This window comes from Microcaecilia unicolor, chromosome 10 (assembly GCF_901765095.1).
Source record: "Microcaecilia unicolor chromosome 10, aMicUni1.1, whole genome shotgun sequence".
In the NCBI taxonomy this organism is placed as follows: Eukaryota; Metazoa; Chordata; class Amphibia; order Gymnophiona; family Siphonopidae; genus Microcaecilia; species Microcaecilia unicolor.
The window spans coordinates 12,113,165-12,177,434 of record NC_044040.1 but is presented as its reverse complement, the minus strand read 5'-3'; the positions used below and the strand labels follow the sequence as shown (position 1 = coordinate 12,177,434).

The window sequence follows — 64,270 nt, the reverse complement described above, 5'->3', positions numbered from 1 at the left end:
GGTGGCTGCTGTGGACCGTCACCCATTCCAGATTTCAGGCTAGTCCGGTCCGGATCTTCCGGGCTGCCAGACTTGCTTGCTTGGATTGAACCTACACAGCACCCGTAGTTTCCTGGTGATTGTTGCAGCTGAGTCTCAGCTGCTGCTGAGCTTATTAGCCATTTTGAAACCTTTGCATTGCGTCTAAGGCCCTGGTATGTTGGTGCTTTTGCACTTCAGCCTGAGTTTGTTTCCTTGCTCTAGTTCTTGCCTGTTCTAGTTAGTCTATGGTTAGTTTAGAGTATTGCTTGTTTCCTGTATTTCTTGTTTCCCAGTCTTGTGTCGTGTTTGTATGTCTTTGCTTAGTTCTGGGTTTATCTGTGTTTGTTCCCTGCTTCAGTGGCTGCTTGCAGCTTTCAGTTCAGTCTCCTGTCTAGCTGTGTTTGTTCCCTGCTTCAGTGGCTGCTTGCAGCTTTCAGTTCAGTCTCCTGTCTAGCTGTGTTTGTTCCCTGTTTCAGTGGCTGCTCGCAGCTTTCAGTCCTGTCCTTTGGCCTATCCTTTCCCTGCCTTGCTGTCCCTGTGCTGCCTAGCTGTTAGCCAGTCCTGCCCTGTCCAGTAAGTCCTGCCGGCCACCTGAAGCCATGAGCTCAACTCTTGGTGGGAAGTGGCCAGGTGCAGGTGAAGCCTAACTGTTTGTCAGAGATCTGCCCTGTCTCTAGCGTGGGGTGGTTTTGCCTGCCACTGCCGCTCCTCGGTAGTGGCCCAAGGGCTCACAAACCCAGTTTCCAGCTTTGTAAACGTGACATCTGACTCATGCATTTACTCATAGGTGCCAGCATTTCAAAATGATTGGGGATGCCAAACACAAATTATCGATTTCTGGACACAGTGAAGACTCTGGCTCAATATTGGGGGTGCTCAGAAGAGGTGTAGCTGGGGGGTGGTGCAAAGGGAGCAGTCACTTCCCCAAATGGATTTTGAATGAAATGGCACTTAAGCAGATTGGGTCTGCAGCCTTGCACTGGTGCCTATTTTACAAAAGGTCTGCTCCCCCTTCTGGTGCTCAGTAGCCATTGGCATCCACTGTACAAAGCTGGCTCCTATGCATTTACCCACTTTCTGGCTGCACAGCTTGCCAATCAATTTTGGACCTCAGTTCACATGATGAGCTCCAAATGGTGAGGACAGAAAAGAAAAATGTGATTTTTATTGTTATTCTAAAAACAAAGCGGCTTTTCATATTGAAAAGAAATGCCTTCCTGTTCTAAATCCTGTATCTAAATCTGCACTACCCAAGCTGCAAAGGACTCAAATACAAATCAACTTATGCATCCAGTTTTTCCCTACATAAGCACACAACTGTGGAACGCATTACCAAAAGCCTTGAAAACTACGAACGACCACCTAAACTTCCGGAAAACACTAAAAACTAACCTGTTTAAAACGGCATACCCTACCGATCCAACATAAATGCCTGATGTTTGCAACACAACAAAATTAAAGAACGTAATGGACATAACACAACTCTTCCGTTGTACGATTCCCTAGTGTTGCTGTGCCACATGAATTTTACCTTACCACAACATCACTTTGTATTTGTTTACACCGGAGTCTGTAATGCCTCTCCGGTACTATGTAAGCCACATTGAGCCTACAAATAGGTGGGAAAATGTGGGATATAAATGTAATAAAAAATATAACAAAAAATCCACTAATTCAAAAAAGACATCATTTAAAGGAAAATGGCCTCAAAGAGCTCCAAAATTAATATCAATCTCACGGAGCTTAAGTACATAAGTAATGCCACACTGGGAAAAGACCAAGGATCCATCGAGCCCAGCATCCTGTCCACGACAGCGGCCAATCCAGGCCTCACGGTCTTCTCATCATCATTGGCCAAAAAACCTTATTGCCACAGATCTGAGTCTTCTTCTAGTATCTACTACTACTACTACTTGACATTTCTAAAGCGCTACTAGGGTTACGCAGTGCTGTACAATTTAACATAGGACAGTCCCTGCTCAAAGGAGCTTACAATCTAAAGGACAAATGTACAGTCAGTCAAATAGGGGCAGTCTAGATTTCCTGAAAGGTATAAAGGTTAGGTGCCGAAAGCAACATTGAAGAGGTGGGCTTTGAGCAAGGATTTGAAGATGGGTAGGGAGGGGGCTTGGCGTAAGGGCTCAGGAAGTTTATTCCAAGCATAGGGTGAGGCGAGACAGAATGAGCGGAGCCTGGAGTTGGCGGTGGTGGAGAAGGGTACTGAGAGGAGGGATTTGTCCTGTGAGCGGAGGTTACGGGCGGGAACGTAAGGGGAAATGAGGGTAGAGAGGTAATGAGGGGCTGCAGACTGAGTGCATTTGTAGGTAAGAAGGAGAAGCTTGAACTGTATGCGGTATCTGATTGGAAGCCAGTGAAGTGACCTGAGAAGAGGGGTGATATGAGTATATCGGTTCAGGCGGAATATAAGACGTACAGCAGAGTAATGAACAGATTGAAGGGGGGATAGATGGCTAAGTGGGAGGCCAGTAAGGAGTAGGTTGCAGTAGTCAAGGCGAGAGGTAATGAGAGCGTGGACGAGAGTACGGGTGGTGTGCTCAGAGAGGAAAGGGCGAATTTTGCTGATGTTAAAGAGAAAGAAGCGACAGGTCTTGGCTATCTGCTGGATATGTGCAGAGAAGGAGAGGCAGGAGTCGAAGATGACTCCGAGGTTGCGGGCAGATGAAACGGGGAGGATGAGGGTGCCATCAACTGAGATAGAGAGTGGAGGAAGAGGAGAAGTGGGTTTTGGTGGAAAGACGATAAGCTCGGTCTTGGACATGTTCAGTTTCAGGTGGCGGTTGGACATCCATGCAGCAATGTCGCATAAGCAGGCCGATACCTTGGCCTGGGTCTCCGCGGTGATGTCTGGTGTGGAGAGATATAGCTGGGTGTCATCAGCATAAAGATGATACTGGAAACCATGAGATGAGATCAGTGAGCCCAGGGAAGAGGTGTAGATTGAAAAAAGAAGGGGTTCAAGGCCAGATCCCTGGGGAACTCCAACAGAGAGCGGGATGGGGGTGGAGGAAGATCCATGAGAGTGTACTCTGAAGGTGCGGTGGTAGAGATAGGAGGAGAACCAGGAGAGGACAGAACCCTGGAACCCAAATGAGGACAGTGTGGCAAGAAGTAAATCATGATTGACAGTATCAAAAGCAGCGGATAGATCAAGGAGGATGAGGATGGAGTAGTGGCCTCTGGATTTGCCAAAGAACAGGTCATTACAGACTTTAGAGAGTGCCGTTTCTGTCGAGTGTAGAGGGCAATAACCGGATTGAAGCGGATCGAGGATGGCATGAGAGGAGAGAAAATCAAGGTAGCGGCTGTGAACAGCACGCTTAAGTATTTTGGAGAGGAAGGGTAGGAGGGAGATGGGGCGGTAGTTGGAGGGACTGGTAGGTCTATGGTCAAATAGACTCAGATCTGTGGCAATAAGGTTTTTTGGCCAATGATGATGAGAAGACGGTGAGATTGATATTAATGTTGGAACTCTTTGAAGCCATTTTCCTTTAAATGATGTCATTTTTGAATTAGTGGATTTTTTGTTATATTTTTGATTGTTCAGTAATTCCACACCACCATTAAGTTGCTTAGTGGATATAAATGTAACAAATAAATCAATCAGGGATTTTGTTCTTTTTGATAAGCAATTTTAATGTTGTAGCTTCAATAGTAAAAAGCCTTGACATTTTGGAAAAACTGGCAAGCCGCCTACAAAGCTGGCCTCAGACCATTGCTAATGACGTCACTCCCCCGCGCCTCTGTCGAATTCACTCCCGCAGCGCAAGGGGCTGGCCAAGGAGGTTAGCGGCCAGCCAGGCTCAGCTCCGCCCACCCACCCCCGTCTCTTAGCAACCCCCAAGCTTCCGGCGCTTTGATTGGGCGCCCGCGGGGCTGCCGCCTGCCGCGCCTCTTTTCAAACCCTGGAAGATGGCGGTTGTGGTGCTGGGGGTCGCTCCGTCTCCCTAAAGGAAAAAAAAGGTTCAGTGCAGGTAGCGGAGGCTTACGGCATGGAGGAGAGCACGAAGCCCAAGAAACGGGTCGCTCAGCGGAAGCGCTCAGCCAGTATCTGCAGCCCACAAAGCCCGGAAGGCCAGGCCGCCATAAAGTAGGTGGCTGCGGCTCTTAAACCTCTGTGTGCAGCACCAGTGAACCCTCAGGCTACGTGTTTAATGATTTAAACCCCCCCCCCAGTGAAAGGCAATACTCACTCTGGCCAACCTTCAGTGTCGTCCCCTCCCCCCCCCTGTTCAATTTACTTTTATTATTATTTATTGCATTTGTATCCCACATTTTATCACCAATTTGCAGGCTCAATGTGGCTTACATTTGCCGTAATGGCTGTTGCCAATTCTGGGTAACAGAATTTTTTTTTAATTTTGTTACATTTGTACCCCGCGCTTTCCCACTCATACATGGGGCAATGGAGTTCCAAATGGTATTGCGTTAAGGTGCATACATACATGGAACATGATATATATGGAACAGATCGTGGTATATACATACATGGTAAAGTCGAGATTGGGTGGCGGGGATAGTGCTGGGCAGACTTATACAGTCTGTGCCAGAGGCGGGGATAGTGCTGGGCAGACTTATACGGTCTGTGCCCTGAAAAGGACAGGTACAAATCAAGGTAAGGTATACACAAAAAGTAGCACATGAGTTTATCTTGTTGGGCAGACTAGATGGACCATGCAGGTCTTTTTCTGCTGTCATCTACTATGTTACTATTATGGTAAAGAATACATTATGGCAGAGAAGAATACATTATGGTAATTGCAAGAAGGTTCCTGAGTGAATAAATTAAATTTAAAGTGGTGGTGCTTGATCATTACATAGTAACATAGTAGATGATGGCAGAAAAAGACCTGCACGGTCCATCTAGTCTGCCCACGATAAACTCATATGTGTATGTAACTGGTTAGGCAGTCATGCGATAAAAGTTTGGTTTTATATAGATCATGTATAGTGATACTATTTAGTTTTTAAGATGGCTGTTTCTGGTACCTGGTATCCTTAATCTCCCCTCGGAGCTTTTGCTGGTAACACTCTGGGCGAGGAGTGTCGATAGCAATTGACAAAAGTCATTTACCGACGTGAAAACTGCCTACTCTTCTTTTCGGTAAAAGCATGCATTGATGGTTCTTTGAGCTGTCAGGATCTGTTGGTGTTTTGACTATAGCTTTTATTTGCTGACCGCCCCCCCCCCCCCCCCCCCCCGAAGCCTCTGCTGTAGGAGGATGGTGCCTAATTGTTGGGCCAGTATTTATTTGTGACAGTTATATCCCACATTATCCCAAACAAGTTTGAGTTCAATGTGACTTACAATAAATAGTATTGGATACATAACTAAGAATAATGCATAAGAAAGTAATTTGTTGTAAGAATCCAATTTTGCAATACAGTATAAACATACTGGGATAGCTATGGATGTTTAACATTTAGAAAACCTATTATGAATGAGAAATTGTACATGAAACAAAGAAAAAAAAAGAATGGTAAATGGAGTAATAACCCAATTCCAGTAATAATTAATTGCTTGAGATATGGTTGTTCTTTGTGAGGGCTTGTTTGAATAGGAACGATTTGAGGATTTTGCGGAATCTAGTATATTTCTTATTTTGGGTGGTGAGTTCCACCATTTGGTTCCTAGGTAAGTAAAGTCTGCAGAGTGGACAGTTTTGTAGATCATTTTTTTGTAATTTGGGAGGCCCTTGGTGCTTTTTGTTTTGTTTAGTTTTTTGTGCTTTGCTCCCTTTCTCTGTTATACTGGAGTTCCATCTGAACCAGTCAATTGTCTTGCCAACATTCTTTCCCCGTCCTCATACCCGCTATGGCGAAAGCAGTTTTCATACCTTGGACTGCAAGAGAGCATTGGCCTTTTACATGGAATGGACAAAGCCCTTTAGACAGTCCGCCCAGTTGTTTGTTTCTTTTGACCCCAACAGGAGGAGAGTCACCATCGGAAAACACACTATCTCAAATTGGCTAGCAGATTGCATTTCCTTCACTTATGCCCAAGCTGGGCTGATTCTGGAGGGCCATGTCACGGCTCATAATGTTAGAGCCATGGCTGCGTCAGTGGCTCACTTAAAAGTCAACCTCCATTGAAGAGATTTGCAAGTCTGCAACGTGGTCATCAGTCCACACATTCACATCTCACTGCCTTCAGCAGGATACCCGACGCGACATTCGGTTTGGGCAGTCGGTGCTGCAGAATCTGTTCGGGGTTTAGAATCCAACTCCACCCCCCTAGACCCATTTTTGTTCTGTTCCAGGCTGCACTCCCAGTTAGTTGTTTATGGTTTCAGGTTAATCTATGTTATGTCCTCGCCGTTGCGAGGCCCAATTGACCAATGTTCATTGTTTTGAGTGAGCCTGGTTGCTAGGGATACCCCCCATGGCAGCCTGCTTGTCCTCGGAGAAAGCGAAGATACTTTCCTATAGCAGGTATTCTCTGAGGACAGCAGGCTGATCTCACAAACCCGCCCACCTCCCCTTTGGAGTTATTTGCTTTTTTTATGCTTTTTGATTTAACTGAGGGAACGTGCTCACACGATGGGCGGGAAATCAGTCCGTGCATGCGCACTGCACGCGCGCTAGAAGACTCTGGCAAAACTTTTTTTTTTTCAAGCTGTGACAAAACCTTTATTATGTTTCAAAGTTTTTATTGATGATTCCACAGATTAACACAATCATTTGATTAAGTACATAACAGTTTTAACTTTGTCAGTCATATGTACACTAATCCGCGGTTGTTATCATCAAATTTTATTGTTACAATTTCCTTCCCAATTCCCCCCTTCCCCCTTTAATACTGTCTTTAACATAATCCTTGTACCAAAATAGAACAATAAACAACAATGAACATTACACGCTATCTGCACTTTCCAAGAATAATAACCTGTATTTGTATCGTGGTAAACCCCTTATCTAATACCCCCCTCCCTTTCATCCCCTTCCCCCCCCCCCCCCCTTTATTATGAAATATTCCGCATTCACTTCATGAGCCATTCAGTCACATCTCCCACTCACTCCTGTGCTACGGTGTTGGTTAAGTTGCTCTGCCTTATGTTGTGCTACTGAACTCTAGTTGCCATTATCCTCTCCCTCCTTTATGGTCCCTTATGTGGAAAATTTATTTAATACTGCACTTCTCGCTTTATGGGATATACTTTGTAAGTACTTGGTCCAGATGGAGATAAACTTCCTTCTTTTCTTGGAAATGCCCTGGGCTTCCCTGGCCTCCCAAAGCATCAATTCATGAAACCTATTCCTCCAATGCCAGAAGGAGAGCGGTACCACCTGCATCCAGTGTCTAAGTATACATTTTTTCCCCACGGCATAAGCCTTGCATATCAATTGTTCCAAATTCCTATCCGAAATCCCGTAGGCTGTCCTATTTAAAAGTGCTCCTCTCCAAGATGGGAGTATTTTTTGATCAATGATGCTCTCAAGGTATTTCCTCCACGACCCTCCAGACCGGTCAAGACGCATGGGTTATGTCCTCCTACCAGCAGAGGGAGACTGAGAAACACTGAACTTTTGAATACTGTATATATAACCTGTGCAGTACATTCACTAGCCAGTATTTTCTCAGTCTCAGCAGAGGTAGATGGACAGCCTGTGCAGTCTTCAATAGTCTGGTGAGGTAGTTTGATTATACAGTTAAGGGGGTTTTCTCCTCTTATTCCCATATTTATTGGTTTGGGTGTTCCCTGTACGTGGTATAAAAAAAAAAAAAAATAAAAAAAAAAAGTGCTTCGGGGCCCTGGGTCCGGTGGGGCCCAGTTTTTCCCCCTGGGGTGTTACACCTGTTTTCAGGTCCCTCCCCCTGTGCTGCTCTCTTTGGAGACGCTGGCAGCTTGTGCCTCGGCTGCTTTCTATGATTGTAGCCTTGAGAGCCCCCACTTTTCAGCTGCCAAAAAGAAATTGAGAATATCTCTTTAAGAGCTGTCTGCAGCTTTGTTGGTAATATCTCTTTAAGAGCCGTCTGCAGTCTTGGTTTGCATAGGAACGGACGAAAGGTCCGTTGCTATTAATAACGAGAGAGAGAGAGAGAGCAGAGCGGATAATTGTGGGGAAAGCTGGGAGACAGAGTGTTTGCATCGGTCAGCGCTTTGAAGTAATGGCGGGCAAACTTCTCCGCTGTCGCGCGTGTTCGCGCCGAGGTGTAGAGGCGCCGGGAGGTCAGTGCCGCTTGTGCGGCGAACCGAAGCAGGCCTCGCCGGTGGCGGCACCCCCGGTTTTAATAGCGGAGGCCCCAGCTAGTTCGGGGGTGTCGGGAGTAGCGGCAGCGTCGGCAGGGCCGGTTCCGACGAGTTCAGTTTTGGTGGGAACGTCCGCCATTTTGGATTCCGCGCGTCCCGCGGAATCAGCTGTTTTTGGCCCTGCTGCTCCCGGATCGGCTCCAAAGGTAGCGTCGGAGGGTCCAGGGGGCGTTGGGTTTCCTCCGGATTTTGTATGGACCCTGTTTCAAGCCTGGAAGGCGGGACCCCCACCTTTGGGGGAGGGGGCTAGTGCGACTCTGGCTAAGAAGCCTCGCTTTGAGTGGGACGACGAGGAGGCCTTCTCCCCTGTAGGATCGGAAGGTGTTTTGAGTGATATCGCGGATCCTGAGGGGTTTGAGGGTCCTCAGGATCAGGAGTTGGTGGTCCCTGGAGAGGATCCTTCTGTAGTAAGAATTTTTCACAGGGAGGAGCTTGCGGAGCTCATTGAGCAGGTCTCTTCCACCCTCAAGTTTGAACAGCCAGAGGCGGTTTTGGGGGAGGCTAGGCAGGTGGACCCCTTGGTTAAGGGGATTCAGCGGCAGGCTAGGTCTTTTCCCATGAATAAGGACATCCGGGATATGGTGTTTCAAGAGTGGCATTCGCCGGATTCTCCCTGTAAAGTGTCTAAAGCGATGTCGAGGCTGTACCCTCTCCCACAGGAAGATAGGGATTCCTTTAGGGCTCCCACAGTGGATGCGGTGGTGACAGCAGTGACAAAAGCCACGGCTATCCCGGTGGACGGGGGGACTGCTCTCCGGGATCCCCAGGATAGGAGGCTTGAGGCTTTCCTCAGGCGGAGTTTTGATTTGTCGGCTCTGGCCCTGCAGGCCTCAATTTGTGGGGGGCTGGTTGCGAGGGCGTGTTTCCGTTGGGCCGAGAAGCTGCTTGATGATTCGGTGGAGGTTGGGACCTCCGGGGTACAGGAATTAGCCAAATTGGAAATGGGATCCTCCTTTTTGTCTGATGCGCTTTATGATTTGCTCCGTGCCTCGGCCAAGAATATGGCTATGCTGGTGGGGGCACGGAGGGCACTGTGGTTGCGAGGTTGGGTCGCAGATGCGGCCTCCAAAGCTAAGCTTTGTTCGCTTCCCTTTAAGGGGTCCATGCTCTTTGGTGAGGATTTGGATAAGTTGGTGAAAGGTCTCAGCGATGCCAAGGCCCCTCGTCTTCCGGATTTACGGCCTAAGGCGGCGTTTAGGGGTTCTTCCTCCCGAGGTCGGTTTAAGGAGGCTCGCCGGTATAGGCCCGGGAGGTCTGGTGGGGCCTTTAGAGGTCGGTTCTTCCAGCGAACACAGTCCTTTCGGGGGAATCGGCGAGGAGGCCGTGATTTTGCCGCGGGAGGACAGGTTTCGGGGCGTAATTCACAATGAAGGTGTGCGGGTCCAGGCCCTGGTTCGGATAGGGGCTCGGCTGAGTCAGTTTTACCAGGACTGGGCCCAAATCACATCGGATCAGTGGGTGCTCGAAGTGGTGCGAGACGGGTACGCTCTGGAGTTCGACGGCTCGCCTCCCGAAAGGTTCCTGGAGTCCCCTTGTCGTTCGAGGCTCAAGCGGGCGGCGGTGCGAGACACGTTGGCGCGGCTGATCAGTCTGGGGGCGGTAGTGCCTGTTCCAGCCGCTCAGCGCCACTTGGGCTGCTATTCAATCTATTTTGTGGTCCCAAAGAAGGAGGATGCATTTCGACCTATCTTGGATCTGAAAGCAGTCAATGCAGCTCTCAGAGTACCCTCTTTCCGCATGGAGACATTGAGGTCGGTCATTGTCGCGGTGCGGGAAGGGGAGTTTCTCACGTCTTTGGATCTGACGGAGGCTTATCTGCACATCCCCATTCGGGCCGCTCATCAGCGATTCCTGCGCTTTGCGGTTTTAGGGAAGCATTTTCAGTTTTGTGCTCTGCCTTTCGGGTTAGCTACGGCTCCTCGAACCTTTTCCAAGATCATGGTGGTAGTGGCGGCGGCCTTGCGGAAGCAGGGGGTTCTGGTGCACCCGTATCTGGACGATTGGTTGGTGCGGGCCAAGTCCCGGTCGGAGAGCGAGGAGTCCACGGCTCGAGTGGTGCAGTTTCTTCAGTCGCTGGGCTGGGTAGTGAACTTCGGCAAGAGTCACCTGGTGCCGTCACAGTCGCTGGAGTACCTGGGAGTTCTATTCGATACCAGGAACGGTCGGGTCTTCCTGCCGGGCCTTCGGATTCGCAAGTTGCAGAGTCAGATTCGGCTATTTCTGTCGGAGGCGGCTCCGACGGCCCGGGAGTATCTGCAAGTCCTGGGGTTAATGGCGGCCACCATAGAGGTAGTTCCGTGGGCCCGGGCGCATATGCGACAGTTGCAGTCAGCTCTTCTCAGTCGGTGGGCGCCTCTGTCGCAGGAGTTGGATGTACGCCTTCAGCTGCCGGTAGGCCCACGCCTCAGTCTCCAGTGGTGGTTAGACCCAGGCAATCTGAAAAAGGGAATGCCGTTGGAGGCTCCGCAGTGGGTGATTCTCGTCACAGACGCCAGTCTTCAGGGCTGGGGAGCTCATTGTCTCGGGCAGGTAGCTCAAGGACGCTGGTCTCAGGTAGAAGCTCAGTGGTCCATCAATCGTTTGGAAACCCGGGCCATTCGTCTAGCGCTTCAGGCGTTTCAGAGTGTGCTGGTGCGGAAAGCGGTCCGGGTGTTTTGCGACAACGCCACCGCCGTAGCTTATGTCAACCGTCAGGGGGGCACAAAGAGTCAGGCGGTCGCGGAGGAGGCGGCGCTGTTGTGTCAATGGGCGGAGGCTCATCTTCTAGCGCTCTCCGCGGCACATGTGGCCGGGGTAGACAACGTGGAGGCAGATTACCTAAGCAGGCATGCTCTAGACCCCGGAGAGTGGTCGCTTCGTCGGTCGGTGTTCAATCGCATTGTGTCAGTCTGGGGTCTTCCCGTGTTGGATCTCATGGCAACGGCTCGCAATACTCAGGTTCAGAGGTTTTTCAGTCGCCGGAGAGATCCTCGAGCGGAAGGCATAGATGCGCTTCTAATGCCGTGGCCGCAGGAGTTGCTGTATGTGTTTCCCCCATGGCCGTTGGTCGGTCGGGTGATTCAGCGCATTGCTCGACACCCCGGACAAGTGATTCTGTTAGCCCCGAATTGGCCGCGTCGGCCGTGGTACGGAGATCTGGTGCGGTTGGCGATAGCGGATCCTCTGCCGTTGTCAGGTTCAGGGGTGTTGTGTCAGGGACCGATAGTTATGCCAGATCCGGATCGGTTCTCGCTTACGGCCTGGCTCTTGAGAGGCACAGGTTAAGGAGGAAAGGTTTTTCGGCCAGAGTTATCGATACGATGTTGAGTTCGCGTAAGCGGTCCACTTCGTTGGCGTATGTCCGGGTCTGGCGAGTTTTTGAGCATTGGTGTGCATGTAGGCAGGTGCTGCCCTTTCGGGCTTCGGTGACAGATGTCTTGGAGTTTTTACAGGATGGTATGGACAGGGGTTTGGCCTTGTCTTCTTTGAAGGTGCAGGTAGCGGCTTTGTCGTGTTTCCGTGGAAAGCTCCAGGGAAAGTCGTTAGCTTCTAGTCCGGATGTGGTTCGATTTTTGAAGGGTGTTAAGTTACTGCGCCCGCCACGGCGGCGGATGGTACCTTCGTGGGATTTGAATCTCGTTTTGGATACTTTGGTGAGGCCGCCGTTTGAGCCTTTGGTTTCTGTTTCAGATAAGGATCTGTCCCTAAAGACGGTGTTCTTGGTGGCTATTACTTCAGCTCGGCGAGTGTCAGAACTTCAGGCTTTGTCTTGTAGAGAGCCCTTTTTGTCCTTTTCCAAGGAAAGGGTTTTGTTGCGCCCGGTGCCGTCCTTTGTGCCCAAGGTGGTCTCAGAGTTTCATGTGAATCAAGTGATTTCCTTGCCAGTTTTGGGTGACTTGGCAGGGGATGCAGAGCAGCGTCGACTGGCCAAGTTGGATGTGCGAAGAGTCTTGCGCTGTTACATTTCCAGAACTCGTCACTATAGGCTTTCTGATCGTTTGTTCATTCTCCATGGTGGGGCAAGGAAGGGCGCGGCAGCTTCCAAAGCTACGATAGCTAGATGGTTGAAGGAGTCAATTGCTTCGGCGTATTTGCTGAAGGGCCGCGTGGTCCCTAAGGAATTTTCGGCTCATTCTACCAGGAGTATGGCGGCCTCCTGGGCGGAGAGTAGTTTGATTCCTCCGGTGGATATTTGTCGAGCGGCGGTTTGGTCGTCTTTGCATTCCTTTGTTAAACATTACAGGATTGATGTGCATGCCAAGGAAGAGGCAGGGTTTGGGGCTGCGGTGTTGACCTCGGGCCTACGGGGTTCCCGCCCTTAAGATATTACTGCTTGGGTACGTCCCATGCGTCTTGACCGGTCTGGAGGGTCGTGGAGGAAGGTGAAATTAGATCTTACCTGCTAATTTTCTTTCCTCTAGACCCTCCAGACCGGTCAAGGCCCGCCCTGTCTGTACTGTAGGCCAAGAGGTCTGTACTCTGTTGTTCTTGCTTGGCAGCTGTTGAGTGTGATTTCTATGGTTTCAGACTTGGTTTGTATAAGTCTGGTCAGGTGTGACCGTGTTTGTTCGTCCACCTGTGGAAGCACACACTATCTGAAGGACACAATGAAGGATATGAAGAAAGTGTCCAATTGACAATTACCACGTACGGGGTTATTAGTTCTAGTTGGTGTTGTTGTTTTCTCTGCTTTGTCAGGGTTATACTGGCTAGTGAATGTACTGCACAGGTTATATATACAGTATTCAAAAGTTCAGTGTTTCTCAGTCTCCCTCTGCTGGTAGGAGGACATAACCCATGCGTCTTGACCGGTCTGGAGGGTCTAGAGGAAAGAAAATTAGCAGGTAAGATCTAATTTCACCTTATGCACCGCCTTCCAAAATATTTTTACTCTATCGCACCTCCAAAATGCATGCAAAAAGGTATTCCTTCCTCTGTTGCATTTGGAACATTGGGCATCGGGTGTCCACTCCGCTCTTGCTGCTTGTGTTTGTGTCATGTATCCCCTGTGTATTATTCTGTATTGACTCTCCTGCAGCTCCGCCCCCCCACCTGTTTTGGGATATCTATGATCAATTTTGTAAAATTTACTCCCTTCAATTCATATCCCAAGTCTTTACTCCAGGCTGCAGTGGGTGCTTCATAATTGCGAGGGGGGCAAAGCAACAGCAGCGCTTTGTGCAAACTAGATATTGAAACCTGATCATATGCATCCCCCTTTAAAAATTCTCTAAGCTTTTGACTCATTTTTGTACCCAGAGCTTCTTGGTCTAAGCTATACCAATAGAGGTGTAATTGTCTATAAGTGTAGTGATCCTTGTTTGTTAGGGATAGCCTCTGCTGTAGATCCTGAAATGTATACAACCTTCCATCTGCATTGACTAAGTGTTCCACTAAAGTGATTCCCATTTCTGCCCAGTTTTTAATGGTCCCTGCTTCCATTCCAGGTTGGAAGTCCCCATTCCCTTGAAGAGGCAACTGATCACTGACATTTGGATTATGATTCCAAGCCGTCATTAGGGAACGCCAGACCTGTCTTAAAGGTTGTAACAAAATACTGTTCTTACATACAGGCGGTAAACTAGTTGATTTAGCCTGCAGAAGAAAATTCATATGCCAAGCCCTATACAGTGCCCTCTCCCATCCAATAGGGGTATACTGATTTGTGTCTAGCACCCAGTCTCTGAGATGTCTCAGTAGACAGGCCTGGTTATATCTTTGAATATTGGGTAGACCCAAGTCTCCCTGTGTCCAATTATCATAAAGATATTCTAAACGTAATTTGGACTTCTTCCCGTCCCAAAGGAATTTCCTACAAATCCTATTTAACTTTCGTATATCTCTTCTTAATAAGTGTATTGGCACGGCTTGTAAGATGTAGAGCCATCTAGGGAAGATGAACATTTTAAACATATTAATTCTCCCAGTAAGTGATAGGGGCAGATGGCTCCACTGCTCAAGAGAGCGTCTTGTATCCTGTAGCAGTTTCTCTATATTCAGGTGATACAACTTTGAGGTATCCATGGACAACTGCACTCCTAAGTAACGAAAGGACCCATCTGCCCATCTCAATGGGACACGGCCTTGCCAACTCTCCTCGTGCTTCTCCCCACCGAGCAGTGCTTCTGATTTCTCCAAATTTAACTTAAAACCTGAGAAATCCCCATATTCTGCCATACATTCTAATAGAGCTGTCAGTGAGGTACTTGGATTAGTCAGATGGGCTAGTAGGTCATCTGCAAATGCTGCGATCTTGAACGTTTCTGCGCCCACCACCATCCCCTTCACGTCAGGCGTCCCCTGAACATCTCTGATCAAGGGATCTAATGTTAATACGAACAGCAAAGGTGACAGTGGACAGCCTTGTCTAGTTCCCCGATATATCGAGAAGGGGGCAGATAGTATTCCATTAACCCACATTTGGGCCTGTGGAAGATAGTATAACGCCCGTATTGCCTCCTGAAAAAACTGGCAAAACTTTTTTATATATATTTTGCTTGCAAACTGCCGTCCGATTCCTGGGCCAACGCGGACTTCGACCCACATGTGAGAACAATCAGCCTGCTCTCCTCGGAGAATACCTGCTACAGGTAAGTATTTTTGCTTTCCAGACTTAAAAGCTGTAAGTGAGCATCCCTTCTCTGAGAATGACCGCTTCTGCTTACACTGGTGCATTAAAACCCGTCTGCCTCTGACAATGGCCAGCATTTTGAAAACCTGCCTCAGCTACTTAAGAACATAAGTGTTTCCATACTGGGACAGATTGAAGGTTCATCAAGCCAATCCATTGCATAAGTACCTCGCAAGATCCCAGAACAGTAAGACAGATTTTATGCTGCTTATTCTAGAAATTATCCAAACCTTTTTTTAAACCCTACTAAGCTAACTGCATTTACCACATTCTCTGGCAATGAATTACAGAGTTTAATTACACATTGAGTGAAGAAATATTTTCTCCATTTGTTTTAAATGTACTACTTGGTAGCTTCATTGTGTGCCCCCTGGCCCTAGTATTTTTGGAAAGTAAACAAGCAATTCACATTTACCTCCATCATATCTCTCATCAGCTGTCTCTCTTCCAAGCTGAAGAGCCCTAGTCACTTTAGCCTTTCCTCATAGGGAAGTTGTCCCATTCCCTTTATCATTTTCATTGCCTTTCTCTGTACCTTTTCTAATTTCACTATATTTCTTTTGAGATGCATTAACCAGAATTGCACACAGTATTCAAGGTACGGTCACACCATGGAGTGCTTTTACTGTCCTATATAGCCGAGTTCTCATCTCCAGTAGGTAGTGGACAATCTTTCTTATAAGCTTCTGTTTCAATTTTTGGTTCAGTTGAGTTTTTTTTTTTTTTTTTTTTTTTGGGGGGGGGGGGGGGGGGGGGCTAAGGCTTCTGCTGCTGCTCTCGGGGTACACCTAGTAGTGCCAGGTTCCTCACCCCTCCTGCCGTAGTTGTCTCCTTCCCCTTGGGGGGGGGGGGGGAGAGGAAAGGTTCTTAAAACAAAGTTTGTCTGCTGTCAGCAGCTTTTCATCTTAGGAGGGGGTGGAGCATGCTTTAAACCCAGCAATTCCTCACTGAGAACTTGCACCATTCTGTCTTCCCTGTTTTCGATTCTTTTTGGTGAATATGCCTTTAAGTGTTAGGTCATACTCTCTCTCTCACACACACTGTATCTGTGTGAAACACACTTTCTCTCTCTCACACTCACTGTGTCTCAGATACGCAGTTGTACACACTCATTCTCACACACACACTCTCACAGACACACTCGCACCCAGTCTCACTCTCTCTGTCACACACACACACTCGCACAGTCACTCTCACACACACTCTCTCAAACATACACACTCCGAGGAAAACCTTGCTAGAGTCTGTTTCATTTGTGTCAGAAATTGGCCTTTTTTACTAGTCTTAAATATTTGTTCACTACCTGAATAGTGCCTGGAGAGTACTACTACTACTTAACATTTCTAGAGCGCTACTAGGGTTACGCAGCGCTGTACAAAATAAACAAAGAAGGACGGTCCCTGCTCAAAGGAGCTTAAAATCTAAAGAACGAAATGTCAAGTTGGGGCAGTGTAGAGGTTAGGTGCCGAAGGCGACATTGAAGAGGTGGGCTTTGAGCAGAGATTTGAAGATGGGCAGGGAGGGGACCTGGCGTATGGGCTCGGGGAGTTTGTTCCACGCGTGGGGTGAGGCGAGGCAGAAAGGGCGGAGCCTGGAGTTGGTGGTGGAGAAGGGTACTGAGAGGAGAGTACAGGAAATATAGCTGCTTGCAGGGACTCGGTGAAGAGATCTTTCTCTCTACCCTCCCAATCTGAGATTGGAGAAAAGTCCAGTATTTCCAGACTGAATTTGAACTCCTGGTCCAATCAGAGCCCAGAAAAACATTTTTGAAAAGTAGCTGGCCACATCACTGCAAGTTACTTTTTCTCTGTGTGCTAACTAAAGAAGGAACAGCCATTTCTCTGTAACAGCTGTAAACACAAACATGCACCACCTGCTGGCCAGACTAGAGAAATATAATTATAATTCCGTTTACAGGCTTAAACCCCACTGTTTTGTCACAATCATTCATCTTAAGCTCCCTCTCCATTTGCCTTGTCCTGACCTGGTCCTTTGGGCTCTTTAGAAGTCTCCCTTCAAGCTTCTCTGGACATCAGGTGACTTTCCAAGCTTTAGGTGTCCTGTAGAGATCAGTTTCTTAGGTTCTTCGAGGCTAGAGTCACAATTCGAATGGCTATGGCTTTCCTGCCAAAAGTCATCTTGGCTTTCTATCTCATTCAGCTGTTATTCCTTCCATCTTTCAGAAGGGAGGATTGTAAAGGAGATTTTTCCTCCCTGTGTTGTCTTGATTTTTGCAAAGTGGTCTGTCATCTGGAAATCACCAACGAGTTTTGTCATTTGGATCATCATCTTGCTTTTTGGGGGGAACCCAAGAAGGGATGTCAAACCTCCAAGCCTACAATTGCTCTTTGGATTAAGGAGGCCGTTTCTTCAGCATATCTGCTTTTGGGAAAGCAATCTCCAGAGCACAGTCGATGTTGCGAGCAGAATCTCACACTTTTACTCTTGCAGTCTGTAGACTGGTTACATGGTCATCTTTACACACCTTTTCCAAGTGTTATCGTGAGGTTGTTGTGACGAGATCAGAAGCATCTTTTGGAGCTTTGGTCATATCTGCTGGTGTTTGTGTCCTTCCCTAGTTGAGGACTGCTTTGCTACATCCCATAAGTTTTTGGATTCATCTGCTCAGACACTAAAGAAGGTAAAATTCTGTCTTGCCTGATTGATTTTTTTTTGTCCCCCGTTAATCATAGTAGATGAATCCAGAATCCCCTTCCTCTGTACATAAATATGTGATCTAATATGTTAGGTTCTCTTTTGAATTGTTCCTACAGGTTGTGGTTTAGAGTTACATGCATTGTTTTTTTATTATTATTATTATTAGTTCTGTGGGGAAGGAGAAGTTCTGTTTGCTTACTATTTCTTCTGCTTTTGTTACAAGAAATACTGAATCACCAGGAGCTTTACTGTCCTGTTTGTTAGAGTTCAGAATTGAATGGAGTGGAGGAATGGCCTAGTGGTTAGATCACCAGCCTTGACATCCAGAGGTGCCCGGTTCAAATCCCACTGCTGCTACTTGTGATCGTGGGCAAGTCACTTAACCCTCCATTGCCTCAGGTACAAGCTTCGATTGTGATCTCTCCAGGGACAAGGAAATACCCAGTGTACCCAAATGTAACTCACCTTGAACTACTACTGAAAAAGGTGTGAGCAAAATATAATAAATAAATCTCCAGTCATAACCCATAAGTTTCTGGATTCATTTGCTATGACTAAAGGAAAGAAAATTGTCAGGTAAGATGCAATTTTACCATACCATTCTTCACAGTGGCTTAGAAAAACAAATATAAATTCATGTTGAGGAGGAGTAAAGGATGCGTAAAATAGCAAAATAGAGTTAGGTGTCCATTACTGATTTTATCTAAACATCCATAAGAACATAAGCATTGCCATAGTGGGACAGCCCGAAGGTCCATCAAGCCCAGCATCCTGTTCCCAAAAGTGGCCAATCCAGGTTATAAGTACCTGGCAAGATCCCAAAACAGTACAATACATTTTATGCTGCTTATCCTAGAAATAAGCAATGGATTTTCCCCAAGTTCATCTTAATAATGATTTATGGACTTTTCTTTCAGGAAATTATCCAAACCTTTTCTAAACACCGCTAAGCTAACTGCTTTTACTACATTCTCTGGCAACGAATTCCAGAGTTTAATTATATGTTGAGTGAAAAAATGTTTTCTCTGGTTTGTTTTAAACTTACTACCTTCTAGCTTCATTGTGTGCCTTCTAGTCCTAGTATTTTTGGAAAGAGTAAACAAGCGATTCACGTCTACCCTTTCCACTCCACTCATTTTATTCATGTCTCTCCTCAGCCGTCTTTTCTCTAAGCTGACGAACCCTAGCCCCCATTATCATTTTTGTTGCCCTTCTCTGTTCCTTTTCTAGTTATACTATGAGGCATATTTTCAAAGCACTTAGCCTTCCAAAGTTCCATAGGTTTCTTTGGAACTTTGGAAGGCTAAGTGCTTTGAAAATGTCTTTTTTGAGAATTGCACACAGTATTCGAGGTGCAGTCGCAGTTCTCCTCCTCGGATACTGGAATAGGCTTTCAGACATCATAGCCGTACTGGATCAGACCAGTGGTCCATCTAGCCTAGTATCCTGTTTCCAACAATGGCCAATCCAGAATCCCAAATAGTAGTAAGATTCTATGCTGCTGATCCCAGGGCAAGCAGTGGCTTAACATTTTAGAATATGAAGCTACCTTCACAGGTAAAGGGAAATGGCAGTCCAAAAACCTGGTGTCAGGAGGTGGGCTTACATTTTTATAAGTTGTTCCTTTTTGCCTTGTGACAGCTTATGTAGAACTTGCTATTATAAAATACCTTGTGTTAACTTGAATGGAAAATTGGGGCATAGCTTCTGAAGCTATAATCTTATAGCTACTAACAATATGCTTTTTTCTAAAAGCACTATGTGGTACTTAGTAGGTAAAGGGAAGTCTCATTTTACATTTATTAGCAAAACAAGTTATAGGGTTTTTATAGATTTTCTCTTGAACATTTTTGAAGTTTTATTGGATTCAGTTATTTCCCACATGAACCAAAAATAGCTGTTTACTTTGTTTTTTCCATCCACTGGCATGATTTTTAGACTGAAGCTTGACATGTATGGGTATCTTGTTCTTGAACAGACCAGACATTTTTGTTTTATTTGGCTCTTACTAACTCTCTCATGAATTTTCAAAACAAATGTGCGAGTGAGATGGAAAAATAATCAGTCACTGATTACATTCATCCAGCCTTAAAAGCTGAACTTCCTATCAAAAGTTTCTGCTCCTTTTGGAAATTTTAGTTCAGTTTAGGTTACGAAGACTTTTAGATGTTTGAAAATAGGAAAGTATTGTCTGTACTCTTTAGAATTTGTTGGGTGATACTTTTGCCAGATCTTTGCACAACCTCCTATGCGTCCCTTTTTTTCACACGCTGCCACGCAACTTGAGAACTGTCTATGAACTGACAAACTTCCGCAAACAATTGAAAACCTATCTCTTCGACAAGATATACAACAAAGAGCAACACATGTAACTGTATAACCTCTGACTTATCCAGAAATGTTCTGTACTATCTTTTGCTTCGTTACTATCATTTAATCCAAAACTCTCTGTTATAATAAATGTATGTTCCCCTCTATTTCCCATATTCACGATGAATTGTAAGCCACAATGAACCCGCAAAAAGTTGGGATAATGTGGGATACAAATGCAATAAATAAATCTACCGATTTCTGTTTCTCTTCCCAATTGACTCTCCTTCCTCTGCTTTTCGAAATCCTTTCCTATATCCCTGCTAATCCTTATTTCCTCAGCGACCCTCCAGACCGGTCAAGACGCGTGTATTTTCTCAGTCTCAGCAGAGGTAGCAGTTGACAGCCTGTGCAGTCTCCAATAATCTGGTGAGGTAGTTTGTCATTGGGTCGTAGGATTTTTTCCTTCCAAACTTTATTCTGTTGCAGTACCCTGTACGTGTGTGTGTAAAAAAAAAAAAAGTGCTTTGGGGCCCTGGGTCTGGTGGGGCCCAGTTTTTCCCCCTGGGGTGTTACACCTATGTTTGGGTCCCTCCCCCTGTGCTGCTCTCTATTTCTGTTTGCTTGGCAGCTTTGTGCCTCGGCTGCTTTCTCAGTATTGTAGCCTTGAGTGCCTTACAATTTCCAGATGCCAGAGTTAGAGTACTGTGCCTTTAAGGTCAGTTATTCTATTTCATTTTGCTTGGCAGCTTTGTGCCTCGGCTGCTTTCTCAGTATTGTAGCCTTGAGTGCCTTACAATTTCCAGATGCCAGAATTAGAGTACTGTGCCTTTAAGGTCAGTTATTCTATTTCGTTTTGCTGGGCAGCTTTGTGCCTCGGCTGCTTTCTCAGTATTGTAGCCTTGAGTGCCTTACAATTTCCAGCTGCCAGAGTTGGAGTACTGTGCCTTTAAGGGCATTTATTTCTTTATTTTCAGCGGACCGAACGGGGGTTTTGATTCCTTGCTGGAACGAGAGAGCAGCGCTTTCTCCAGTGCTTTTGCAGTGTGAGTGAGTTTTTGGTTTGGCGCGTTTGCGGAACAGCTTTTCCCTTCCCTCGTGGTTTATGGCGGCCCAGCTCCTCCGATGTCGCGCGTGCTCGTGGCGAGGGGTAGAGGCGCCAGGCGCTCAGTGTAGCTTTGCGGTGCACCTATAAAGGTGGCTGCGGCACCCCCCGACTTGACCGCGGAGGGATCGATGGTGTCGGGAGTCTCCGGGTCAGCGGGAGCGTAGGCAGGGCCGCTGTCAGCGGGAACAGCCGCCATCTTGAGTCTGACGCGGCCCGTGGAGCCGGCTGGTTTTGGGCCTGCGGCCTCCGTTTTTGGCACAAAAGGGCCTAATGACGGTCCAGGAATGGTGGGCTTTCCTCCAGATTTTGTCTGGACGCGGTATCAGGCCTGGAGATCGGGACCCCCCCCTCCCCCCCCCCCAATTGGAAGAGGGGGCTATTTCCGTCTTGGCTGAGAGACCACGGTTAGAGTGGTCAGAGGACAGGCAATGTTTTTCTCCTGTAGCTGCAGAAGCTGCGCTTAGTGATCTGGGGGAGTCAGATGGAATTGACGGCTCTCAGGAGCAGGATTGTTGGATTCCTGGAGAGGATCCTTCAGTAGTGCGGATTTTCCATAGAGATGAGCTGTCAGAACTCATAGATCAGGTGTCGTCCACCCTTCAGTTTGGTCCTGAGGTGGCTTTGGGGGAAACTGTCCAGGATCCGTTGGTGAAGGGCATTCAGCGTCAGGCGTGATCCTTCCCTATGAACAAGGATCTCCGGGAGATGATTTGTCAGGAATGGGATTTGCCGTGTAAGGTGGCAAAGGCAATGGCGAGGCTTTATCCCCTCCCTCAGGACGATAGGGATTCCTTTAAGGCTCCCACGGTAGATGCAGTAGTGACGGCAGTATTTATAGCTACGGCTATCCCGGTTGATGGAGGAACGGCCCTCCGTGATCCTCAGGATAGGAAGTTGGGATCTTTTCTCAAGCGTAGTTTTGTTTTGTCGGCTCTAGCCCTGCAGGCCTCGGTTTGTGGGGGTCTGGTAGCTCGGGCATGTTTTCGTTGGGCCGAGAAGCTCCTGGATGATTCGGTAGATGTTGGTTCTTCTGGGGGTCAGGAGTTAGCCGACTTGGACATGGGTTCATCCTTTTTGTCTGAGGCTTTTATGATTTGTTGCCTACTTCAGACAAAAAATATGGCTATGGTTGTGGGTCTCTGCCACTTAAGGGAGCTATGCTCTTTGGAGAAGATTTGGACAAGTTAGTGTGAGGTCTTAGTGATACCAAGGTTCTATGGCTTCCAGATTTTCGGTTCAAGGCAGGGGCCAGAACTAGTTCCTCTCTGGGACGGTTTAGGGAGGCTCAGCGGTATAGGCCGGGCAGATCGAGTGGGACCTACCCCTAGCTGTCTGTTTGTCCAATTTAGATTGTAAGCTCTGTTGAGCAGGGACTGTCTTTTCATGTTAATTTGTACAGCGCTGCATAAGTCTAGTAGTGCTATAGAAATGTTTAATAGTAGTAGGACCTCTAGGGGTCGGTTTTTCCAGCGCACACAGTTCTTTCGTGAGAGTCGTCACGGAGGGCGTGGCTTTTCCGCGGGAGGTTAGTATTCAGGCCACAATTCCCAATGAAGGTGTGCGGGCTCAGGCTCTGGTGCATGTTGGGGCTCGGCTGAGTCTGTTTTACCAGAGTTGGGCCCAAATCAGGTCAGATCAGTGGGTTCTCAAGGTGTTTCGAGGCGGATGTGCGCTGGAATTCGAAAGCTGTTCTCCCGAAGTGTTTCTGGAATCCCTCTGTCGGTCTTGGAGCAAGAGGGCAGCAGTGAGGGACACTCTGCGGTGGCTGCTCGCGTTGGGAGCCGTGGTTCCTGTTCCTTCAGATCAGCAACGCTCAGGGTGCTATTTGATCTATTTTGTGGTCCACAAGAAAGAGGACACTTTTCGTCCCATTTTAGATCTCAAAAGGGTCAATGCGGCACTCAAGGTGCCCTCTTTCCGGATGGAGACGTTGCGGTCGGTCACTGGTGCGGTCAGGAAAGGAGAGTTTCTCACTTCCCTGGATTTGACGGAAGCTTATCTTCACTTTCCTTTGTGCAGCCTTTTGGTTCCAAGTTACAGGGTCCGATTCGTCGGTTCCTTGCAGAGAAGGCGCCGACGGCCCGTACTTATCGTCAGGTCCTGGGCCTGATGGCGGCGACCATAGAGGTAGTTCCGTGGGCCAGGGCGCACATGCGTCAGGTACAGTCAGCTCTGCTCAGTCGTTGGTCCCCTCTGTCGCAGGACTTGGAAATGTGTTGTCCGCTGTCGGTGGCCCCTCGTCTCAGTCTCCGCTGGTGGCTCAGTCCGCGCAATTTGGGAAAGGAATGCCGTTGGAGTCCCCACGGGGGCTGGTAATGGTCACGGATGCCAGTCTGCAAGGTTGGGGGGCACATTGTCTCAGTCAGGTAGCTCAAGGCCGGTGGTCTCGGGCAGAAGCAGAGTGGTCCATCAACCGGCTGGAAACTCGGGCCATTCGGGTGGCGCGCCAGGCCTTGACGTCGGTGGTTTGCCACAAGGCAGTCCGAGTGCTCTGTGACAATGCCATGGCAGTAGCATATGTCAACCGTCAAGGGGGGAACAAAGAGCCTTGGCGGCGCAGTTGAACTCATCTTCAGGCTCTCTTGGCAGCGCATGTGGCCGGGGTAGGTCACATAGATGCAGATTATCTCAGCAGGCACACTCTAGATCCCAGAGAGTGGTCTTTTCTTCGGTCAGTGTTCCAGTGAGTTGTGTCGGTCTGGGGACTTTCGGTGATCTTAGCGCAACGGCTCGCTATGCGCAAGTTCAGAGATTTTTTTTTCCAGTCGCTGAAGAGACCCTTGAGCGGAGGAAATCGACACTCTTCTGTTGCCTTGGCTTCGGGAGTGACTGTATGTGTTTCCTCTGTGGCTGTTAGTCGGTCGAGTAATATAGCGCATCGAACATCACTCCAGTCGGGTGATTCTGGTAGCTTCGGATTGGCAGCGTCGACCATGGTATGGAGACCTGGTGCGGTTGGCAGGGGCGGCGGCCCTGCCTTTGTTGGGATCAGTTCTGTGTCAAGGCCCGATAATCATGCCGGATCCGGCTCGGTTTTCGCTTATGGTTTGGCTCTTGAGCGGCACAAGTTGAAGAAGAAGGGGCTTTCGTCCAGTGGCTTTGCTACGATGTTGAGTTGCCGTAGACGATCCACTTCCTTGGTGTATGTCCGGGTTTGGAGAATCTTTGAGCACTGGTGTGAAGACCATCGAGTTCGGCCGTTTCACTCTTCGGTGGCGGAAGTTTTGGAATTTTTGCACGATGGTGTTGATAGAGGTCTGGCCTTGTCTACACTGAAGGTTCAGGTGGCAGCTTTGTCATGTTTTCGTGGGAAGCTTCAGTGGAAGTCCTTCGCGTCTGTGCCTGAGGTAGTGCGTTTTTTGAAGGGTGTTAAGTTGCTGCGTCCGCCTCAGTGACGGATGGTGCCTCCGTGGGATTTGAAGCTAGTTTTGGATGCTTTGATCAGGCCTCCGTTTGTGCCTCTGGTATCGGCATCTTGTAAGGATTTATCTTTAAAGGCGGTCTTGTTGGTGGCGATTACTTCAGCACGGAGTGTTTCAGAGCTTCAGGCTTTGTCTTTTAGGGAACCATTTTTGTCCTTTCTGAGGGAAAGGTTTCGTTGCGGACGGTGCTTTCCTTTTTTGCCCAAGGTGGTTTCCGAGTTCCATGTTAATCAGGTCATCTCTCTGCCAGTGTTGGGTGATATGGCTGGAGATTCGGAGCAGCGTGGTATTGCCAAGCTGGATGTCAGGAGAGTTTTGAGTTATCTCTCTGGAACTCAGGACTTCAGAGCCTCTGACCGTTTGTTCGTTCTTCATGATGGCCCAAAGAAGGGTGCAGCGGCTCCTAAGGTGACCATAGCACGGTGGTTGAAGGAGGCGGTTGCATCTGCTTACTTGGTGAAGGGTCCTGTGGTGCCTAGGGGCTGGTCTGCTCATTCCACTAGGGGAATGGCAGCCTCGTGGGCGGAGAATAGTATGATTTCTCTGTTAGATATTTGTCGGGCTGCGGTTTGGTTTTCGTTGCATTCCTTTGTGAAGCATTATAGGATTCCTGTGCATGCAAAGGTCGAGGTGCGCTTTGGGGCAGCAGTTTTGACCTCTGGCCTTAGTCTGGAGGGTCTAGAGGAAAGAAAATTAGCAGGTAAGATCTAATTTCACCTTTCTGGTTTTCTTTTCACTATCCCTAACTTCTACAGACTTTTACTACACTATACTTGTGTGCTGGGTTTATCCAACTCATTGTGTGTACATATAACTGAGCTCATGACTCTGAGAGTGGAGTGTATGTGTAAATATGTATATACATATACCTATAACAGATCCTATAGTGCAGGGGTTTTCAACCCAGTCCTCACGACGTACCTAGCCAGTCGGATTTTCAGGTTACCCACAGTGAATATGCACGAGAGATGTGCATGCCTACCTCCAGTGTATGCAAATGTATCTCATGCATATTCGGTGTGGGTGTCCTGAAAATCTGACTGGCTAGCAGGCTTATTTTCGAAAGAGAAGGGCGCCCATCTTTCGATACAAATCGCAAGATGGGTGTCCTTCTCACAGGGTCGCCCAAATTGGCATAATCAAAAGCCGTTCCTTAGCATCCCTCCAGACCGGCCCAGAATGTGACTGATGGGTTGTGTACGCCTTCCAGCAGGTGGAGACTGAGGAAAAAAACTGTAACTCTAGGAGCCAATAGAGCCCTTGGGCGTCCTCAATTGCTTTCCGTCGCGGGAACGACCTAAGTTCACAGGGGCGTGTTGGAGGCGTAGCGAAGGCGAGACTGGGGTGTGCCTAACACATGGGCGTCCTCGACCGATAAGGGAAAAACGAACACTTGGATGACTTTACCTGGTCCTTTTTTTCTTACGACCAAGCCACAAAAATATGCCCTAAATGACCAGATGACCACCGGAGGGAATCGGGGATGACCTCTACTTATTCCCCCAGTGGTCACTAACCCCCTCCCACCCTCAAAAAATTTTTTTTTTAATATTTTTTCCAGCCTCTATGCCAGCCTCAAATATCATATCCAGCTCCATGACAGCAGTATGCAGGTCCCTGGAGCAGTTTAGTGGGTGCAGTGCACTTCAGGCAGGTGGACCCAGGCCCATCTCCCCCCCCCCCCCCCCCCACCTATTACACTTGTGGTGGTAAATGTGAGCCCTTCAAAACCCACCACCATCCCACTGTACCCACATCTAGGTGCCCCCCTTCACCCATAAGGGCTATGGTAGTGGTGTACAGTTGTGGGGAGTGGGTTTTTGGGGGCTCAGCACACAAGGTAAGGGAGCTATGCACCTGGGAGCAATTTCTGAAGTCCACTGCAGTGCCCCCTAGGGTGCCCGGTTGGTGCCTTGGCATGTTAGGGGGACCAGTGCACTATGAATACTGGCTCCTCTCACGACCAAAGGGCTTGGATTTGGTCATTTCTGAGATGGGCGTCCTCGGTTTCCATTATCACCGAAAATCGGGGACGACCATCTCTAAGGTTGACCTAAATTTCGCGATTTGGGCGTCCCCGACCGTATTATCGAAGCGAAAGATGGACGCCCATCTGATAATATGGGTTTCCCCACCCCTTGGCTGGGACGTCCTTCGAGGACGTCCTCAGGAAAACCTGGGTGCCCCTTTCGATTATGCCCCTCTAGGTGTGTCAGGAGGACTGGGTGAAAACCCCTGCTATAGTGTATGCCAGGCTCAGATTAAGAATAAATGAACGGCACCACCTTTTTTAAAAAGGATATATGCCCTCTCCTTAAACAGATGTAGGAGACTTTTATTTTAATTTTTTTACCTGATAAGATGATGGCCTTGACAAAATTCTGAGAAGCCTTTGACTGACTGCCTACCTTCTTGGCCCCTGCCTCTCAAAGAGAGTGCAGTAAGAAAGCAAGGGTCACCAATCATGAAATTCTCCCTTTCTAATTGGCTACTGCCAATCCCATTAAAAAGGGAACTAGTGTGCCCTCTGCTAAAGACTGGGTCAAACTTGAGCCACCAGATTTTTTATTACTGTTTCCCCGAAAGTAAGACATCCCCCGAAAATAAGACCTAGTAAAGGTTTTCCTGAATTGGTAGATATAAGGCCTCCCCCGAAAGTAAGACCTAGCAAATTTTTGTTTGAAAGCAGGGCCACCGAGAGCCGGACAAGGCCGCCCCCCCCCCCCCCCCACTCGAGGTCGCCAGGCCCCCCCTCCACCCACCCTCCGTTGCTCCTGGAACTAACCTTAAACGCCTCCTTTCACCTTCGCAGCAAGCAGCAGCAGGGCAGACCTCTCCTTCCTTCCGTGCCCTGCCCTCGCGGACGTTACGTCAGGCGAGGGCAGGACACGGAAGGAAGGAGTGGCCTGCCCTGCTGCTGCAAAGGTGAAAGGAGGCGTTTAAGGTTAGTTCCGGGAGCGACGGAGGGTGGGCGGGCCAACCCCGATGTTTCCCCGAAAAATAAGACAGCCCCTGAAAATAAGACCTAGCACATTTTGGGGGGCAAAAATTAATATAAGACAGTGTCTTATTTTCGGGGAAACACGGTATCAAGTGCTAGTGGGTTCTGCAAGACTGTGTGATTTTGTATAGTCAAATAGTTGATTATGAGAACATGTTTCTGCCAGGTGCTTGCGACCTGGATTGGTTACTGTTGGAAGCAGGACACTGAGCTACATGGACCATTGGTCTGACCCAGTATGGCTAGTCTTATGTTCTTATGTGTCCATGCATAGAGTTGCTGGAATTTGAGTACCGCTTGTGTGTGTCTAATAATTGAAAGCAAACATTTTTGTAAGTGAATAAGGTTAAATGTGAGGCAATTGAGATAAAGTTGATTTACCTATTCTGAGGCTGGAAATGAGACTCAATGGCACTTGATGATGACAACAGCAGTAACTTAGTAAATGTATAAAATACATTTTGAAATAGGTTTTTTTTTTTGATATGCTGAAATTAAGTTGTTCATGATTGAAAGTTGCAAGTTTCTTACATGTTGCTTTTAACACAGAGATCGGATTTGTGTTTGATCTGCTTTAATTTTAGTAAATTTGACGTGTTTACATCCCCTGTGTTTAAAGCCATCAAAGGTTTTGAGTTTTTTTGCTGCTGTTTAGGTACTGCATAGGAGAATGTGGAAATAGCTTACACTGTGTTTACCTGATTTGATTTTTTTTTTCTCTGTTCACAGGCATACACTCCACAGAGGCAACTCATTTACCTTTCTGACTCCTGGACCATATTGGGACTTGACTCTGGTAAAGTTTTAAATCTCTTCTAATTCTTTACAAAAATAGATTGGCAGAATGCATAATGGAAATCTAGCTTTGCTACCGAGTCTTCATCTAGTTTGTTTCTAAACTTACTATCAACTTAAAAATGCATTTAAAAAAATGTTTAACTCCTGATTAAGGTTTTTCTGAATATGAATATTTTTGCATCAATCAACAGGATTCAGGCACACAGAGATGACTGAGCTTGTCCGTAGGACCTAGACCTCAGAGCTTAGTATACATTTCTGAGCATTCATGACCCTTCCTATGTGCTCCGTTGCTTCTTCTGCCATTGCTCTTAGGTGCCTGGTTTGATTGCATAGGTCTGATTTATGTGAGGACATCCATTCAAAACTGTATGGGAATCCACTCTTCAGCATCTTCATGGTGCATCATTATGAATCAGAGCCATAGAGGCTTTTATTACCATAAGAGGGTGTTTTATCCTTATTTAAAAAAAAAAAAAAAACAACCTCAGCAAACTCAAATGTCCTGTTTTTCTCAGTCATTTTCAAGAGCTTAACCCTAAGCCAGATCGTTCAAAGCAGCAGTCGTCTTTTTGACTATGAACACCTCTCGCAGCTGAGATCTCTCTAAAACATACAACTTGCCCTTCTTGTGGGGGGGGGGGGGGGGGGGGGGAAGGGCGATGTCTGGTCTGGTTCACACTTTTTTTTTTCTTCAGTCCTTGGAAAAGATTACTGCAGATTTTTGAGTCCTGAGTATAGTCAAGAAGGGTTACTGACTTGTGTTTATCACCTAACCTCCAGATCAGCTGTTAAGCTGGATTCACCTTTCCCTGCCCAGCCAAACTCTGCCTCCCTTCTCTTTTGTTTCAGTACTTGTTAGTACAAATGGAAGTGCCTAAATTTACGCACGACCCCCAGGACTTAAGCGCTATTCTGTAAACTGCATATAACTTTAGGCGCAGCTTATAGAATAGTGGTTAAGCAGGATTTTTTTTGGTGCTGATATTTTTAGGCGCAAATTATAGGATTCACCCCTAAGTGTGTTTGAGTAATAACAGTAGCAGACACAGCATGACAGGTAGAGGTCAAGAAAGGTAGCTATAATTAGGCACCAAAATTTCAGGAACTAAGAGCAAATTCTATAACAGCAACTAAACGTTTTATTGCCATTATGGAATTCCAGTGTGTCAGGGTTTACATGCCAACATTTAGATGTGACCACATGTGCCAATGTCCCCTAGAGGTATACATCCTATATAATAATTTGTACCTCCAACGTTCTCTGGCTGGCTGGGTTCGTAACATCTCCTGATGTCAGCAAGCCTCCAGTGTTCCCTTCCCTCTCATTGTCCCGCCCTCATGTAACGATGTAATGACGTCAGAGTGAGAGGGAAGGGAACGCTGTAGGCGAGCTGACGTCAGGATGTTACGAACGGAATGGAAGCCAGCCAGCCAGAGAACGTTCAGGTACAAATCGCTGGACATGGAGGGGAGAAGAGAATCGCGGGACATCGAGGGGAGGGGAGGGCAGGGCAGAGGAGAATCGATGGACATGGATGGGATGGGAGGAGAGGAGAGGGGAGAATCACGGGACACGGATGGGAGGGCAGGGAAGAGGAGAATCACTGGACATGGAGGGCATGGGATGGGATTGGAAGGGAGGGAAGAATCGCTGGACATGGAAGGGAGGGCGGGGGAGAGAGAAAAAAACACTTACATGAGAGCCTGTTGACAAAACGGGCTTGTTTCCACTAGTTTTTAAATATTTGTTATCCTTTCAAGCAGCTAGGTTCGGAAACGAAATTTCAAATATAATCAGATTATCTGGCTCTTATATAGAATTCAGAAGTAATATTAAAACATTTTTTCACGGAGAGGGTGGTGGATGCTTGGAATGCCCTCCCACGGGAGGTGGTGGAGATGAAAACGGTAACGGAATTCAAACATGCATGGGATAAACATAAAGGAATCCTGTTCAGAAGGAAGGGATCCTCAGGAGCTTAGCCTAGAATGGGTGGCAGAGCCGGGGGTTGGGAGGTGGGGCTAGTGCTGGGCAGACTTATACGGTCTGTGCCGGGGCTGGTGGGTGGGAGGCGGGGATAGTGCTGGACAGACTTATACGGTCTGTGCCAGAGCCTGTGGTTGGGAGGCGGGGATAGTACTGGGCGGACTTATACGGTCTGTGCCCTGAAAAAGACAGGTACAAATCAAGGTAAGGTATACACAAAAACTAGCACATATGAGTTTATCTTGTTGGGCAGACTGGATGGACCGTGCAGGTCTTTTTCTGCCGTCATCTACTATGTTTTTATAGAACCAGTCCCACAAGAAAGAAATTGGGGTTGCTATCCAGGTATTTCCTCATCCCAAAGAACAACACAGGAAAAGTTGTCCACATTTGTGTGTTGAATTAATTAGGTTGTAGGTGATGCCAGTGGCTCCTCACAAGTACAAAGAATCTTCCACTGTGTGACTGAGGTGTGGGAAGGAACGGAGATGTGTGCACGTATTGCTCGGCCTTCTTCCAGGGAACTGCAATGCTTACTGTTGCTCCAATTTTCGTGCCAGCTGGAACAATTGCTTCTGTTGCTTGTTTGTTTTGTTACATTTGTACCCCGCGCTTTCCCACTCATGGCAGGCTCAATGCGGCTTACATGGGGCAATGGAGGGTTAATTGACTTGCCCAGAGTCACAAGGAGCTGCCTGTGCCTGAAGTGGGAATCGAACTCAGTTCCCCAGGACCAAAGTCCTCCACCCTAACCACTAGGCCACTCCTCCACTCCTGTGGCTGGTTTGCAGGCACAATGAAGATAGTGCCTTGCAAACCAGCCACAGAAGATCTATAGTGTGATGCTTTTGCTCCCGATTGGTCCCCCAATGTTGACTGCAGTGTTCGCATCTTTGGCAGGAATAGTGACCGTTTTGGACCTGGCTTTCCAAAATGTGGGCTGGGTGGAGGATCACTGCGGCCACGCAGTAGAGGCAGCAAATGGGACTGCTCACCCTTAGCCGTCTTGGAGCTACCTTGGCTGAAAGCTGTTTTTGTGCGGAAAGTTTTGGTGGGGGGCTAGGTTCTTGGCTCGGGGTGTCCCTTGTACCCATGGAGCATCACAGGGATCTGGGACACATTGGGCTCTTGGGGACTTCAGGTCGCCCCTGTAAATGGCTGAGGTGACAAAGCCAAGGATTCAGATGCAGGTCCGGCCTTTCCAGGGGTTGGAAGATGACCATGAGGTTTTTCTCCAGGAAACGCTCTCTAGAAGAGGGAGATCTCTCTTTTTCACTTGATTGTGAATTAGCCCTAAGGATTGTGGTGGCACCCCAAGCAGAAACTACAAATTGAGATTTCATCCTTGAGGGACTTCAGAAGTACTTTCCCCTTGCATAGGGCTTCCTTCTAGATGGTGGCTCATGCTATTTTAAGATGGGCCTAGCAGTTGCAGAGCCCCTGAATGTTGTCAGCTTAAAGAACATAATTTCTAGTATTTGTATACGAGTTGCTAATGGGGCGAGAAATGTGTTGAATAAAGAAAGCTCATCTGGCCCCTCTGGCTTGGGACTACATTTGATTTTACTGGGCTTCATGGCAGCCACTCTGGAGGTGATACTGTGTGACATGCATGAGGACCTTCAGAGATCATTATCTTCCCTTTGGGCCCTTTGTTTCCAGGACTTTGACATGCAGCTCTGTGGAGGAACCTGGCATGGTGGGACAAGCCAAACCATCTTCTCAAAGGGGTCCTGCTGGAATCTCCTGATTTGAGTAGTGGTGACCATGGATGCAAGCCTCTCTTGTAGGGGGGGGCACTGCCTCAGGTGGCTGACACACGGCAACTGGTCATGTATGGAAGCAGAATAAACCATCAACCAGCTAGTGATGAGGCTCATTCAGTTAACACTGCAGCACTTTCTTTCCTTGTTGTAGGGCAGGGCACTTCAGGTCAGGTAACGTCTGACAAATGTCATGGTACTGGCTTACATCAAAAGGCAATCTCCAACAACGTCCGAGGTCGACGTTGAGGATTATTCGGCGGTTGGTACTGCGGAGGCAGCGAGCGGGAGAGTTTTTCAACAACAAGAGCAGGAAGCTCGCACGGAGGTAACCCTCGAGGCCATATGGGCAATGTTAAAAACTTTGAATCAAACAGTTCTAAAGGCAGCAGCTGATACAGCTTCTCTAGTGACTAAAGTAGATTCTTTGCAAGATTCTCTTGAAAAAATCAAACAAGATACTATTAAACAGAATGATATATTTCAACAAGAAATTTCTTCTATAAAAAATACAACTCTCTCCTTGATAAAGGATAAAACCTTTATTCATAGTAAAATAAATCAGCTGCAGGGTTGCCAGGTAGAAATTTTTTTTCCAGCCCAATCCGGGCCAGAAACCAGCCCAAAACCCGCCCAAACACAAACCCCGCCCCTGACACCCCCACCCCCGCGTCACCGGCCCTGCCCCCGCCGTCACCAGCCCCGCCTCCCACATCATCGGCCCCGCCTCCCACGTCACTAACCCCGCCCAAAAACATCACTAACCCTGCCCCCGTGGCCGAAAAAAATCAAAAAGCCGCCCGGAAGCCTAAAAAACCGCCCAAAAAACCGCAACCCGCCGCGGGCAAAAATTTCCCGCGGGCGGTAAAACCGCCCACCTGGCAACACTGATCAGCTGGAGAATTATAATAGGAGACTATGAAAATGATGAGGCTTGTGCAGATGAAGCTCCCACCTCAGGCTCCCAGATCCCTCTTTCACTCAGGGTGAGCTGGTTCTCAGTATGCAGATTTTATGCAAATTAATCTACCACCCTTTTCTGCTCAGGGTGACCTGCTTCTCAAAAAGCAAACATAGTCAGGTTTCACCAATCAGGCTATTTTCATACACATCTTTATTCCAGCCTCTGGGGGCACACTTCTTTCAGCTTAAAACACTTTCACAAGCTTAAACAGTTCTTCCAGCTTAACCATTTCATTTCTTCCTACTCAGTGCAATCTTCCTTTAACATTTCTTCTTGCACAGTTCAACATTCATAGGTTTCTTCCCCCTGAGCCCTCTCACACCGGCATTTGGGCTCAGTACTATCTCAGTCCCCGGACTAACTCAGTCCCCGGACACACCGTCCCTCCTGGTAGCACACAGCTCTTCCTCTGGGACACACAGTACCTCTTCACTGTTTTAGACACACAGTCTTTTCAGCTGGGACACACAGTATCTCTTCAGAACACACAGTTCTACTACCTGGTTATCTAGGGCCTTCTTACCCCAGCCAGCTTCCTTGCTTTGCACACAGTTCACCACCAGCCTAAAGGGCTCAGCCAGTACTTCACATGGGGATCTCCAGCTCCAGCTCCCAGCTCCAGCTACCAGCTCCCTTCTTCAGCTGCTAGCTCTCCTTTCTCCTCCTCACACCCAGGTGAGGTATTAAGTAGTTAATGGCCAAACAGGACCCAGCCCATAACCTGCTGCACCTGTTTCCACCTCCAGGACTCTCCCCGGTCCTAGCGACCTCCAGCTATACCTCCCCTTACTGGCTCCCTTTAGAGACTCACCCAGCCCTTCTCCCTGGACATTTTAGGGGTACAGCGCCCTCTAGGGGCCTAACCAGGGTAGGATAGCCTCTTCCTTATCACAAGACTTAACCTGAGAGTATTAAATTTCCCAAAAATGGTTGAACTGAGTGGTTTAGAATTATTTAAGAAATATCTTACTGAGGTTCTCAATTGTTCCCCCGAGATGATTCCTCCTATAAATAAAATATATTACCTTCCAACTCCACAGAAGAAAATGGAGGAACAAAGGAGAAAATCAGAAGTGCAGGGAATGCAAGAGGATGGATTACAAAATTTAACAGCTTTTCTTGAAAACTCACTGCCTGAAATTTATACTCGTTCAACTCTGCTAGTTTCTCTGGTCTTTGAGCAAGACCTCAATTCAATTATGAAATTATACTTCAAAAATGCTCAAAAAACTTTTTTGGTATCTCGTTTGTGGATCTACCCAGATGTCACTAGACTTACTCAGGAAAAAAGAAGAGAGTTTCTACTATTGAGAGATGAAGTGAAAGCTTTGGGAGCTAGCTTTTTGCTAGCCTATCCATGTAAATGTCTAATCAAATACTTGGATAATAAGTACATTTTCTATGAACCTGAACAATTGAAAAGCTTTGTTGGATCAAAGAAGATTGTCAAATGACCTCTTGGACTAAGGGAAATAATGAAGTATTGACTACCTGTGGGGCGGTCTAGGTCCTATTGCCTAAATAAGATAAATAATTTGTTTTTGTTCTCCTCAATTTCTTTGACTCCCCCCCTAAAGTGTTGGTGGTCTAAGATAGGAAAATATTGTTTCTATTGATATGAGAAATATTATTGTAATTCCTTTTGTTTGATATCTTATTTCCGAGTTTTCTTTAACAAGTGTATCTTGTAATTATGTGAAATTATAAATAAATAAATTAAATAATAAAAAATAAATAATAATAAAAAAAATAAAATAATAAAAAATAAAAAAGGCAAGAGGGAGCCTGGAACATTGGAAGTAGTTCTAGAAGCCAACCGAGTGGAGCAGCATCTTGTGCACTTGCTGGGAGCAGTACATCGCAGAGACAGCCAATGCACAAGCAGAATTTCTCAGCCAGAATATTTTGGATCCAGTGACTGGGAACAGAGTCTTTTGGTCTTTTGATGGCATCATAACAAAATATTTAAAAATGTCTTCCCCCACCCCCCATTTGGAAAAGGTTTGACAGCTTGGCCGGTGTTTGATGCTGTTGTTCAGCCTTGGCTGCAACGGGAATCTCTTTACATGCTTTCACCTTGGCTCCTCATTGCCAGCGTACTCTGGAGAGTGGCCAAGCAGCTGTTTTTCAGGATTCTCATAGCTCCAGACTGGTCACTTTGGCCCTAGTAAGTGGATTTAGTTTGCCTCTTGGTGGGTCCTCCACTTCTTCATGGGGATGGGGCCTTGTCAGTACTTGGGGCCCAGATCCCTTTTGGCTTATAGCTTGGCCCTTGAGAGGTGCTGGCTGAGAAATGAGGACTACCCTTTCTTGGTGATTACTATGTTTAAAGGCAGGTATGTAGACTGCAACCTTTCCCCTTGGTGAGAAGAATTAGTCTCTGTACTGGAATTTCTGAAAAAGGGATTGGAGCATGGTTTGGCTTTCAATTCCCTGGATGTCCAGGTTATGGCACTCTTATTTCTGGGGCAAGGTACAGGGTATATCTCTGGCAGCTCACCATGTTGTGTAGTTCTTTCAGGGCACATAAAGCATATTTGGCCTTCTCTCCAGGTAATATTGCTATAATGGGACCTTAATTTTGTACTCTGCGCCCTAGCAGGGCTGTCTTTTTGAGTCTTTGAAGTGAGCCATCCTAAAGGATCTTTTATTATAGACTTTATTCCTGTTGGCTATTTGCTCAGCTAGGTAGGTTTGAGTTGTAGGCCCTTTCCTGCAGAGACCCTACTTATGTTTTGCAGGTGAGTCGGTCTCCCTCGGTACAGTTCCATCATTCGTGCCAAAAGTGGTTTTTCCATTTCAAGTGAATCAGTATTTCCCAACCCTCACATCAGGGGGATCATCAATCTTCCTGAAAGCTCCATAAGTTGAATGTTAGCAGAGTGGTTTTTTTTTTTTTTTTTTGCATTACCTAGAAGTGACAAATTCCTTCCAGACGTCAAATAGGCTCTTTGTTTTGTTTCAGGTCCCACGCAGAAAGGAAGTGGCTTCAGAGTTTTCCATAGCACGGTGGATTAAGGCAGCCATTGAGGTGGCTTCCGTTCTTTGGTCAAAAGCTAAGCTGTGCCTCTAGGACTTTGGGCCTACTCTACAATAGGCACGGGCAACCGCCTAGGCCAGTGATGGCGAACCTATGGCACGCGTGCCAGAGAGGGCATGCAGAGCCCTCTCTGTTGGCACGCGCACCGTCGCCTCAGCCAGAGTCATACTGCCGCTATGAACTGCTGTGTCGGAGCAGAGGAGAGACCCACCGGAAGTTCGTTCCCTCCTCCCTTTGAGTTCCATGCCCCCTCCCTCCGAATTTTAAAAGTCATCTATTTTACCTTGTCGGGGTTAGGACGGCAGCATGCAGGCTCGGCTCGGTGCTTAGTTTAATTTAATTTAATTTTTGTTACATTTGTACCCCGCGCTTTCCCACTCATGGCAGGCTCAATGTGGCAGGCAATGGAGGGTTAAGTGACTTGCCCAGAGTCACAAGGAGCTGCCTGTGCTGGGAATCGAACTCAGTTCCTCAGTTCGCCAGGACCAAAGTCCACCACCCTAACCACTAGGCCACTCCTCCACTCAGTTTTCCCTTCTCTTTCTCTCAGCTCTGGTCCCGCCCTTGCGGAAACAGGAAATGAGGGCGGGACCAGAGCTGAGAGAGAAGGGAAAACTGAAAACTGAACTAAGCACCGAGTCGAGCCTGCATGCTTTTTACCGCTGCTGCCGCCCTAACCCTGACGAGGTAAAATAGATGACTTTTAAAATTTGGAGGTAGGGGGGACCCTAGAACTGGGAGGGAGGTTAAATTGTCCTGTTGGCACTGTGCAATAAATAATTAGATTTTGGGTTGCTGTTTGGGCACTCAGTCTCTGAAAGGTTCGCCATCGCTGGCCTAGGCTAAGACCCTGGCAGTCGCCCCAGAAAACATTTGTAGGGCAGCCATTTAGTCGCCCCCTTCATTCCTTTGTAAAGCATTTACAGGATTGACACTCTTGCTGGGGGTGAAGCATCCTTTGGCAGAACTGTGATTCAGGGGACCTTATCTTCCCCTGCCCCGTAGTGTACTGCTTGTGGAACATCCTGTTCATCTGGACTGATCTAGCAGGATGAAAAGGATTGTAAAACTTATTCGTAGCTATTAATTTCCTTGAATCCTGTTAGTCCAGTCCAGACCTGCCTTCAAAGTGGTTTTCACTTTGAGACTACTGTTATAAATAGTTTCATTAGGGAGGGGCGGTTAATGCCTTCTGCTGTAGTTTCCTAAAGAGGTTTAAATTTGTAAGTTTATTTGGTACATTGAGCTGCGCCTGGCAGTGGCATACTGACATTTTCCAGACTGCATTCTGTACCTTCATTTGCTGGTAGGGGGATAGAACTTATTCATCTGGACTGATGTAGCAAAATTCAAGGAATGGAAATAACAGGTATGAATACATTTTTCACCTTGGAGCTTATCCATAAAATTCCATGTATGGACGGCAGTATTTTCGAAATGCTTGTTTGCCTTCCTACACTACATAAAAATGTTTGAACAAACAGACAGTTACAGAAGGCCTTTTTTTGTTGTTGTTTTGCGTTTTGTTGTTTTTTTACTAGCAAGATGGATCGGCCTCCCAAATGGGTGATGTCTTCTGATAGTGCTGGGGCAGAGTGGTTCTTTCAGAGCTCAGAAAGCACCCCTGCCCTCATGTCATGCCCCCGCTATGAATTAAAACCCATAAGAATCTGTGGCTGGAAAAGACTTCCAGTTCATGGGTCCTTAACCTCACACTCTGTGATAGATCTTTTATTTTTTTCTGTCAAAACACCTTTGTTTCTTTGGAATTCTCTTGGGGCTTTTCTTTGTTTGGGGGAGGGGAAATTTTCAAAAGTTGTTTACCCAGATAAATAGTCTTCCTTGAAATTGCCCACCCTTTTCCCTGGTGAAGGTACCTGGTGGAGGAGTGGCCTAGTGGTTAGAGCACCGGTCTTGCAATCCAGAGGTGGCCGGTTCAAATCCCACTGCTGCTCCTTGTGATCTCGGGCAAGTCACTTAACCCTCCATTGCCTCAGGTACAAACTTAGATTGTGAGCCCTCCTGGGACAGAGAAATATCCAGAGTATCTGAACGTAACTCACCTTGAGCTACTGCTGAAAAAGGTGTGAGCAAAATCCAAATAAATATTTGAGATTCTACATGGAATGTTAATGTTGCTATTCCACTAGCAACATTCCATGTAGAAGCCTGCCCTTGCAGATCAGCAACGCGGCCGCGCAGGCTTCTGTTTCTGTGAGTCTGACGTCCTGCACAGAAACAGAAGCCTGCACGGCCGCGTTGCTGCTTCTACATGGAATGTTGCTAGTGGAGGAGTGGCCTAGTGGTTAGAACACCAGTCTTGCAATCCAGAGGTGGCCGGTTCAAATCCCACTGCTGCTCCTTGTGATCTTGGGCAAGTCACTTAACCCTCCATTGCCTCAGGTACAAACTTAGATTGTGAGCCCTCCTGGGACAGAGAAATATCCAGAGTACCTGAACGTAACTCACCTTGAGCTACTACTGAAAAAGGTGTGAGCAAAATCTAAAAAAATAAAAATAATGATGGACAAGCAACCTTGTCATGAGCCAGCTTACTTTTCCACATTCATAAACAAGTAAAAGTCAGGGAGACATTGTCACATCTAGTTTTGGTTTTTCTGCAGATATTCTATCCTGAAAAGCAAGTGCAAATATCTGTGGAAACTTTTTCCACAATTTTTAAAAACTTGTGTTAAAATACTTTAACGAGATCATTTCATATCCTTGAAAACTTTTGTTAGAAATAACACTTCTCCCCCACCCCCCATACAGAGCACACCCAGCACCAAATAACCTCTCTTTGCGTAATTTTGAAAATTGCCTCCTATGTTTTAATATATTCCTTATTTCTATTCTTATTAGAAAAGAAAACAGAGAGAGAAGGATGACGACGATGCTCTTAGTGTTTGCAGCCTTGAAATTAAGGTAAGTTAAAAATTGTTGGTGTGTTTATATAGGATTAATCCATGAGTTGTGTTTGTTATACTTTTAAAGCGGAATCTTGATATTATATTACATATACGCATATTTTCAAAGCCCTTTGGGAGGCTAAGTTCCATAGGTTTCTGTGGAACTTTGGGAGGCTAAGTGCTTTGAAAATGAGCTCGATAGTAACATACATAGTAGATGACGACAGAAAAAGACCTGCATGGTCCATCCAGTCTGTTCAACAAGATAAACTCATATGTGCTACTTTTTGTGTATACCTGACCTTGATTTGTATCTGCCATTTTCAGGGCACAGACCGTACAAGTCTGCCCAGCACTAGCCCCGCCTCCCAACCACTAGCCCCGCCTCCCACCACCGGCTCTGGCACAGACCGTATAAGTCTGCCCAGCACTATCCCCGCCTCCCAACCACCAGCCCCGTCTCCCACCACCGGCTCTGCCACCCAATCTCGGCTAAGCTTCTGAGGATCCATTCCCTCGGAACAGGATTTCTTTATGTTTATCCCACGCATGTTTGAATTCCGTTACCGTTTTCCTCTCCACCACCTCCCGCGGGAGGGCATTCCAAGCATCCACCACTCTCTCTCCGTGAAAAAATACTTCCTGACATTTTCTTGAGTCTGCCCCCCTTCAATCTCATTTCATGCCCTCTAGTTCTGCCGCCTTCCCATCTCCGGAAAAGGTTCGTTTGCAGATTAATACCTTTCAAATATTTGAACGTCTGTATTAAAACTGTGTATTGCAACAAGAAGGTCAGACAAACATTAAACCAGTGTTCTTAATCCAGGCTTTGACACAGGCAGTCATGTTTTCAGGATCGCGATGAATATGCAGGAGGGATTTGGATGCACTGCCTCTATGTGTGCCAGTCTCTCTCATGCACATCCTGAAACCCTGATTAGTTGGGAACCGCTGCATTAAACTGAATTAAGACAATTATGTTAGAAAATGAAAAGGACTCTTAGATTGTGGGTTTCGAAAAATTAGGAAACTGCAGATGAGAGTGGAGGAGTGGCCTGGTGGTGGACTTTGGTCCTGGGGAACTGAGGAACTGAGTTCGATTCCCACTTCAGGCACAGGCAGCTCCTTGTGACTCTGGGCAAGTCACTTAACCCTCCATTGCCCTATGTAAGCCGCATTGAGCCTGCCATGAGTGGGAAAGTGCGGGGTACAAATGTAACAAAAAAAAAAAAAGACGAGAAGGATCATGCAGTAGAAATCTAAAAACGGAAAAGATTGTGATAAAATGCAATTGATAGTAATCTTGTTTAATTTTTAAGATGTTGTAAAACAATACACTACCAAGATTCCTTTTAGAGCCATTTAGCAGAAAAGTTCAGAAATCTGTCAGACAATACCAAATATTTATTTATTTATTGTATTTGTATCCCACATTTTCCCTCCTATTTGCAGGCTCAATGTGACTTACAATTCATCATGGATACTGGAAATAGAAGTGAATATACATTTGGTTTACAGAGTGTTTTGTGTTACATGGTGGTGAAATACATGATGGTGTTAAAGCAGAAACAAGCATACAAAAAAAGGAAGTCCAAATCTCCCGTAAGGACAGAACAAAACACAAAAAAGGCGGAAGACAACCCAAAACAGACCAAAAACAAGGGAGTTAGAGCGCCAGAAAAGTTTAATAGGACCCTACACGGTCCATGTTTCGGCCAGCAGGCCTTCCTCAGGGGTCCTGAGTCTGACGTTTATAGGTATTCCTCCAAGATATTCGTGAGACAAAACTGAAAAAGCTAAAAAAACTGTCCAAGATCATTCCGTGCTTGCAGATCACTCAGGTCATTAGTGCCCTACGAGACCACAGAATGATCTTGGACAGTTTTTTAGCTTTTTCAGTTTTGACTCACGAATATCTTGGAGGAATACCTATAAACGTCAGACTCAGGACCCCTGAGGAAGGCCTGCTGGCCGAAACACGGACCGTGTAGGGTCCTATTAAACTTTTCTGGCGCTCTAACTCCCTTGTTTTTAGTCTGTTTTGGGTTAAAGCAGAAAGACATTATAAGACAGTTCTGGAAGTTTTAAAGATTATACAGTTACACATGTTGATCTTTGTGATATATCTTGTCAAAGAGATAGGTTTTCAATAGTTTGCGGAAATTGGTCAATTCATAGACCGTTTTCAGGTTACGTGGCAGCGCGTTCCAGAGCTGCGTGCTCGTATAGGATTCGTGAGGAAACAAATAATTTTGGAAAATAGGAGTACTTAGTCAAATGTTAATAGCAAAAAAAGAGACACTAGCCTCCATGTGTGTTACAGAAATAGGAGGTTGAAAGCCGGTAGCAGTGAATTAGGAATGGTATCAGGTCCATCCAGATTCCTCTCCTCCCAATGCCCATTTCCTGTTGCATTTGATGCTAATTGAGCTAGCAGTAGTACATTGTGCTACGTTGTACTTTGCAGCTTAGACCCAATATGTGTGGAGTCGTATGTGCCCCAGCTGCCTCTGGATGGTGGGGTAGGGTGTTTGGCCACTAAATGAATGTATTGGGGAGGGGGATATATGAGGACTGTGTGTGGTGCAGCTGATTTGGGTGGGAAAGAGATGTTCCTGGATGGGAAAGTCTGTCAAAGACCATAGCAAAATGACTTCCTGACATCTAGTCACAATAGAAAAACAAAACAAAACTGAAGAGAAATAATGCTTAGGCACACAGTGCCTACTACTACTACTTAGCATTTCTATAGCGCTGCCAGGGTTACGCAGCGCTGTACAAGTTTAGACAAGGGGAAGGACAGTCCCTGCTCAAGAGAGCTTACAATCTAAAGGTAATAAGCTATGTAGTCAGTGTAGGTATCTGGAATGGGGAAGGTGGTTAGGCGCCAAAAGCAAGGGAGAAGAGATGGGCCATGAGTAAGGACTTGAAAATGGGCAGGGAGGGCGCACGGCGTATGGGCTCAGGAAGTCTGTTCCAGGCATAAGGTGAGGCGAGGCAGAAGGGGCGGAGTCTGGAGTTAGCGGTGGTGGAGAAGGGTACAGATAGGAGTGATTTGTCCTGAGAGCGGAGGTTACGGGTGGGAACATACGGGGAGAGGAGGGTAGAGAGGTAATGGGGGGGCTGCAGATTGAGTGCACTTGAAGGTCAATAGGAGAAGCTTGAATTGTATACGGTAGTGGATCGGGAAACTAATAAAATGCTCTGAAGTGATGCAGCAAGAAAAGCACGTTGGAATGCTGACAGCAAGAATAGTTGCTCTTGGTAGAAACCCCCCAAAGTGGGGCCTGTTTGAGGGACACTGCAAATGTTGCTTCGTTGTCATCTAGACCAGACTAGTCCAGACCAATGGGTTATGTCCATCTCCCAGCGGAAGGCGACAAAGAAAATAGTTCCAAGTAGCTCGCCCTCTTAAAGGTATCATGCAGCCTGGAATGTTCAATATTTTCTCAGTCTCCTAGCGGATGGTGGACGGATCATGCAGCTTCTCATGGTGACTGGATGTTAGCTCCTGTCCCAGCTTTGTTCAGGAGAACAATGGAGCCAAGGGTGTTCTGATAGCCCAGACTTGGGCAGTTTGTGATGACACTCGGTGACCTTGGGTCCCTCATCTACCAGCTAGGGGATACCCAGTACTTCTGGTTCCCTTCCCTCCTCTCTACCTTGCCTGGTGGCCTTTCTGGCACAGCAATGGTTAATGGTGTCATGAAGCACCTTTAACTACCCTGTGGGGCTCGTGTCCTTCAATTTGAACAGGTTTGGCTTGGTTCCTTCTGCCTCTAAGGTAAGCTATCCTTTTTTGTTTCTATTCCTGAGAGGATGCTTTATTAGTTTTTTTTTCCTGGGACACAAAGTTTATAGACGTCTAAAAAAAAATAAAAAAAAACCCTCACCTACTACTGCTACTATTTAACATTTCTAAAGCGCTACTAGGGTTACGCAGCGCTGTACAGTTTAACAAAGAAGGATAGTCCCTGCTCAAAGAGCTTACAATCTAATAGATAAGAGTGAGACAAATATAGGACAATCAAGCCATTGTGACATCACTGATGAGGTTGGCTCTTAGGCATTGGTGGAATGAGGCATTATGACATCACAATCTCAGCTCTGGTTAAATCACTGCTATATGTAATACTACTACTACTACTTAACATTTCTAAAGCGCTACTAGGGTTACGCAGCGCTGTACAGTTTAACAAAGAGGGACAGTCCCTGCTCAAAGGAGCTTACAATCTAAAGGACGAAATGTAAAGTTGGGGCAGTCTTGATATCCTGAATGGAGGTATAATGGTTATGTGCCGAAGGCGACATTGAAGAGGTGGGCTTTGAGTAAGGATTTGAAGATGGGCAGCGAGGGGGCTTGGCGTATGGGCTCAGGGAGTTTATTCCACGCATAGGGTGAGGCGAGGCAGAAAGGGCGGAGTCTGGAGTTGGCAGTGGTGGAGAAAGGGTACTGAGAGGAGGGATTTGTCCTGTGAGCGGAGGTTACGGGTAGGAGCGTAAGGGGAGATGAGGGGCTTTTTCCCCATTTTCTTTTCCCTTTCCTTGCTTACGCAATTTTCAATGTTTTCTGGTTCTTCATGGCGACGGTTTTTCCTTCCCTTGTATTTTATGGTGGGCTCTTTGAGTGAAAAGTTTTGCCGGCTGGTTCCTTTTACCGACAGGAGCGTTTTCTTTCTCCTTATGGCAGAGAGACACTTTGTCTCTTTGTGGTGCTTCCTTTCTTTTTTTATTTCGGGGGGGGGGGGGGGGGGGTTGGCATTTTTCTTCGGTCAATATTTTCCACCGTCGGAACTCTTTCCTGTCGGGGTTTCCGTGGGCCACTTGCCTTTGGCGTTCTAGCGGGAGCAGTGCGCAGTGCTCTTCTGTCAGGCAGGGCGGTGAGCGTCTGGTACTGGGGTTTCTGCTAAGGCGACACTTCTCACCGCCTCATCTCTGACGGGGGTAATTGTTTTGGTTGCGCACATGCTGAAGTTTCTGCTCAGATGCTGGCCTTCAGAAGTGCATGGAAATGCCTTGGCTCTCTGTGGAGCTCTGGCTTTTGAGTGCCCCCCCCCCCCCCCCCCCCCAGTTCATTTGCTTAGTGTGTTTCTTGCCACATTCCTCGGGACTCTTGATCACATTTTCATGGCCTGGATTCCTTGGCTGGTCTTTCTTTTTCTTTGTGGACGGCTCCAGTGTTCTTTGGGCCTTGTCTCAGGTCCTGGCGGCTCAGAGCGTCTCGTTGCCAGTATGCAGTGTGGCTCTTGTTAGGTCACTACCTTTGCTGTGTTTCCGAGGCTGCTACTTTCTCCAGATGATGTGCTGCTCTTTTTTTGGAGGGTGGATTTGTTCACAGCAGCTTCTCGGCAGTGTTAATGCTGCTTCCCTTCACCGCGGATTGCGGTTCGTTCGTTCTGGTGGGTGCGGCTCACCATCTGCCATTTCTTTTTTTTTTTTTTCCAGCAGCACCCTCTCTGTAGGGTAGTACTCCCTCCGTTTTCTTGGGGATGCAGCATGACTTGGGTGAGTCTGTCTTAGTCTCCATTAGAGGTTTTTGTTTTTTTTCCTCTCTGGCCTGCACCTTAGTCTCTGCGGATAGGTGCTTCCCCAACCCTGCGGGGTCTGCTCTCCTCCATTTCAGTGGGTGACCCACATCTTCTCCTTGTGGGGAGCTCATCTTTTGTTCTCTGTGTGGGTGTCAGCTTAGCTGGTTTTGTTGGAACGCGGCTTTTTTTCTTTTGGGAAAGCACCTCTTCACCCCCGCTTCTCCTTTGGGAGGGTGACGGGGTTCATCTTTGACAACCTATTTGCAGTTCCCTCTCATCTCAATAAAGCACCCCTTTTCCTTACTCTCCAGTTCGGCATAGTGTTAACGGGGCTGTATGCCTCCAGCTTACAGACGCATCTTTCTCTCTATAATTTTAGTGTGGCCCATTCCTGCTTGTGGCTGCCTATCTTGCATCAGCCTGTCTATAGAAGCAGTCTCCTTTCTCTGGAAGAAGTTGAGTACTCCATTTCTGGTCAGCAGCTCCAAGGGTAGAGCAGGACATTGTTCTGATGCTGGCTGTGCTTCTTTCTCTAGTGCGACGTGGAGCTTTACTCTTTCCCTGGAAGTAGTGTCGCTCCTTTGGGGTAGCCCCCATTTCTCTAGATCAGGATGTACGGCATCACTTCTTTGCTCTATGTTGAGCACCATTGTCTGCTAGACATCGTTCCGTCATTAGATGGGTAACTTCTCTACAGCATTGCATGTCGAGTACTGTTTCCTTGCTGACTGGGGAACATCGTTCCATGGCTGGATGTTGCTCGTGACTCTTTCTTTGGATGTAGAGAGCTGCGCCCTCTCCATTGGCCTGTTTAGCACACCTGATTGGTGATAGAACTCAGCTTGCTCTTTCGTTATAGAGCACAGTTTCTTCTTTGGCTGTAGGCTGATCCTGCCCTCTTGTTTGAGGAGTGCAGCCCCATCTAGCCATTGCAAGCACAGCATTGGCATTTATGTTGGCACTCAGAGTCGGCGTTGACTGCAGCGCGCAGTTCTTTTCCTGCTAGTGCAGTATAGCTACCTTTTTGGAAGTTGAATTTTCTACAAGTGAAGCCTGGCTCTCTTCCTGGTGGTTGAGTGTGGCTCAGTCTCAGGCCGTGGGGTGCAGAGCCACCCCTGATTTTTTTTTTTTGGGGGGGGGGTAGGTAGCTGTGTTCTAGTTGTGGAGACTTACTACCTCGGTCCCTGTGCAGTATTGCTCCATCTATGGCCAATCGCCTTTGCCCCATTTCTGGTCATATGGCATTACTTCGGCTTGGCCCGATTACTGCTGTGGTGTCTCTCTGGGAGTTGAATGTAGGTCCCTTTCTGGAGTCAGTTTTCCCTTGTCTCTGGCTCTGTGCCGTAGGCTTGTTTTTGGCGTTGGATCAGGAGGCCATTTCTGGCCGTACCACGGGTTGGCCTGTATGGAGCGTTCCTCGGTTCTTAGATCGCCTTATCGCTGGTGGTGGTGGAGATGCGGCTATGTTGGTGGTGTCTACTGCCATCCTTGCATCTGTGGCTTTGATTCGGTCTCTCAGTTGATGGAAGCTCTGATACCCTTCCTGATCAAGGGAACTTTGTGTCTCTTCCTAAGAAGTAGGCCTCGATTCCATGTTTGCTTGTAAAACGGGGTTCCATTTTGGGGATGTCCGCTGGGTTCCATCCTTATACATAGTGCGCGGACTCTTCTCTGGTGGTACTTCTTTGCCCTCTCTGTCTCTGTTACGGCAGGATTGTGGTGCAGTTCCTGCCCAGCATGTGGACCATACTTTTATCCTTTCTCGGCGCCTAAGCTTATGGTGCACTGGAACTTCTGTTGTGGCCTGTACGTAGTTCAAGGCTTTACAACGGGGTTGCTCATAGTCAGAGTTCAAGGCACGGCATCTTTGTTCCTGTAGCTGAGCAGAGGTAGTCTGTAGTCTTTGGGTTTGGACAGTATTTATTTTTCAGTTTTCGGTCTCTGACAGCTTTGCAGGATATAGCCGCTCTGCACAATCGGTGTGCTTTTGCTGTTGCTTTCTCATGGGTTGCTTTACTTCTTTGTGGTGGCCTCATGTTGATTGTCTACCGTGGCAGCAGTGTGCCCTGTTTTTACAGGAACTTCCTTTATTCTCTTCTCCTCTATCCAGCTGTCATGCTAATGTGGCCCTGCTTAGCTTCACGTTTGCTGGTATTTTTGTTCCTTTGTTCAACCCCTAATGGTGTTCTGGACTGGTCTGGTATAGATGACAAGGAAGGAAAACTTTATGTTCTTCCCTGATAACTTTCTTTCCTTTAGTCATACTAGACCAGTCCAGACGCCCTCTCTAGTGTGATTACTTCACTTTTTTTTGATTCTCTAAGGTTACTTTCTGGCATCTGTGTGACTGGATGCCCACGGGCATTCCATCAAGTAGACATTATTTATCTTTCTTCTTACCACCATGCTATGCCAGTCATGTGAGACGCGAGGGAATTTTCAGCATCGAGCCTTCTGCATCGCTTCAGGTATCTGACTAGTGGTGTTGAGACACAGGTCAGAGAGTACGTTGCATTACTGCACATTTTCTAGAGGATGTTTCCTTCACCTTCCTTTGGTGGCGCAGGAGTTCTGGGAAGCCCAGTGCTCGGGTGGTTTCCATATTTACTTTTCTTGTGTTTCTCTTGTAGAAGTTATGGGCGCCATTGCTTGGCTTTTTGAAATACTGAGCATTCCAGGCTGCATAATACCCTTAAGAGGGTGAATTATTTGGAACTGTTTTTCTCTGTCTCCTTCTGCTGGTGGATGGACATAGCCCATTGATCTGGACTTGGCTGGTATGATTAAAGGAAAGAAAATTGTCTTTTAAGAACATAATTTTTCCATATACCCAGGGGACATTTTCCATATCAGCGTTATCTTATGTCACCTATCAGTGTGACTAGACTATTCACCTTTTCTTCAGAGAAAAACCATGGCCATAATTCTTAGGGCAGAATTGGACAAACAGAAACCTGAGATAAAGGATTATGAGAATTGTCAGACCGTCAGTGATGGAAACATTTACTACTTTAAAATTTTGTCTGCATTTCATTCTTTGAAAGGTTTATATTTATAGACCCATATTATTCAAGGGATGTTTTAACCTTTACTGCTGGAGAATCACTAAAGTAAACATAGCTTTATTTCTGATTATTATGCCTGACTTTTCTTTTGTTTAATGCTCGAGAGACAACAATCTGGTTGCTAACAAATACTGATAATGTATATGTTCATCAAAAAGTAAACATTGGGCTTGCTCAAAATGAATCATTCCTCAACATGCAGTACAGAGGACTTAACTTGAGGTTTCACGTAGACAAACATAAAACTCTGAATCAAAATTCAAGTCCTGATTTGTTACAAGGGCCTCTTGAAGAGTTTCAACAGAAAAGCCAATAACATAAGGAATACTTTTGAAGAGAATGCAAAATGCAGTCATTCAAGAGAGCTGACCAAATGCGGAATGGGCAATAATTTATGCAAACAATATAACTTTATTAACTTAAACTTTACTAATGCATTAAAAACAAGGACTTGGCATCTTGAATACTTATGAATCCCTAAAAAAGAAGCCCTGTTTGGAGTAATGTCAAATTATCCTGTGTGTACTTGGGCCTCATTAGCTAATATAGTTGAAATGTTAATCATGTAGCAACAAACGGAGGGTTTCAGGATCAGTTGGATCCCACTTAGAATCTGGACTGGCTTATTTGGCTGATTCCCTTTATGATCTTGTGCGGACTTCAGCCAAACAGATGGCTCTGGCGGTTTCCTCTCGCAGTTCCTCAGGGGGGAAAGGAGCAGAGTTCATCCCTACTTGGACAACTGGTTGATTCGGGCTGACTTTCTACAGGAGAGTCACCAGGCCACCGGCCGAGTCATAGCCTGTTCAGCCCTTAGGTTGGGTTGTCAACCTTCCCAAGAGTCACCTGATTCCGTCTTAAACCCTGGACTATCTTGGGGTCCGCTTTGGCACAGCTCAGGGCCGAGTTTTCTTTCTGGAGGACAGGTGGGTCAAGCTTCACTCTCGGATTCGTAGTCTCCTATGGTTGTTGAGCCCCCTATGTGCAGATGTTGGGCTCCATGGTGGCCACTCTGGAGGTGGTGCCGTGGGCACGGGCTCACATGTGTCCTCTACAGCTTTCGTTCCTGAGCAGGTGGTCGCCAGTGTCTCAGGACTATCGGCACTGTCTCCTGTGGATCCCACAGGCCTGACACAATTTGGCCTGGTGGCTTCACAACCCCCATTTGATGAAGGGGATGCCACTTGCAGCTCCGCATTGGGTGGTCGTGATGACAGATACCAGTCTGACCAATTGGGATGCTCATTGTCTCCATCATTACTGATGGAGCACTTGGATTGGACTGTACTGGAGGTAGCATGGCCGCTCAATCAGCTGGAGCTGCGGGTGGTGATGAATGCCTTACAGGAGTTTCAGGATCTTCTGACATAGGGCGGTCCGAGTTTTTTCGGACACTGATGGCGATGGGTTACATCAATCGCCAGGGTGGCACTCCGAGCCAGGTTCTCATCTCCTGGATCCAGTGGAGTGGGAACTGTCCAAGTAGGCGTTTTGCCTGATTTGCCGAAAATGGGGCACACCAGTGATGGACCTGATGGCGACCCAAGCAAATGCCAAGGCGCTAGTCATTTTCAGCAGAAGGAAAGAATGTGGGTCTGCCGGGCTGGACGCGCTGCTCCTGCTGTGGCCCGAGTTAGCACTGCTATGTCTTCCCTCCATGGCCCTTTTTAGGCAGGGTCCTGCACAGCATCAGGCAGTAACGGGGTCGAGACATCCTAGTGGCTTCAGATTGGCTGCGATGCCCTTGATATGCAGACTTGGTTCATTTCGTAGAGCCGCCTCTCCGACTTCTGGTCAGCTCCAGTCTCCTTCACCAGGGGCCGGTTCAGATAGAGGATCCTTACCACTTTGGTCTTACGGCCTGGCTCTTGAGTGGTCATGTTTGAGGAAAAAGGGCTATTTGGGTGCGGTGATAGCTGATTTGTTGCAAGCTCAAAAACGATCTACTTCAATGGCATATTCCCAGGTGTGGCATGGTGTGAGGCTTGCGCTTGGTGGTCTTTCCTTTTTTTTTTTTTTTTTTTTAAGTCTTTATTAAATACTGAGTCACAACATAGAAATCACAGAATAATATAAACCCCTGGTGTAAGAGAGAAAATTCCCAACATGCCGGAACAGTTATGGTAAAGTCTCACAAATCGCTTGGTCTCCTTTTAAGATGTTGACCTTTTTGCAGGATGGTTTGCAGAAAGGACTGGCCTATAATTCGCTTCAGGTGCAGGTGGCGGCTCTGACCTGTTTCTGGGCCGAGTGTCGGGTTTGTCCCTGGTTGCTTACCTAGATGTTGTCCACCTCTTAAGGGGAGTTCTCCATCTTCGTCCTCCACTGCACAGGCCTTGTCCAGCCTGGAACCTGAATTTGGTCCTTAGGGCATTACAAGGAGCACCTTTTGAGCCTTTGCGCAGGGCTTCTGACAAAGATCTCGCCTTAAAGATGGTGTTTTTGGTGGCTATGGCGTCAGCGTGGAGGGTCTCAGAGTTACAGACACTATCATGTTGAGATCCCTTTTTGCAATTTTTGGAGTCTGGCATCACCCTGCGGACGGTGCCTTACTTTTTGCTGAAGATCCTCTCGGCATTTCATATCAATCAGCCTCTGTTTCTTCCGGCTTTTCAAGAGGAGGATTATCCTACAGATTTCCGGACACTTTGGCTTTTCGAATTCTTCTCCGCTACGTGCAGATGTGTAATGAGTTTCGGTGGTTGGATCATCTGTTCGTTTTCCTTTCTGGTTCTTGATGGGGTGACGCTGCTTCCAAGGCTACTATCATCAGATGGATCAAGGACCTGATTTCCTCTGCTTATATCTTGAATGGCCATGTGCTGCCAGAGGCGTTGAGAGTCCACTCCACTAGGGTGCAAACCGCTTTGTGAGTGGAAATGTCTCAGCTATCCCTAGATGTGATCTGTCGGCCAGCTACTTGGGCATCTCTCCAGTCTTTTTCTCGGCACTATAGAGTGGATACGGCCACTAGGTCTGATGCTGCTTTTGGAGCGTCTGTGTTAGCACAGAGGGTTATGGTTTCCCTTCCTCTTTAGGAATTGCTTTGATACATCCCACCAGTTCCTCCCTTTTTTGTATGTCGCACGTTCTGTTTGGTGTGTTTGTGTTCTGTTCCTTTCCTGTTTATTTAGGTTGTTCAAAAAAAAAAGTGCAAAAAGGAACAGACAAGATTGGTGTGGCTTGCGTCAGTTGTTGGTGTACAGTCTGTGAGGAAGATTTTTGTTTCGTGCTTGACTTCTACTTTGTGATGAGAAATATACTGGCTGATGAAGGGGATGGTCATCCAGTATCACTCACTTCAGTTTAAGTAATTTCTATCTCCACCTGCTCGTAGATGGCCACAACCCATCAGTTGCTGGATTCATCTGCTGCAGCTAAAGGAAAGAAAATTATCAGGTAAGACATAATTTTACCTTAGCTGGATTTAGGATCCATGATTACATGCTCCCAGGGTAGAAGTTCTCTTTCTCAAGTTTCTTGGGACTGAAGTTACCAACTTAGGGAGTCCAGATTTCAGGATGTTTTTATTATTATTTTGATTTAATTGAATTAATAGGCAGTTAAAAATGTTACTTCTTCTCTAGGGCTGGCATTAAAAAATCAGCATGAAATGAAGCAAAAAAAAAAAAAACACTTCAGTGCGCTTTCTCACATGGAAGTAATTCTGGTCTGTTGCATACATTTGCATGGGAAGTGTGCTAAAATTAAAACATGTTGAAGCATGTTTTTTTTAGTGCTAAAAACCCATATTAAAGATGGGAATTAACCTGGAAAAATCATTCTAAAACTTTGTGGGGTTTTATTTTTGTTTGTTTTCTACTCAAGTTTGTGCTAATATCAGAGTCAAAGTATGATTGGAGTGAGGGTTATAAGCAAATGAAATCTCGTGGAACTGGATCCCAGTTCTGGTTTCAGTTGAGCTGGAAGTACAAAAGAGTAAGAGGAAACAGGTTAAAAAAACAAACGCAAGCTTATTCATCCTTACTTTCATTAGTGAGTAATATAGAAATGGAGGTGTAGCCTGCTGGTTATAGCAGCAGGCTGAGAATAGGGAAGCCAGGTTTGAACCTTGCTGCTGGTCCTTGTGATCTTGGGCAAGTCGCTGAACGCTCCAGGGATGGGAAAATACCTACTGTACCGTAATGTAACTCACCTTAAACTAGTACCGAAAAGGCCTGAGCTAAATCTAAAATCTGATCCTTTGTCATATTGCATTTGTAGATGAGAGGAGGTGGAGATGGCATTCCATCTGAAATGTATTGAACTGTGATGGATCAAAGAGACCCGCTCTTAACTACATGAAATGTAGTGTTTGGAGAATATTAATTGTGAAGATTAAAAGCAATAAATATGTTCCTTGTTCGTGGGGTTTTTTTTTTTCTTCTTCTTCAAAGCATTGTAGTTTCGTAGAACAATTTTAACATCAATCTGTAAAGGTGAAGCCACAGTCATTGTGACTCCTACACACAGCAGCATAGATTAGGTTCAGGCTCTGAAGTTAGAACAGTGACAAACAAGTGGTTAGGAAAACATGCATTTATTTCAACATTTAGATGTGGAGGCCTAGACTATGTAGAGTCAACTCATCTGTTTTCATTTAATCGTGAAACAGAGGTTTGAAGCTCAGAAAAATTAAATCACAAAAAGCCATTGAACATCTGAACAGCGTTTTCTTGCAGAAAAGTAATGTGCTTTATTACCGTAGATGTTTATAACATGATTAAAATACATCTTATTTGAATTGTCAGATTGTCTTATTTTCATTGTTTAAAATAGTAATTACAATAAACTTGGATCTGTATCGAGTGGCAAATCTTCCTCCTTTAATCTGGGGGGTGGGGGTGGGGAAGGAATTAAATTCAATCAAGTAGGTCTCTTAGAGGCATATTTTCAAAGCACTTTGGGAGGCTAAGTTCCATAGGTTTCTATGGAACTTTGGGAGGCTAAGTGCTTTGAAAATGAGCCTCATAGTAAATCAACTATGTACATATTACTCTACTTTAATTTTATAATCTAATTACATCATCCTGACTATCTTTGTTTAATTTGAGCACAGATTGCACAAAAAAGTTGTCATTCTTAAGTTTGGTAGTCTTTATTTAAAAAAAAAAAAAAGCCCAAGAGCATTCGCCTGGTTTTGGCTATTAACAGCAAAAGTAAAACCTCAGAATGCTGGCTTTCATAAATGGAAATACAGATTGTAAAAGTGATGTATGACTGCATTTTAGTTTATGTCCTAGGCTGGAACACTCTGTTATGTGGTTTTAGGAAACAACTCTCCAGCTTCAAAAAGGATCTTTGTACTAGCACAAGCTACTGCATTCACCAAGAAGCTTGTGGATAGGATAACTTTGTGAAAGTCATCCAGGTAGAGAAGCAGAAGTTTGGCTCTGTATTTATTTATTTATTTATTTAATTTTTGTTACATTTGTACCCCGCGCTTTCCCACTCATGGCAGGCTCAATGCGGCTTACATGGGGCAATGGAGGGTTAAGTGACTTGCCCAGAGTCACAAGGAGCTGCCTGTGCCTGAAGTGGAAATCGAACTCAGTTCCCCAGGACCAAAGTCCACCACCCTAACCACTAGGCCTCTCCTCCACTGTTGCTACTATTGGAGATTCTACATGGAATGTTGCTATTCCACTAGCAACATTCCATGTAGAAGTCGGCCCTTGCAGATCAACAATGTGGCCGCGCAGGCTTCTGCTTCTGTGAGTCTCACAGAAACAGAAGCCTGCGCAGCCTTCTACATGGAATGTTGCTCGTGGAATAGCAACATTCCATGTAGAATCTCCAATAGTAGCAACATTCCATGTAGAATCTCCAATAGTATCTATTTTATTTTTGTTACATTTGTACCCTGCGCTTTCCCACTCATGGCAGGCTCAATGTGGCTTACATGGGGCAATGGAGGGTTAAGTGACTTGCCCAGAGTCACAAGGAGCTTCTGCCTGTGCCTGAAGTGGGAATCGAACTCAGTTCCTCAGTTTCCCAGGACCAAAGTCCACCACCCTAACCATTAGGCCACTCCTCCACTGTATATTTAAAATTATGTTAGTATTATAAATGGTTGGGCGAATATAGCACCGCCAGTGCCACAGACGTCAGGGAAAGCTATTTTTTAAATGAATATCTTCAAAAAGAAAGAGCACAAGTACTAGTGAGTTTATAGATATAAGCAGCATTTCATACACACAGGATGTAATTTTGCTACTTAGTGTAAGTGGCTGATTTGGAAGTCTGCTTATGTGAGAGCGGCTAATTAGGGAGCGGTTCTCTGATTTTCTCCCAAGGAGGCAGTTTTGAACACTAGAGACAGCACAGTTCCCCCCTACAAGCCAGGGGCGTAGCCACGGGTGGGCCTGGACAGGCCCAGCCACTTTTGCTCCAGGCCCGCCCAGCCTCTTCTGCCCGCTCTCCCCGTCCGCGTGGTCTGCTCACTTTTACTGCCCTGAAGCGCCGTTCTCCCTCCAGCACCGGCGATTTCCCATAGCCAGTCATCGGGGCCTCTTCTCAGGCATGTCCCGCCTACTCTGCAACTTCCTGCATCCCACCTTTGCGGAAAACAGGAAGTTACAGAGTAGGGATGCGCCTGAGAAGAGGCTCCGACGACGTCCGCTGGCAGAAGGCTGGCTATGGGAATCGCCGGTGCTGGAGGGAGAACGGCGATTCAGGGCAGTAAAAATGACCAGAACTGACCATGTGCAGGGGGCTGTTGCGGGGGGGGGGGGGGGGGGGTGGTAGCGGGTGGAGAGGAAATGCGAGGCCTGTGCCCATCCAGTCCACCTCCAGGCCCATCTAAAAAATTAAACTCTGGCTACGCTGCTGCTACAAGCACACCTTCAAACTCCAGCTCCAGACTTGGTTAGCTGGGCCTTTTGCATGATTTGAAGCATGTGTGCATGCGAGCGGGGAAATTTTTCAGAGGTAATCGTGTATACTGCCATTCTGAAATACAGAATATACTTTATAGCAGGGATAGAGACCCAGGCAGGTCACATTTTGAGTATATCCACAACGAATATGCATGAGAGAGATTTTGCTCCTGCTGAAATTCTGCACGACTGCACAGCACAGAATTTGCGCAAAAATTCACAACCAGAGTCTGTTGATCACCGTTGAAACGTCAACAGGGACTGGTTTTAACTTTTTTCTTCTGATTAACTTTTTCAGGGGTCTAAACAAGCGTAAACATAATGAGAAACGTAATAGGCAAAAATCATTAAAATTAAAATAAATTTTGATACTGAAACATGAGTGAAAAATAATGGCTTAGATAGAACCTTCAAAATAAAATGGGTAACTAAAATTAAAATGTAAAACAAGTGTAAAAAATGAGTGTGAAGAAATAGGGTGTGGAATAAATTCTTAAAAAAGACCGTTGTGTCAAAACGTGAGGCACTTGAATAAGCACAGACGTAGTAGTGATGCGTCTGTGCTTACTCAAGTGCCTCACGTTTTGACACAACGGTCTTTTTTTAAGAACAACTTTATGTTGCCATTTCAAGCCTTCTGTTTTTCAACCTAAATGCAAGATTAGACCATTAGTCTTTCCTTAAGACATAAGACTCCTGATGCAGGCCATCAGGCCGAAACACAGCGTTGTGTTGAGTCATTCCTAAGGAACTATTAATAAACTGTTTTATCATTAATTATTTGTTTGGTTCCAGTTATTTCGACAAGCCTGGTTCACTTTTCCCACTCCTTTTACTTCTGTGGACAAATTCTAGTAACAGGAGTAGTGAATATTGTGAAAGGAATGTATTACTATATAAGTGAAGATAGGTTACAGTGCAGAACAAGGTAAAGGGAATGAATAAATAACTAAAAAAAAAAAAAAGGTAAAAAATATAGTAACCATTGTGCCTAAGAAGAGAACACACGCCGTAGCAGTAAACTAGTAAGCTCACGGGGATACAAATAGAAAAAGCATCAGCAATAACTTGGAGCGATATGCACTGTAAAGGAAAAAGGCAGTTAAAGCAAGGAAATGCAAAAACCCGGTGAATGAAATAGCCAAGAAACAGAGAAACGTCTAAAGAGAAAGTACCTGCATATAAACATAAGGACTAAGAGGGTGGAATAAAAGCTGTCACCCCCCCCCCCCCCCCGTAAAAATCTATATACATAAAACTCACCCTCAACGTTCTGAAGACAGTGACGTCAGTGAAGCCAAGCCCTGACTTCCTTCAAAAAGGTTCGAAGGTTCGTGGTGGTGAAGCCGCCAAAATCGCTCTGAGCCCTGCCCTCGAGGGAGGAGCAATGGCAGAACAACGAAGGGGTTGGCAGGGAGGGAGACGGGGGGGTGGGAAATCGCTACGGGCCCCGCCCTCAAGGGCGGAGCAATGGCAGAACAGCCAAGGGGTTGGCAGGGAGGCGGGGGGGTGGGAAATCGCTACGGGCCCCGCCCTCGCGTCAAACGTCATGACGTTGAGGGCGGAGCAATGCCACAACAACGAAGGGGTTGGCGGGGGGGGGGGGGGTGTTGCCGACGAAAACCTTGCTAGCGGCCGTTTCATTTGCTCAGAAACGGGCCTCTTTTACTAGTATCAAAATAAGAGGACCATAAAAAGAAGACAAAAAGCTGGAGATGGACAGACAAGTCTAAAGGATGCAAAACGAAGCGAGTATAAATGGGACGCACAAAACTAGGAAAACCACTAGGGAACACAAAGTAGGCCGCTGGCTGGCCCTAAAGAGAGACCCAAAGTGGTAAGGCAGACATGCCAGTGAAACTGAAAACCGGAGCACACCCAAAACAAGTGGAAACAACAGGTTCTGTATAACCAAAGAACCGTGGCAAGTGAAAAGGGCACAAAAGGAGAAAAAAAGTCAAATGTAAAAACAGTGCAGGCAGAAAAAAGGGATCGAGAGAAAGGGGGGGGGGGGGGACGAGAAGGCGCATCAGAAGTATAGAACAGGCAACTATAGTGGAAGCAGAGTGATACAGCATAACAAAGACACTCCGATAGGGGCCAGCGGAGAAATCCGAACGGCGAAGAAAAAATGCCTCTCTCTGAAATCTGTTAAATACATCTCTTAGCAATGCAAACTTAGAATAGGGAAAATTCAGAATTCTTAGATTCAAGTTGCTTGCATAGTTTTCCAAATTGTAGTTGCAATTTTACAGTGTAGTGCCAATCTATCTCTGGTCTGAAATTGATTTTGCTGAATCGGAATCACTATTGATTCCAACTGTGTAATTTTAACAGAAACAGTTTCAAATTGCCTCTTTTAAAACTCTCACTTGAGTTGCATTATTCAGGGAAACTGCTGCAAAGGAAATATATACTTTATGAAGGGCTTTTAGAGCAACCCAGATGGAATCCAGCGATATGTCAGCCGGTCTTAACCAAGGGCTGTAAAGCTGCTGCACACAGCGTTGGTTCGATCCCTTGAGATGGCTCCTCACAGTCAGCTATCGCAGCCCCAGCCAAAGTATCCTGGGCCGCCTCCAATTCCAGCATCAAGGCTACTCCCAAAGCAGCCATGTTCCGCTGCATAGATGGTACGAGAGAATGCTTCTCCACCACAGATCCAGCACCGGTATCACCCAGCTGTGAATTCTGTTCCCGATCCTCTGCCATCTGCAGATTAGGAGGCGTCATGGGTCCAAATGGCTGAGCGAATAATCGCTCTCCAACTCAGGGCTCTTCCTGGTGCCAAGCATAGCAGAAATGCCCACACGCGATGGACAAGCAAAAACCACTATGGAGGTTTGCTGCAGCATAGAGGTTCCAGACTTCGGGGGAGAAGACTCTTCAATTTCCCTTTTCACTTTGGCATACTTCTCTGCAAAAGGAGCTGTCTAAAAGCACCACAATCAAGGTAAATTAATATAAGAATGAGGAGCGCTCTTAACTGGATTTCTTAATGGTAGCTGTCTTGGTTTCTTCAGTCTATCCCTATATCACATTTTAATACTTCCCAGCCACAGGAAGTATCTCAGATTCCAAGCAGGGTCTTCATGTCTAGCAGTAGTTGCAGCATCGCTATGCAGACTGGGAGTTTATATGTTTCCCTACCTGGACAATTGGCTGGTCAAGAGCACATTGCAGGAAGGAGCACAAGAGTCAATGTGGAGAACTATTCAGGTGCTGGAGCTCCTGGGGTTCATCATCAACTACCCCAAGTCCCACCTTATACCAACTCAATGTTTGGAATACATAGGAGCCCTGCTCGATAATGGTGTAAGCTCAAGCTTTTCTGTCCCTAGCACGAGCAGATGCCTTGATAACACTTGCCTCACAGGACTGAAGCAGCATTGTTAGGCCACATGGCCTCCATGGTGCACGTTACTCCCACCCACCTCCATTTGAGAGGTGCCCAATGTACTGTGGCTTCCCAGTGGTCTCAAGCTGCTGGGACCTAGCAGATGTCATCCAAGTTCCTCCAGAGCTGGTTCATTCCCTCCTCTGGTGGGCAATTCGGTTGAATTTGACTGTGGAACTTCCATTCCAAATTCCACCTCCTTGGCTTCCATGGTGCATGTTACTCCTACTCGCCTCCATTTGAGAGGTGTCCAATGGAATGTGGCTTTTGCCAGGATGGGCAAGTGGTTTTAGGAAAAATGTTGGCAGAATGATTGTCTGGTTAAGATGAAACTCCAACACTACCTTATGAAGTTAGCTTGGGGTGCATGCAAAGTACTACTCTATTGTGATGAAATTTTGTATAAAGGTGGATCAGCTACTAGGACTTGAAGCTCACTGACCCTGAGAGCTGAAGTGACCACCACCAAAAATACAACTTTCCAGGTTAGATACCTCAGATTACAGGTGTCAAGAGGCTTGAAAGGAGCTGTCACCATCTGAGCAAGGACAACATTGAGATCCCATGACACAGTGGGAGGTTTGAGGGAAGGCTTTGTCAACATCAAACCTCTCATGGCTATACAGAGATGGGCTTACCTCCCACACAGAGATAGTAAGCACTGATTGCACCCAGATGTACCTTTACAGAGTTGGTTTTCAAACCAGACTCAGAGGAGGTGCAGGAGGTAATTCAAGCAGTTTTTGTGCAGGGCAAGAAAGGATCTAGAGCCTTGCCCTCATACCAGATGGCAAAACTTCTCCATTTAAAAGAACACCACCTCTTAGTGGAACCTTTCCTGACGAAGAAGGGCAACCTTTGAAAGCTAATCAAGAAATGTATTAAGTTATGTCCAATAAAAAAGGTATCAACTTATTTTCTTTTCCATGTTTTATTTTGTTTGATTTGTATTGATTACTTTTTTCAATAGCAAATTGCTCTGATGCTGGCTTCACTTTCCTCCTGCAGCTTACTTGCCTTCCCTCAGGCTGCCCGCCAACTTTCGCTTGGGAATCTCCTTCTTGCTGAAAGTGCCTCTTCCCCCTATGATGTCAGCTGGGAGGGGGCGGAGAAACAAGCAGACAGCCAATTGGTTGGGGAAAAGAACTTACGATGGTAGCTGGGGGCTTTCAGCAAGGGGTAGGTTCCCAAGCAAAAATCATGGTGGGCAGGCTGAGGGAAGGCAAGTAAGTTGCAGAGAAGAAGGTGGAGCCAGGTGAAAAGACAAGGGTACTGCAGGGGAAGGGAGAGAGTACAGCAGCGGGATTCCTGGGCATGCGTAGAACATGGACACTTACCGAGAGACCTGTTCTGCGCATGTGCTAAGCGATTTCCCTGCTGAGCTGCTTGCTAAATTTACGTGAATCTCATTTGCATGCAACTTCCCTTGAGCATCGCTCACTATTTCAAAATTGGTAACTTCTACCATGGATCCAAACGCACGATTTTTAATGGGGACCTTTTGAGCATCAGCCCCCAAGAGATTGATTTACTAAAACAGCAACAGTTCAGTAAATCCCCTGGGAACTAACTCAGTCTTAAAACCCTGCATCAGTGTTATTTTAGCATGTCTTCGTAAATAAGCCTCAAGTGAGAAATGCAGCTGTACCACCAGTTGTAATATAAATCTATTTTGTCAGACAGAGTGGGATAGGAAAAACAAACCTGCCGAATTCTGTGGTTTGCAGAAGATTCAACAGATCAACTTGAAATCTATATGGTGTTTGGATGAAAATATTTTATAGAGAAAACAGTCAGACAATTTATAATGGTACTACATAGATGAAGAAAATGGAGGGGTAGCCGTATTAGACTAAAGTAGCAAAAATAAGAAGTTGCGGGGTGCACAGTGCCAGCATCTGATGTGGATTCTTGAGTTCATTTAATATAATAATTTGCACCTCCAAAGTTCTGAAGCTGACTCCGTGGCAGCGTGGCAGTGAAGCCATGTAGTGTTCGTAGGGTTCTTAATCACCCCGCCCTCGAGAGAACTCTGTATAGTTGCCAGGGAAAGAAACGCAACATCAGAAGGAGAAGGGACCAACCACAGGCCTCGCACTTGCTCTCAGTGCCCCGCCCTTGGAGGGAAGGGAAGGCTGCATATAATGTTCACCCACCGGAAGTTCGTTCACTCCCTCTGAGTTCCAGGGTCGTCGTCCGTTCCCCCCTCCCTCCCAATTCCAGGGTCCCCCCTCCCTCCCTCCCAGTTCCAGGGTCTTCGTCCCTTCCAGTTCCAGGCCCCCTCCCTCCGAATTTTAAAAGTCATCCTGACTTACCTCGCACGGTAAAAAGCGTGCATGCTCAGCACTTCAGTTTTCTCTTCTCTGTCTCTCAGCTCTGGTCCCGCCCTTGCGGAAACAGGAAATGAGGGCGGGACCAGAGCTGAGAGACAGAGAAGGGAAAACTGAAGTGCCGAGCCTGCACGCTTTTTACCACTGCTGCCGGCTGCTGTAACCCCGACGAGGTAAGTCAGGATGACTTTTAAAATTTGAAGGGAGGGAGGGACGACGACCCTGGAACTGGGAAGAAGGGAGGGGGGACCCTGGAACTGGGAGGGGGGACGCTGGAACTTCCTTTAAAAACATTAATGGCAGAAGGTGATTACCTTGCTAGCGCCCGTTTCATTTCAATGAGAAACGGGCTTTTTTTTTACTAGTTTCTCAATCAATGTTAGTCTGACCGAGGCCTGGTGCTACATTATATAGATGCAGAAAGTGAATGGAATCTGCCAGCAATAGAAGTGCTCACAGTACTATCATAGCCTGTATTTCTCAATATTTAACAGGAAATAGAAATGTGCTGCCCATTTGTGTTCTAAGTGTAAATATAGATCAAAAAGGGAAATTCATTAACAGTAACAAAGTATGAAATCACCATGCTTGAGTCTATGTGTCCAGATGCTCATCCTCCGTAGCTTTCATGTTTAATTTTTTATCTACACCAATTGTTCAGTACATCAAGGCTTCCACGGGGACCCTGGCTGGTATTTTTCTTTCTTTGGTGGGGGGGGGGGGGATGGCCTCGGAAGTTAGCTAAATTTGTTTAGTATGGACCTTTGAACCTTTTTGTTTACTTTTACATTGTGGATACTACTACATAAAGGTTGTTAATGCACTGGAAGGTCACCACTCTTTGAGGTTGCATTATTTTCAAAGTCTTATTGAATATATCACATTACTCAATTACAGACATTCCCTGTGTGGTTAATACATCCCTTGCGACGAGCCTTCAGATAGATTTGACAAAATTGGCTTAATTCCCTTTTCTTTCACTAGAGGGTGCTATATAGTGCTGTAGTTTGGCTGCACCTAAAAATCATAAGGAAGAAAAAACTCCAGAATACACCATGTAGTAAGGTGGGTGGAGAAAGGATGAGAAAAGCAGTTACAGTAGTGTAAGGGCAGGAGAGACGTCCGAGGCAAAGTATTACATTTGTTCAGTTTAGATTGTAAAACTGTAGTTGCTATTTTCACGTTGTAAATAAGGAATTAGGAACACATTATCCTAAAAGAGTTTTTACCTCTTCAAATATGTTTTACATTTTGTAAAATCTTTAGCTTTCTTTGAACTAAATTGAACCTAAAGCAGTAACTTCATTTACGCTTTCAAGCTTTTGCATGTTTATTACATTTTAACCCGGTTTTTATTTATTTATTTATTGCATTTGTATCCCACATTTTCCCACCTTTTTGCGGGTTCAGTGTGGCTTACAATAAGAAATGGGTGATGGAAGTACAATTTGTTACAAATTGGTTATGGATTACATTGTGCAGAATTATGCGAGACACTCGAGGTGTCGTTAAGGAGTGCAACAGTGGAACACAAACATTGAACATTGGAAGGAGACAATGGGAGCTTGAGGGGCAATAATAAGGCGTAAAGACATATGGTATACATATTTCTGTGAATAAGGGTATGAGTGATGTGGGATTACGGGGGATGAGAGATCAGAAGTAGATTTATATTGCATTACTAAACAGTAAGTGTGGATTTTATGTATTTTGGCTCTTTCCGTAGATTTTTTCAAAGAGATGGGTCTTCAGTGATCTGCGGAAGGAAGCTTGCGCGTGGATTGTTCTTAAGTTGCACGGCAGTGTATTCCAGAACTGCGTCCTCATGTGAGAAAAGGTTGACGCGTGTAGCGTCTTGTATTTCAAGCCCTTGCAATTGGGAAAGTGGAGGTTGAGGAAGGTTCGGGATGATCTTTTGGCGTTTCTGGGTGGTAAGTCTATTAGCTCAGACATGTAGGCTGGGGCTTCGCCGTGGATGATTTTGTGAACTAGTGTGCATACTTTAAAAGTGACGCGTTCCTTGAGTGGAAGCCAGTGCAGTTTCTCTCGCAGCGGTTTTGCGCTTTCATATTTTGGCTTTCCAAAGATGAGTCTGGCTGCCGTATTTTGGGCTGTTTGAAGTTTCCTCAGTGTATGCTCTTTGCAACCTGTGTATAGTGAGTTGCAGTAGTCCAGGTGGCTGAGTACGAGGGATTGCACTAGGCTGCGAAAGACGGATCTTGGGAAGAATGGTCTTATCCTTTTCAATTTCCACATGCAGTAAAACATCTTTTTAGTTGTGTTGTTTGCGTGAGTTTCGAGTGTTAGGTGGCGATCAATAGTAACTCCAAGGATTTTGAGCGTTTCTGAGATTGGAAGGTTTAGGTTTGGTGTGTTTATAGCGGTGAATTCCTCCTGTAAGCCATTTTTTTTAACCTGTCTGAATGGTTAGGGAAGAACCTGCCTAGAATATCCCTGTCAGTACGAGGACCATTTCTGAATGCTTTACAGAGGGAGCATCAAGCAGGATCAAAGATATTTAAATTTAGATTTATGCCTATAAATAGGTTGTAAGCCTCTGAAATTTAAAAGTCTGTTTGACAGTAGTTCTGATGATTTATTGTACATACTGTGCTGTGTATTCAGCCTTAGTTTCTACTTCGCCTTCAGTTTAATTTGCATAGCAATAGAAATAGTGACAGTGGAACAGAGAATGTACTGCTTATATCCCAGGGTTGTAGACATTAAGGGAATCATTTTTACCAGAAACTTGAGCATCTGGGATAGTGTTTTACATGCTTAGGTAAGTGCTGATAAAAATGGCTGAGGGTGGAAGGCATAAAAGTAGGTGTGTGGAAAACATAAGCTCTCAGATGTGTTTTTGGAAGCTTTTCAAGGCGTGGCTGGAGTGGCCTAGTGGTTAGGGTGGTGGACTTTGGTCCTGAGGAACTGAGTTCGATTCCCACTTCAGGCACAGGCAGCTCCTTGTGACTCTGGGCAAGTCACTTAACCCTCCATTGCCCCATGTAAGCCACATTGAGCCTGCCATGAGTGGGAAAGCGCAGGGTACAAATGTAACAAAAATAAAATAGATACTATTGGAGATTCTACATGGAATGTTGCTACTATTTGAGATTCTACATGGAATGTTGCTATTCCACTAGCAACATTCCATGTAGAAGGCTGCGCAGGCTTCTGTTTCTGTGAGTCTGACGTCCTGCACGTACGTGCAGGACGTCAGACTCACAGAAGCAGAAGCCTGCGCGGCCACATTGGTGATCTGCAAGGGCCGACTTCTACATGGAATGTTGCTACTATTGGCGATTCTACATGGAATGTTGCTATTCCACTAGCAAAATTCCATGTAGAAGCCTGTGCGGCCACATTGGTGATCTGCATGTAGAATCTCAAATAGTAGCAACAATGGAGGAGTGGCCTAGTGGTTAGAGTGGTGGACTTTGGTCCTGGGGAACTGAGGAAGTGAGTTCAATTCCCACTTCAGGCACAGGCAGCTCCTTGTGACTCTGGGCAAGTCACTTAACCCTCCATTGCCCCATGTAAGCCGCATTGAGCCTGCCATGAGTGGGAAAGCGCAGGGTACAAATGTAACAAAAATAAAATAGATACTATTGGAGATTCTACATGGAATGTTGCTACTATTGGAGATTCTACATGGAATGTTGCTATTCCACTAGCAACATTCCATGTAGAAGGCTACGCAGGCTTCTGTTTCTGTGAGTCTGACGTCCTCAGACTCATAGATGCAGAAGCCTGCGCGGCCACATTGGTGATCTGCAAGGGCCGAATTCTACATGGAATGTTGCTAGTGGATGGAATAGCAACATTCCATGTAGAATCTCAAATAGTAGCAACAGTGGAGGAGTGGCCTAGTGTTTAGGGTGGTGGACTTTGGACTGAGGAACTGAGTTTGATTCCCACTTCAGGCACAGGCTGCTCCTTGTGACTCTGGGCAAGTCACTTAACCCTCCATTGCCCCATGTAAGCCGCATTGAGCCTGCCATGAGTGGGAAAGCGCAGGGTACAAATGTAACAAAAATAAAATAGATACTATTGGAGATTCTACATGGAATGTTGCTACTATTGGAGATTCTACATGGAATGTTGCTATTCCACTAGCAACATTCCATGTAGAAGGCTACGCAGGCTTCTGTTTCTGTGAGTCTGACGTCCTGCACATACGTGCAGGACGTCAGACTCATAGAAGCAGA

At 46.3% G+C, this 64,270-nt stretch overlaps 1 protein-coding gene across 2 annotated transcripts; it reads left to right on the top strand.

Moving 5' to 3' along the window:
* The first annotated feature begins 3,923 nt into the window (after window positions 1-3,923).
* LOC115478772 (neuroepithelial cell-transforming gene 1 protein-like) lies at window positions 3,924-51,826 on the top strand. 2 transcript variants are annotated; one of them, XM_030216371.1, is made up of 5 exons: window positions 3,924-4,129; window positions 28,130-28,196; window positions 38,818-38,880; window positions 50,795-50,856; window positions 51,682-51,826. In XM_030216371.1, exons 1-5 carry the CDS (start codon window positions 4,032-4,034, stop codon window positions 51,683-51,685), a joined length of 294 nt encoding a protein of 97 aa, XP_030072231.1. In that variant the 5' UTR covers window positions 3,924-4,031; the 3' UTR covers window positions 51,686-51,826. The 2 variants fall into 2 exon arrangements, with proteins under 2 accessions (XP_030072231.1, XP_030072232.1); XM_030216372.1 differs by lacking the exon at window positions 50,795-50,856.
* Window positions 51,827-64,270: the final 12,444 nt, after the last annotated feature.

Coding starts and splice junctions, on each gene's coding strand:
- LOC115478772 (XM_030216371.1), top strand. CDS start 4,032: ATGGAGGAGAGCACGAAGCCCAAGAAACGGGTCGCTCAGCGGAAGCGC. Junction 28,197..38,817: donor CATATTGGGACTTGACTCTG/GTAAAGTTTTAA, acceptor TATTCTTATTAG/AAAAGAAAACAGAGAGAGAA. Junction 38,881..50,794: donor TTTGCAGCCTTGAAATTAAG/GTAAGTTAAAAA, acceptor ACCTGCTCGTAG/ATGGCCACAACCCATCAGTT.